General features: G+C 41.6%; 2 long non-coding RNA genes across 2 annotated transcripts; one reads left to right on the top strand and one right to left on the bottom strand.

Annotated features, from left to right (window-relative positions):
• Nucleotides 1-20,321: 20,321 nt before the first annotated feature.
• Nucleotides 20,322-55,600, bottom strand: LOC129402223 (uncharacterized). Its single transcript, XR_008628595.1, has 3 exons — nucleotides 55,466-55,600; nucleotides 21,304-21,392; nucleotides 20,322-20,767 (listed from the first exon to the last, which is right to left on the bottom strand). It is a non-coding gene; the product is annotated as an uncharacterized LOC129402223 (long non-coding RNA).
• A 3,139-nt stretch (nucleotides 55,601-58,739) lies between these two features.
• LOC129402224 (uncharacterized) lies at nucleotides 58,740-59,382 on the top strand. The gene is made up of 2 exons (XR_008628596.1): nucleotides 58,740-58,872; nucleotides 59,122-59,382. It is a non-coding gene; the product is annotated as an uncharacterized LOC129402224 (long non-coding RNA).
• The last annotated feature ends 12,707 nt before the right edge of the window (nucleotides 59,383-72,089 follow it).

The raw sequence follows: 72,089 nt of genomic DNA, 5'->3' as shown, positions 1-72,089 counted from the left end.
ACTATTATTTCTTTTCCTCAGCCTGCTGCCTCTTTCATAATAACTGTTCCATAAATATTTGTAATAATTATATAAAAGGCTTAATTGAATTGGGGGGATTAAATGAGATGATAAATGCAATTGTTCAACACAGTATATGTCACAGACTAGATCTTAGTATGCAGTAAAGACTGTGAGTGTCATCATCATTATTGCTAAATGTTATTAATGTTAGTATCAGCATTCCAAAAATAGAATTCCCTAGATGCCACTGTGTTTGAACTTTAGAGCTAAGATTTTAAAGATGAGAATTGTTTAAATAGAATCAGGTTAGAAACAGGAACCTACAAAAGGAAAAATAATACAAAGAAATACTCATATTATACATATCTATATATATATTTAGCTCAATCCCATTAAAGTCATTACTGTCAAATAATAAAATAATAAGTGTTGACAAATACGTGGAGAAATTACTAATTGAAAATTGTTAAATAGTACATCACTATGATGAAAAAAGTAAATGATAGATAGTTCCTTTAAAAAATGAAATAGAATTACCAAATTATCTAGCAATTCCATTTCTGGATATATAGTGGAAAGAATTGAAATAAGAGTCTCAAAGTATTCACACATCCTTGTTTATAGCAGTATTATTGCAGATAGCCAAAAGGTGAAAGCAATTTAAGTGTCCACTGAAGATAAACTAAATGGAATATTTATTCAACCTTAAAAGAGAAGGAAATTCTGACACATGCTACAACATGAAACCTGGACAGACCTTAAGGCCATTATGCTAAGTAAAATAAGTCAGTCTCAAAGAGACAAATACTGTATGATGCTACTTACAAGCGATAGCTCAAGAAGCTAATTCAACTTACGGAGAGAGTAGCATGTGGTTCCTAGGGTCTGTGTGGAGGGGAATGTTGTTATTATTAATTCATAAAAATTTGCAGTTTTGCAGGATGAAGAGAGTATTAGAGATGGATGGTGGTAATAGTTGTGTGACATTATCAGTGTCTTTAATACCCGTGAACTGTGCACTTACAAATAGTTAATATGACAAGGTTTATGTGTACCAATCAAGTATCTACCTTTAAACTTACAGAAATAAAGATACATAAAGAAAGTGTGCGTGCGAGACAGAAACAAACATAATTCATGGTGGATTCCCAGTACTGAGCTAAGCATTTTACATGAGTTGCTTAACATAAACCTCATAACAACTCAGAGAAGTACTCCTATTAGCAATTAGCAGCATTGTGCAAAAGTGGGAACAAATTGTTTAAGGATTAAATGATTTTTTTCAAGGTTATACAGATGGAATACGAAAGCCCCTGGATGCAAATTAAGAGCTCACAATATTCACTGCTGTGTTACTACACATGACGTTTTGGTATTATCTTATAGTATTTAATATGTTATTAAATGACATAATTGTATAACAGTGTACTGTGTAACCACATTACAAAGTTACATTGAGCAAACCAAGACCCTTTATTCAAGTTAGCTATGGTTGTTCTATAACTATGGACTAGTCAGTAGGGCATCTAGAACAATCTATCATTTTAAGTGTCCAGAGAGCATAGTTTGAAGAGGATCATGGTAATTCAGGTTAACAATATATATTTTGCTATTATGAGAGCTCATAATTAACATATGGTAGGGATAATCTGTATTCAAAGTTTTTTCTTAATTGCTTTATAATATTTACTATATCTACATTAATATTCAGTGATATCCTTATTTTCATTTAGAAAATGAAGATGTTGAGGTTTTGTAAATTGAATTTACATACTAGTAAAATACTAGTAAATACCTAGGAAAAGCTCAGTTTACTGAGTCCAAAAGGCTCTCTACTACATCATTCTATTCTCTATTGCCCAACTTTGAGGATTCACATAAGCAACTTAGTTTCCTGTTTTTATTGGCCAAAACTTCAAATATCCTTTCATATGTTAACAGTCTTGTTACATTTAATGTAATATGTGTGCTTTGAAAATAGTCTTCCAAAGAAAAATATTTTTATCAGCTATCTCACTAGTAAAATTAAGAAGTTGAACTAATGAACTCTCAGTTCTGAGCTCCTCTAAATGTGTAATTCTATTTATTTTACAACTTTGCAACCATTTATATGAGAAGGCTCATCACTAAGATTTGGAGGGCACAGTTCAGAGAGGCAATAAGTTTCCTTATAACTTCAATGTCTTCTTGCAGCTTAATAGTTTTTTTTTTGCCTTAGAACCACAGTCTCTTAAATATTACTTTTCACATAACATACTTATGACAGCATTTATTATTAATAATCATCCATGAGTTATGAAAAAAGTCATGTGAATGGAATCCAAACATCAAACAACAGTCCCTAAGAAGCAATTGAACCTAATCCAACTGTAGCATAACTTTGGGAATGAGCTAAAGAGTAATGCTGGAAGAAAAAAAGTGCTTCGGTTGAACTCGTGATTTAATCTCCAAGAAGTGCCACCAGAAATGTAAATGGGAGGGGATGAAGTTAAAAGGGTCACAGTATTAAGAAGTCTGCAGTCACCCTTACAATGTATGAATAACCCTAAACCTTTAATCAGATCACTCTGAAGGTTTGAAAGCAGATCAGTTCTTCATATAGTATTTCCTGGAACAGGTCAGGTTCGTGAGGGGTCAAATGTGTTGAACTCCTGTCAAACTTTCTAGGGTAGATAAAAGTCAATAATTTTAATCTTAATCCTGAGGCCACAGCATTCAAATTCAAAATATATTCCATATGTTCATGATATTATTTCATAGAAGTCCGTAAAACGTTTCTTTTAAGAGACTACTGTGAGGTTTCCATATCCCTTAGTCTGTGAAAATAGTCTTTTTATTTTCATTTTTTTGTTTTTGCTTTTTGGGTCACACTCCGCAATGCACAAGGGAAACTCCTGGCTATACACTCAGAAATTAACTCCTGACGATTCTCAGGGGACCATCTGGGATGCTGGGAATCGAACCCGGGCTGGGTTGGCCACGTGCCAGGCAAATGCCCTACCCACTGTGCTACCTTCCAGCCCCGAGAATCATCTTATTTTTAACCATCATACTTATAAATAAGAATACCATTAGTGAAAACAATGACTTTCATTGAAAATTTAGTCTGTGCAGGCATTTCCACAGTCCTTATCTTATTCATATTCTTACAGCCAGCAGGGAGAGAGCTCAAGTAGTAAAGCATAAGCCCAGCATGTGCAAGACCCTGACAGGGACACCCAGCTCCAGAGCACCATTGAGGAGCTAATAAGTGAGTTCACCATCATCATCATCATCATCATCATCATCATCATCATCATCATCATCATCATCATCCCGTTGTTGATCATTAAATTTCTCAAGCGGTCTCAGTAATGTCTCCATTTGCCCTAGCCCTGAAATTTTAGAAGAATCTCTTTACTCGTCCTTCCCAAGGATGACACATTGGAGGCTCTTTCAGGGTAAGGGGAATGAGACCCATCATTGTTACTGGTTTTGGCATATGAACACACCACAGGGAGTTTGCGAGGCTTTCCCATGTGGGCAGGAAACTCTCAGCTGATTGCCAGGTTCTCCCAGAGGGAGAAGTAGGCTATAAGATGTTCGCTTCTGGGAGCTTGGTTTTAAGTCTCTGGATGTTGGCCATGGGTGGGATTACACGGAGCTGGGGGCAAATGAGTTAATTCTCACAAACAGCCAAGTTGGATGGCACCATCCTTGTTTCTAAGTTACCAAGACACAACTGGACAAATGACTCTCTCAGATGTGCCCAGCTGACATTTGATCATAGCAGAGTGTAGGATATCCTTCTATTATGTCACATTTATACTGCTTCTAAACCTGGTTTATTTTTTATCTATGGCAATAATAGACATTCTGTTCAGGATGTGTAGTATGCTCTTATTTTGAAGGAGAAATAGTCCAGGTACCTGTTTTCTGTTTTCTAGCCAAAATCTTAGCTGACCTTGCTAAGTTACAATCACTTATCATGTTATTGCCCTCAATAGATAAATTTCTTTCAAATATGTAAACAATAAAATCCTGAAAATGTAAAGGAACTTTAATTTGTAAACTTTTCAATTTTTAATTCATATCCCTGTAAGGTTTCTATAATGCTCATTATGTAGATCTTTTTTCTTGAAATGGAACTTCTTGAACTACCTTCCTGAGTATTCAGAAGGGTGGTACCATTTACTCTTTTTGAGAATGCAAATTCTGAATGGCTTTCTTAGATCTCTAAAATAGTTCTTCTGGATTGAGTGATAGCACAGCGGGTAGGGCGTTTGCCTTGCACGTGGCCAACCCAGGTTTTATTCCCAGAATCCCATATGGTCCCCTGAACACCGCCAGGGGTAATTCCTGAGTGCAGTGCATCGCTGGGTGTCACACAAAAAGAAAAAAACAAAACAAATAAAATAAAATAGTTCTTGGATAATAATGTGTGTATTCTAAAATTAAAACAGATGATTCAAGAGAGTCTCTTGCCTTCATGCCTGGCTGTCTTCCTCGGGGCCCCTCGAGGGGATGGGCTCCAGCTTCCCTCCCCACCCCGAGCAGAGCTCCCGGCAGCTGAAGACCACCGGAACCTAGCTGCAGCCATGCTCGAGGCCCCTCTCCACACATTTGGACAGGCCTCACGCATGAAAGTACCGGCAGAGGAACCCAGGTGTGTGTAATCCTATAAACGGCCAACATCCAGAGACTTAAAAGCAAGCTCCCAAAAGCGCGTGGCCGCCACGCAATATCTTGTAGCCTGCTTCTCCCTCTCTGAGAAATTGGCAAGTTTCTGAGAGTTTTCTGCCCACATGGGACAGCCTTGCAAGCTTCCCATGGTATATTCATATGCTAAATCCAGTAACAAGCTAGATCTCATTCCCCTGACCCTGAAAGAGCCTCCAGTGTGACATCCTTGGGAGGGCTGAGTCAAAAGAGACTTCTAAGATCTCAGGGAAAGGATGAATGAGAGGTTACTGAGCCCGCTCGAGAAATCGAGAAATTGACAATTAACTGGATTTCATGATTCGTGATTCTAAATGATTAAGAAGGTAAAAATCATCAGAGTTAAGATGACCAAGCTTGAACTATTCTTTTAAACTAGGTTATCTGTTATTAGTTACTTATGGACAGGCCCTTTTGATTTACACTAAAATGAGACCAACAAAATCAACATTAAATAAAATTCAGTCTTGCCAATGAATTTTCAAAGTAAAGGAATTTAAGTCAAAAGGAAAAAGATAAAAGGAACAAAAACATGTGGAGGATTTTACTCTATGCCAAGCATCCTGTCTAATGTCTCCAAACGGAATCTCTTTCTCAATATCTGAATGAAGTGAATTTTATTCTCATCTTATAAAGCACCAAGGCCATATATCTTGCATATAGGTCAGAGAAAAGGGGTTCATGGGTTAATGCATTTGCCCTTCCTATTCAGGTTCACATCATGTGTGGTCCTCAAGCACCACCAGGAGTAATCCCTGAGAAGGACCAAGCCCTGAGCACCACTTGTGGCTCCCCACACTAACCCCCCCCAAAAAAATACAAAACAATACAAACCAAAAAAATACCCCTCAACTACACACACACACACACGTATGTATACACACAGACATAATTTACCAGATCATACACAAAATAAATGAAAAACCTAAATTCAAAGGTAAGCTGCTCTAACTCCAAACACATCCTCCCCTTTTTTTCCAACATTAAACTGTTGATCTTAATTTTAAAACACATGTGTAAATAGGCAGTGAGCTATATTCCATCTTCTAGTAACTATTATGGGGAATTCTTGAGAGTAATTCATATTGCAGTCAAACTTGCCAAGTAAACACATTTTTAATGACAAGGACCAGAGCACACTCAGGCGGTCTGCTTAAGCAGGTGAGGTGATCATTATATTTCTCCCCTGTTTAAACAGGGTTTCCATTCATTTCAGAAATATAAGATGGCAGGATGCATGTTAGGAAGAGATAAGACATGCCTCCAAGCCAACATCCGAGGGGATGAAGGCAGAGACCCAAGATGTGAGGGGGAAAAAGAGTGATGCAAAATATATTTTATCTCCAAGAAGCATATGCCTTAAGGTCTTTTCATTGAAAGCATTAAAGTTCAAGAAAAAATCCTCCAGTCCTTTCCTTATTTTCCTCATGAACGTGAAAGGATTTATCCTACACCTCAGATAGAAAATGTAAAAGTAACATAAAAATAAATACTCCAAATAAGCTAGTGAATATGTAATTTCCATGATGTCATTAATATTTAAATCAATAGCATCCAACAGATCATTTGAAACTGACACCATTTAAATAAAATACACTGATAGACATCAGGATTTTGCAATTCTAGTTCTTCTATAAAAAAGAAGCATCCACTGGGGAAAAAAAGAAGCATTAACTCCAAAACAAATGAAACTGTGTGGTGTGAGTCATTTGCAAAAATTATCAGTCTCACCCTTGTCTTCATTAGAAGATTTAGTTCTACCATGTTTGGTGTTTCCCTGTTCTCATGAATGCCACTAGTCTTGTATGTGGAAACTGCACACCCAAGTCATAATGCAAGGTCCGGTGAGAGGAAGGTCCCTTATCTCCTCATTTCTGATTCCAGCACTCCCTTAGACTATGCTGTTTTCCAGAAAGAGTCTGGGTCATTTCTGAATAGTCCTAACCAGAACTGGAGCTTGGGACTCACTCTGTAGCTCCTGGGAGATTTCAAGCTGATGTCTCCAGCTCCAAGAGGCAAACCAACGTCCTTCCAAATGAGTCAGGGCTCTTGTCTCGCTCATGCCTAGGAAGATTGGTTAATTCCTCTTACTCACCCATATTCTTTTGTACAGTCATGCAGCTTTGGCTGACTGAGGTAGTTCTGTTCAACTGGACTTGGATTCCTTCACTCTTTCTAACAAACAGCAGATGACTTGAGGTGTCCACATTGCTCAAGAAGCCTTCCTGTTAAGTCTAAAAGCAGTATTCAAAACCATCACGTCATCACTCCTACCATTTGTTTTAATAATTTTTTCTGAATGGCTCCACTACAGATAACTGAAAAATTCAAGACTAATGTCTATGATTTGGAATCACCCAGAGCTATGACTTTGCCACCTTTCTCTTGACTTTGAGCTGGGATTTGAACTTCATTTACTGTCCACTTATATGCTAAGCTGCTTTAAGTGAACTGAATTTTGGCTCCATAGGAGTTTAATTTGAATCAGTGCCAGATTACAGTTTCCAAATAGACCATGATTTGTCAACTCAGATCATAAAAATCAATCACACAATTACTGTACAAAAAAATTCATTCTGCCATTCTACATGACTTAATCAAATGAGTAATGTTCTGTTATCACTGAAGGCTGGAGGATGAACGGGAGATGACACTGCTACTAGAATTCACCAAGCAGAGCATAATAGGGGAGCTGGGATGATGGTGAAATCATGGAAGTAAAAGAAACTCTGCCCAAGGCAAAGACTAAGACAGAAAGTGGGAGAAAAATACCTGGCTGGCTGTTCCTTTCTTCCTGCCATAAAATTTCCCATCTTCTGTTGACTTAACCAAAAGTTAGTAATACAATGCAAGACAGGAGTAGGGAATGAGTCAGAAGGAAAAGAGGCAATTTTAGCAAACAGGGCAAATATAGATCATGGCTCTGTCAGAATGATTTCAGCAGCTCTGTTGCTGCTTAATCTATGTTTTCTTCTATCTTTTCCAAAGTTATGATATCAGATCCACCAACAGAATAGGCTCAGGTTGAATTTCCTGCCCAGTTGAAAGCAGTGCTATTAGGAAGAGTTCTCATATCAGGCCGTGGTCTGTGTAGTAACCTCTGAGTTTAGTACCTATATAGCCTGCTCAATATGTATGTGTACGTATGCATGTGTGCATATGTGTATGTATGTCATATGTATATGTACACATATGCATAGATATGCTCACATAAATACAACAAATACACATAATAGAGAGGTAAAATCACGGGTATAAAGCCAAACAGTGAACTATAAAAGGAAACATTTAGACCAGAGAAATAATATTGTGGGCACGGCATTTACCCTACAACAAAGTTGACCTCGGTTTATCCCCACCCCACATGGTCCATCCTCTGAGCCTGCTTAGAATAATCCCTGAGCACTGCTGGGTGTGGCTCAACATCCTTCCCAAAGGAAACATATAAAGCTAATTTTCTCATAGAGCACAGATTACTGCTAGAAAGAACTCTTCTTTCTTGTCATAAGCAGTCAGTGTTATAGGCTGAATTGTGTTTCCCTAAAATTCTTAGGTTAAAAGCATAATCCTAATAACCTCGGTATGTTACTATTTAGAAATACCCATCTTTAAATGGGTATCACTGTATCACTGTCATCCTGTTGTTCATCGATTTGCTCAAGCAGGCACCAGTAACGTCTCCATTTGTCCCAGCCCTGAAATTTTAGCAGCCTCTCCTTACTCATCTTTCCCAATGATTGGAGGCTCTTTCAGGGTCAGGGGAATGAGACCTGTTATTGTTACTGTATTTGGCATAGCAAACATGCCACGGGGAGTTTGCCAGGCTCTTCTGTGCGGGGTTTAAAGGGTAGTGAAGTGCAAAAGACACCAGTTCAGTTATTACTGGTGTCCTAATAAGAAGAGATCGGACTATGCCAGAGGAATACCCAGGAAGTCACAAGAAGGTAACAGCCAAGAAGACACTCAAGAGAAGCTGTTCCTCGGCCCAAAGAGACAATATAGTGGATAAAGTGCTTCACTTGCCTTGCATATGACCTGAGTTTAGTGCCAGGGACCCCTTCAGGAGTCATTTCCTGAGCACAAAGCCAAGAGTAATCTCTGAGCAGGGCTGTATTTCCCCGCCCCCCAAATAAAACAAACAAAACATATAAAAATCTTTTCCTGACTAGCTAATAGATTCACCATAAAAACATAGAGGAGTCAAGAATCCCATAACCATTTTAAATTTCAAAACCCAGAGTGCAAGGAGATCGATGCAAAATACAGAAATTCTTGCATGGGGGCGGGGGGAAATCTCTTCCTGTCTGAACAACTGATGTGAATCACAGTTCCCTGAGAGCAGTGATTGGTATTGAATGTGAGCACTGCCAAAATGATAGGATCAAATGTGTCGTTTGGAAACTGCACATCCACCCAGAGAGAATGTGAGGAATATTGTCATTGAACACTGTCATATGCTTTGTGGATAGATTGTGTCATCCTCTGACAGCACGTCCTCCTGAAAAGGCCTCTGAGGACGTCAGGGGACAGCTCTTTCTCTTCCTCAGCCCCTGGAGAGCATGAGAGCAAGTTTCAATTAATGACAATAAAAGAACAAGAGCATCTTGGAGGACTGTGAACCACCTTCAGACACTGAGCTGGATGGCTTGCAGTTTATTTTGAAGTATCAGGGCCCATCAGTGGCATGAGCCGGCATGAGGACATATGTTTTCTGGCAAGAGAGAAGTCTCTTCATTGTCTTCAATCCAGGCGGCTTCTTCTTTATTCCACACTATTCAGTTTCAGAAGCTCTAAAAATCCTTTCTTTGGAGGCATAGTTTGGAGGCTTCATTACCTAGGCAAGTTCGATTCAATCACTGGCCCAAGGCAATTAAATGCAACCTCCAGTTCTCAGCCCTCCCCTGGGGTGTGGGCAGAGGACTGAATGTTCCTGCACAAGGAGAAGAGAGTAGACTAGAACCTGACCTAATAAAGTGGGCAGCTTCCAGAGAAAAGAAAATACCCAAGTAAGACAGACTACGAAAGAGCAGGATCTGGTTGGGACACTAAAATCCCTTTTATTTGGCACAGGGCAATCTGGGCAAAGACCCATGAAAATTGTCATCGCCAAGTGCTCTGCCACTTAGGATCCTCTAGTCACAGCCCCCACACCCTGCTACCCCCTACGAAGAACTGACATTCCCTCCGAATTGAAAATGATAAAGAGGCTTCTTTCTTGCCAGGCAACACGTGTGTCCTTGCGCCTATGTGTACCATTGAGGGGCAGTGATACCTCCAAATAAACTGTGGGCCATCTCAGCTCAGCATCTGAGGCAGTCAGCGGTGATTCTGGTCATAACTGGAGCCGAACGTTCCACCACATTAATATTGCCTTTTCAAAGATGTGTCCTCTTCTGTCAGTTTCAACTCCTGCCCCCTTGAAGATGCACGTTCTTAACTCTGTGTGGATGCCGCTGCTATGGAAACATCAGACTCAGATGCTGCGACTGTGGACCAACAGTCTGAGGTTTTGGACCAGAGAAATGGCTCAAAGGACCAAAACACATGCTTGGCATGTATCTGTCAGGCCTGGGCTGCAGTCCTAACACTACATGGTCCCCTGAGCACAATAGGATGGGGCCCCAAAGCAGAGATAAGAAGAGACTAAGGTCCGGATGGAAAAAAATTTCAGGGAAAGGCTTTCATTGGTCTAAGCTGGGGTATGTGCTGACAATGATCATGTGGTCCTAAGCCATAAAGAAGATAACTGTAGCATCCATCCCCAGAGACAAAAACTATGAACACAATGAGAAGAAGGCTCGGAATTGACAGTAAAAGTATGGCATTCTCTTAATATGATGGATTATTCATCTCTGAAAAAAAGATGAAGGGGTGAATAAAAAACAAAAAACAAAAATGCGCTGTTCTACCATAGATTCCCACATCTGACCCATTAGGAAAGTCAAAGTTGTTAACCTTGGTTGCAACAGGCAGAAACCTAAATTCAAGCTACTTTTTAAAGGGAAAACTGCAACACACTGGTAGGCTCACTGACCATCAGGAAGTCAAGGGCCTGTGTCATCGCTCACTCCAGCCTCTCGCTGGGTCCCGTGATGCTCTGAACCCTGCTTTCTCCACTTCGCAGAGAACAAAAGAAAATGAAGCCACCTGCTTCCTATTTCCAGCCCCATCACAAGTGAGGAAATGACTTCCCCCCCCATGTCCAGTTTGAACAATTATAGGAAAAAATCTGGTCACATGCCTGGCACTGGGACCAATCGGGCACGGGCTAGTTAAAAGTTTCGTTGGGTTGGGATAGCTTGACTTTATAATCATTATGAAATAGAATTTTAAAAATTAAGAACATGGAAAAAACAAAAAATTAGCTGGCTAGAGAGAGAGGGAGCAATATTTGTCTCATGGGGATAGCATAGCCTAGTAAAACCAGAAAGACACCAGGGAAAAAAATAAAGTTGTGATTTCTCTCTCTCTCTCTCTCTCTCATTCTGTCTCTCTCTCTCCCCTCCTCCTCTCCCTTTCTCATCCTCCCTCCCTCCCCAAATCCCCTTTCTCTGACACACAAAAATGCACACACAAAGTTTATAACATAACTCAAACATAGCACACATGAAAAGCAAGGCATAGGGGCTTGAGCGATAGCACAGAGGGTAGGACATTTGCCTCGCACACAGCCGACCCGGGTTCGATCTACAGTACCCCTTATGGTCCCCTGAGCACTGCCAGGAGTAATTCCTGAGTGCAGAGCCAGGAGGAACCCCTGGGCATCACCGGGTGGTGAACCAAAAAGCAAAAGAAAAGGAAGGCATAAATTCAAATGTAGTTCAATCTCATCCATCTTTGTAAACATATAGGAGAGGGGGAAAGATCATAGGTTATAAGTAAGAGGACGCTTAAAAACTCCTGAATTTAGTCCCGTTATTTTATTTATTTATTTATTTATTCTTTTGGGGGTCACACCCAGTGATGTTCAGGGGTTACTTCTGGCTCTGCACTCAGGAATTAACTCCTGGTGATGCTTGGGGAAGCTTATGGGATGCCAGGGATTGAACCTGGGTCAGCCGTGTGCAAGGCAAATGCTCTACCCACTGTACTATCACTCTGGCCCCAGTCTCATTATTTTAAAGATGCAGCTACTAAAGTCTCCATTTCTTAAGAGACTCATTCAAGGCTCTTATGTGGTTGCAGGCCCCATGGTTTCTCATCCAGTGCTCGTTGCACTCTGTTTGAAGTGCTTCAATCAAATTTAAAGTTAGTACAGAAAATTCTAAGATTTTTTTAACAGTTATTGACAACATTATCTGGTGCTAAGGGGAATTATAATTTTAAAAATTTCTCCATTCATAAACATTTTTCTATGGGAAACCAATACATAACATCTAAAGTATCATAGGAGAGTAGGAACTAATTACGTCTTTCAAAATTCATTTTCAGGAGCCAGCCCAACTTTGTTTCTGCTTTTTTTTTTGGTTTGGTTTTGGTTTTGGGGTTTTTTTTGGGGGGGGGGCTAAAATCTGCAATTCCAGGATTGCTCCCAGCAGTACTCATGGGAACGGATAGTAACTGGAGATTCAACCAGGCTTTTTATAAGCAAAACATGCACTCAGCCCACTGAAGCATGCCCCAGAAGCCTAGGTTTAGAGTCTAATAGTCTATACTTGATCTTTATATACTAATTTACTTATTTAAAACTTTAGTGACATACCTCAAAACTACTGACTTGACATTTGGAACCCTTTTTATTGCTCATAGAACTGTTGGCAAATTTTGAAAAATGAGAGGAGAGAGAGAAAGAGAGAGGAGGAACCATAGTTATAGTCAAGAAAGAATAAAATACATTAAGTATACAAAATATCACAAGGAAAAGTTACCATTATCCAAATCTCGCTTTTTAAAAGATAAGAGAGAAGCTTACCTCCTTCTTTATTCACTCTTCATGTTTTTAGAATTAATTTCGAATATAAATGGCCTCTCCTTGTCTCTCAGAGTTGCTTTAAAAACGGCAATGCAATTACTAAAATATTAAGAGTTTACTTTACAACATAAGAGGCAAAAAAGTGTTCCTTTACTTAAATTTTTAGAATCAAACTCAAGCCCAATTTTTAATTCCACAAAGAATACTTTGTATTCACTCTATTGAGTTCTTCTACAATTGTGCATGTACTCTGGACAGCCTGGGATGGTGCAATATTTCCATGTAACTAGTATATAGGTATTCTTTAGACCCCTGAAATCAAGAGGGCTGATTAGGAAGCGACAGATAGGAGAAGATAAAAGGAATAAAGTGGAGTTCAATAGCATGTCAACATGACAAAGGATCTAGAAGATAAAAATGCTAGCCACACTGAGAAGGAAATGGTAGTCAAATAGAAAGAACCAAACAAGAATGAATCTTGGAAGAAAAGGGGTAAAGTCTTTCAATTTCAAGTGATCAACTCTGAAAAATGATGAAATAAGATGAAAATGGAGAATTGGCTTTTGGACTTGGTAATTTGGAAACTGGATGAGATCTTGACAAGAACTAATTTGTTGAAATTATACGACTAAAAATTTAATTGGAGGAAGTTCCGGTGAAGAAGAAAAGAGAGGACATGTAGATTACCCATCATATGAGTTGAGCTATAAAAGAAAGCACAGGAATAATGAGGTAACTGCAGGGATGTGTACATTATGAAAGGTTTATTTGAGTTGGGTTTTTTTTTTGGTCTTTTTATGGTTGGAGATATCACAGCAGTTTAGAGGCTCTGAGCTGATGGAATAATTCAGTACAGAAAGGGAAATTTGCAAAGAGAAAAAGGACAATTGCAAGATGAGTAATCTTGGATAGTCATGGAGAACAGGATCTAGTGCACCAATAATATTGTCCTTAATATCCAGGACAGTTCATCTAAAGTAGCAGGTAGGATAGCAGAAGAGAACAAAGGTGCAATTAGTTTGACGCATTTGATCGTGAATGTGCATGGAATTTTTTTTAGGTTGCTCACATTTTCCCACTAAAATGAAAAAAGCAAAATAATCAACTGAAAATGGAAAGGAGAAGTGTTATAGAAAATTAAAGTGAGAAGATGCATAAGATAGTTTAGAGTGAAATGATTTGGAGAGTGTGGTCAGAATAATTAAATAATAATTAGAATCAAATCAGATTCTAATATTTTCCTCCATCTATATTTAAATGTCTGTTTACACAAATGTTACTCTGTTTAAAGAAAGTGACACTTAACTTAATCCAAGAAGAAAGGGGGGTGGGGAGAAGCTTGGTCATTGTCATAGTGACGGGCTATCACTACAAGCTAGCTAAGGAATGAAATAATATAAGGGGTCAAGGAACAACAAAATGAGGATTTTTGAGGAATTATTGGAGTTCAGATACCTGTGAGAAGTAAGCTGGACATTCAGGGAATGGCTATTTGGAGAGGAGGACAATTAGGATGGGGATTTGGAGAACAGGGTCCTGAAGAATCACTTGAGCAAAAGATGAATTCACTGGTGGCAGCCAATATAAGGAAATGGATGCCTGAATTAAGATAAAAGCCAAACTGCAGAAGGAAGTCAGACAATTGGGAAGTTTGGGTTATTCAAAGCATCAACTCAATGCTGTATTGCAATGCCATTTTTTTCAGTGGGCAGCAAACTCCCACAGTTTTTATTTTAATTTTCTTATTAACTAATCATTGCTTTATAGTAATGGGTTTATAGTCAAGGGTTTAGCTTCATGCCTTTGTAGTGCGTAGATAGTTACGTTCCACACACGGATGAAACTATCTCATAGCTTTACTTCGTTACTTATTTCACTTAGCATATTCTCCTCAAGATAGAGTACTATTCCATTTACCACAACTTCTCCATACATCCTAATGAATTATTAGGTCAGTTTTATACTTTACCAGCACTTCTGAATAATGATGCTATGAATAAAGGTATACACAAATACCCTTTTAAATTAGTTTTTCCATATCCCATAGAGAAATGCAGATGGGGGTTATTGTTAGATCATGTTATTTCATAAGTGTTTTTGTTGTTGTTGTGGGGGTCACACCTGGCTGTGCTCAGGGATAAGCCCTGGTGATGCTCAGGGTTCCAAGAGTCCAACCCAGATTGGTTGTGCACAAAGCAATCTTGACAGCTGTACTATCTCCCTGGCCCTTCATTTGTAATTGTAAGGACTCTCATTTGATTTCCCATTGAGGCTAAACCAATGGACATTGTTAGTATCAGTAAATTGTGTCTGTATGTCAACCTGAATGTCCTCATTGGAGGTGTTTATTCACATATCTTGCCCATTGTTTTTTTTAAAAAAACGGGATCTTTGATTTTGTTATTGTATTAGAGTCGTGTGAGTTCTCCACAGATTCTTTGGATGTTAAATCCTCGCCAGATATACGCTGAACAAAAATATACTCCTAATTACAAGGCAGCCTCTTTGGTTTTGTGGCAAAATTCCAGCATTTCTAATACTGTTGGATTTTAGGGGCTCTCCAAACCTGCTCCTTTCATTGAAAGACTCCGAGTCGGCCAGTTTTCAGTGTCTGGCTCTGCCTCTCAACATGTGGCAGCTGTAGTTATTAAACTGACGTTTCCCTTTCCTGCCAAAAGGATGCAAGAACATGGAGATGGCACATTGGCTCTGAAGTGCCAGAGCTTCAAAGTGAAGCTCATTGTTTCCACTATTATTTCATATCATTTAGAACCAGTCAGACAAACCCATAGCTCAGGGAGCACAGGGTACCACATAGAATGTTCAGTGACCCCTTTAGATTGTTGCAATGTGCTTATGTCATCATTAAGGATCACCAAGGATGCATGCTCTGGATGAGGAAGGCTGGAGTCAAGTCTCCATCACCCTTTCCACCACCAGGAACGGCTCTCAACACCAAGCCATAAATAGCTTCTGAGCACTCCCAACCATGACCGAATGTGCCCGGCCCCAGATTATCGAGGAAGTGACACTTACAGAAGAGGTGTTTAAATAGGTGCTTAATTCTTCAAAGAATGAATGATCTGAGAAAGCTGTAGGTGCAAATGACAGATATAAAAGAATCAGCAGATACTAGAACTATTGGTAGAAATGGCCAAGGAGTTGAGGGTTCATGGGTGACAAATGAGCTTTTTGTTATACTAAACTTTGTCTGAAATCTGTGTATGCATCCTCAAATATCCCAATAGGAGATGTACTGTTCAATCATCGAGGTATTTCCTAAGGCAGTAAATTTTAAGCCATTCAGGAACGGGCTGTTGATGAATCTGATTAATACAGAGCTAACCACATTTCCTATGTGGATTACCAGGTTTTAAGAATGAAAATATGGGAACAATAAAATTTTACTGAACATAATTTATTCTCTCCTTAATGATTTAGAAGTCACCTTTAGCTCCTGTAGTGACTTAGGGACATGCCTAGGAACATCAATTATAATTGATCTGCAGATGTGCAAGGCTATAATTCACGTGGGTGCTCTGCACATGGGGAGCACAAACCGGGCAGCAGGAAGAGTAATGACAGCAGGGAATGGATGGCTGTAGAGCTAAGAAACTAACCAGGTGGCATGACTTGCCCCCAAGGGTAAAACCAGCAGTTGAAATAATAAAGTTCAAGGAGTTGAGGGACCCTGGGCTTCAATCAGAGCAGAGACATATCCAAGAGGTACTTGTTCAGGTGCTGGGAACATAAGACCACAAATCTTTGCACTGGATGTGCAGGCAGATCATATGTCTTCAAGTGAGTGGGGTAATTGGTTAGAAGCAGATGTAAAACATCCAACTAGTGGGATTTCCAAGACATGGTCCATCATCCAGGGACTGGGGCTTTCAAAGATAGGTCACTAATCATCGTAGGGTTCAGGGCAGGGCTCTTTCAGGAAATTGAAATGCGAACCAGGAAACTAGACAGCTAAGTGGAGGCTGGAGGGGAGGGGAGAAGGAGCGAGCCTTAATGAACAGTCCAGATATCAGGCTCTGGAAGCGTGTTGACTCAGGAGTGAACTTCCACCTCCCATGATGCTATTTCAAAAGGCACCAAGCAGACATAAAGGTATCCTCGATGTGTATTATGAAGAGAAAGAATGCAATGTGAAAAGATTATTCTACTCTTTTTTAAAAAAAGTAAAAACTAGAGACAGTAAAAATATCTATTGTGTCGAGAGAATGAACGGGGCAAACGCAGAGAATGTTCAGGGTAATGGCACTATTTTTGCATAATACTACAATGACAGATACATGTCATTATGCATCTGTCCAAACCCATAGAATGTGTACCACCTAGAGAGAGTGCTAATGTGAACTATGGACCTTGGGGGCTCACGCTGTGTTAATGTACATTCACCGACTGTAATAAATGTGCCACTCCTGTAGAGTGTATAAACAATGAGGGAGATCGGGCAGAGAGGGGCACAAACAGTAGATGGGATGTCTCTGGACTTTCCCCTTCATTTTGTATTAAACTGAAACTTCTCTTTAACAAATAGTCCTAAAGAAGGGGCTGGAGCGATAGCACAGAGGGCAGGGTGTTTGCCTTGCATGCGGCTAGACCCAGGTCTGATTCCCAGCATCCCATATGGTCCCCTGAGCACCTCCAGATGTAATTCCTGAGTGAAGAGCCAGGAGTAATCCCTGTGCATCAGTTGGTGGGACCACCCCCTCCACCCCCCACCCAAGAAAAATAGTCCGAAAGAAGACTTGATGGAGAGATCATCTACATGAAAGGGAACAAGTCAGAGAATGCAAGATTTAGTATGCCTAAATAAAGAATAAAGGAAAGTATGGTTTATTCTGTCAGAATGCGAGAGAGAAGCATTCTAGCTACAGGTGCAGATGACCTGCGTATTTTAAGGTATATCAAGGTACAGCATTTATATTCATACAGAAGTCAAGGGAAAACTCAAGCTAGCAAAGGCGATATTTTTGTTAAATACCTCAATTTACAGGGAAAATATAAGTCAGAGTAGCAGCTTTTTAGTTTTATAAAAGATTTACTTAAACTGCTCTTGTCTTGAAGATACTTTCTTAATACCTATGGATCCAAATCCCCTGCTATATCCATAATGGAAAGCTGGGTGGAACTAAAGGTGGACCAAAACAATGAGAACAAAAAGAAGTATATGTCCCTACCTAGAGGAGTGGGGAAGAGAAGGGTAAAGAGCAGGAGAAACTGTGTGTGTGTTGGGGCGTGGGGGTGGGAGAACAGAGGTATACCCAAGGCAAAACAGTGATCAAAAGAGAAACAGAGGAATTCGGTATTTTCAAAGCTATGTGGCATCAGTTAAGCTAATTGACAAATCCAAGGGTCCTTTTTTTTTATTTAACATTTAAAGAAAGTTGCATAGTCATTTTCATTTAAAATTTTTGTTTTCATTTGTTCAAAAGGGAAACGCAATTTGCTTTAAATTCACTACGCAAATCTCATTTATTTCCAAATCTAATAATGTTCCATAAAACAAAATGAGTTTTGGAGGGAATTTTGATGAGTATTTGATAAACGTGAGCTCTACAAGCAAAACTCGGCTTAAAATAACCAGTCTGATTTTTCAAAAACTGGGTTAATTGAATCCTCTTAGAACATAAAACTGCACTTATAAATTAAAATGCCCCACTTCATATGTCTGATTGGGTAAATTTGTGATCTTAACGAGCAAAATCTTCCCACATCCTGAATATCTCTTGAAACTTTAAATAAATTAAACTTACAAATACAGCGAATTTTGAATTCTTCTGAGCATTCTGATATTGATTGCAAGTTTCCTGTGGTGCATTTGGGCAAGAATAAAAACTTTACCAGAATTACTTGTTTATTTAAAACTGGAACTAAGACCCTGGGGGTGTGTCTCAGTGATAAAACGCTTGCCTTGAGGGCATGAGATCATGACTTCAAACCCTGGTTAGCACCACAAGCGAGTATGTCATCTTTAGCACACAACACCCAGATGTGTTGAGCATAGAAATGAACTGTGTGAGTTCCTAGTGAGCACCAAAACCATAGCATATCTGAGCACCTCAACCAAGTGTGTGATTGCATCCTGGTCATCATGGTAAGGACAAAGGGAAGGAAAAGATGGAAATACAGAAATAGAACCAAAAGACTAAATACTCCTATGGCTTTTATGATCTTGTCATTATAGTCAAAGCAGCAATGGCATAAGGATAGCAGGAGATTATTATAAACGAGGATTTCAGGCCCTTCCTCAAATTCTTTGGAGCGATAGCACAGCAGGTAGGGCATTTGCCTTGCACACGGCTGACCTGGGTTCGATTCCCAGCATCCCATATGGTCCCCCAGCACCGCCAGGAGTAATTCCTGAGTGTAGAGCCAGGAGTAGCCCCTGTGCATCGCTGGGTGTGACCCGAAAAGAAAAAAAGAAGAGTATTAGGGGATATTCATGAGAAATTCCATTGATTCATGGTGCTTTGTTGTAGAGGACACGCATGGCTGTACTTGGGGAACACTCCAGGTGTTATCTGGGTGTCATGTGGCACTGGGGATCAGACCCAAACCTTCATGTTTACAAATATGGGCTCTGCCATTTGAGTCACACTTCAAACTTCATTGATTTTTAAACTGATGCAGCATTGACTTAGAGAAGTCTACAAGTTCCAGGGGTATAGCTTGACATCTGAACAAACATACATATCATACTACATAATTACACACACACCAAACTGTAGAACCATCCACTATCATTAAAATGATCGTCTCGGCACCCATGTATGGAGACTGTGAACTAAGCTTTCGCCCCACGCCGGCTAACTGAGGAAATAACCTTCCTTCTTGGTCTCTCTCCCCTCCGGGAGAAGGCGTGGTGTCCGACATTTTGTGGGTCCGCTGAGAAGGTATGAACTTATGGCGCAAAAAAAAAAAAATGTGTGCTTTGAACTTGAAACAGCCGCGGGATACAGGGCCAGCCCCAGCCAGGGTCGGCGGCTCGGCTCTGGCCGGCCAAGGTTTTCAGCCCGGGTGCCCATGTCTCTGCAGAGCCGGTGGATGTGGAACGAGCGGGAACCAGAGACAGCTTTAGGAATTGGGGTTCCAGCAAGTGCTTGCACCCATGTATGGAGACTGTGAACTAACTTTGGCTACATGCTGTTCCAGGAAGGGAAATGATTCATTTTCAAACTTAAATCTTCGCGGACTTAATTACTATAATATAGAAATTGTAACCGCGCGGCCGCGCGACATTTTATCTCTTCATTCTCATCAGTGGAAAACTTATTATCAAATATTTCCCTGTTAATAGAGCTGTATTCTTAGGGGATAAATTCCAACAAAAATAGTGAGTCTGTTTTGAAACTCTAACAACAATAGTGAGTTATGTGTTGAAATCTGGAATGTAATCAAGGTAAAGAGAAAAGGAAGTGAAATTATCATTCACGTACGGGGTGGGTTGGGGGGTGAGGGGTGGGATGTATACTTTTTGTTTGTTTGTTTGTTTGTTTTGTTTTTGCTTTTGTTTTTGTTTTTATTGGTGGTGGAATATGGGCACTGGTGAAGGGATGGGTGTTTGAGCATTGTGTAACTGAGATATAAGCCTGAGAACTTTGTAACTTTCCACTTGGTGATTCAATAAAATAAATTTAAAAAAAAATGATCGTCTCTACCCATTCCTTCCATCCACATTCTCCTTCCCCTCTGGTAATCACTATTTTGTATTCAGGGTTGGAGACATTTTCTTGCACTTGGGTTGGTCACTTGTTTTATTTCTTTATCACATATGAGTGAAGACATCCAGAGACCATCTTTCAAATTTCTCACTTATTTTTCTTAGCATAACCATTTGCATTTTCATCCATATCCCACATGGTAAACGTCCGTCTTTGTTCACAGCTGAATAGAATTCCACTGGGTATTTATAGCACGTGTTCCTTATCTGCTCACGCACTCAAAATAGACTTTTTGGTTGTTTTTAAGTCCTGGCTGTTAGGAATTCTGCTTTATTGATCACTGACGTGCATATGTCTTTTTGAATTCTCCTAGTCTTGGCTTCTTGAGCTGGTATACGTGGAAAGGGTTGTACAGTCAGATACTTCATTTTCGAAAGCTTGGCGGGCAAAATTGAAGCTGGCACAAGCCACATTTCTTGAGCTGAAAACAAAGAAGAATGGTTCAAATTAAAAGCACCTGAGAACCTAACAAAAATACAAACCTGGCCAAAATGAGGGGCTGTCTGTCACCAACCTCACCAGGGTGAGGTTTCTCAAAGTGGGTTTATTTTTTATTTAGGGGGGTAGGAAGCAGGGGGTGGTTGTGGGGTTTGGAACACATCCAGCGATCCTTTGGGTTCACTCCTGGTGGAGCTCAGAGGACCAAATGGGCTGCCAGAGACTGTACCTGGGTCAGCCTCACGCAAGGCAAGCATCCTACCCCCTGCTGCTTGGGGACCTCCAAAGTGGGGTGATGTCTCCCTGGGCATGGGAGAGACTCTGCAACCATCCAGAAGCAGAAACTGTGATTGTCTGGGGGGCACTTTTTGTTCCCTTTGTTTGCTTTAAGAAGGTATTCATTAACGGTGGAATCTGAATCCTATTTTTTTCCCCCTAAGAGGGCAGTGGGCCAAATGTGGAACCCTCTGACCTAGAAACCAGCTTCAATAGGTGGTTAATAGACACACTGGCTCTTACCTGGGAGGGTCCTGGAGAGCAGAGTCTTGTCACCATCCCCCCTGTCCTCCAAACTCAGGTGCTCTGGAGAGGCAAAGCTTCTGCTGTAGCTTGAGAAGGGAGGAAAAGTTGAGAGAGTCAGAACCAACCATGCTAGACGCTCGGCAGTACCAGGGGGATGTCACGAATTCAGAGGGATGAGTTAGGATAAACAGAGCAACACACCCCGGGCTCAAATGAGACACGCTGGTTCTCAGATGGTTTTCAGGTGAGAGCAGCTCTAGAGCAAAGTACGGTGGTCACAGGTGGCCAGGATGTACGTCGGAGCACTGCAAAGCAGTGGAGGGGATGCAACCAAGGAGGAGACTGTTCTGGGGCTCAGTGATGTCTATGCAGACATCAATGCTTAGACCTAGCAGGGGTCCATCTCCTTGTGCAAGAGTGGATAGAGTGAAGGGCCAGGATGGGAAATGCACAAACACAATTCACATTCCCTTGCTCTGGCCAACGCCCAGGACACAAAGACACACCAAAGCAAGCCAACAATGCTGTTTGCTTTTTATTGCATTTGCACTTCCGATGTTATACTGCACCCCCAGGAAGCTGACAAATGCCCCGAGGAAAACAGTGTGTGATTGATGGGGAAGCCCACCTAAGTGAGCTTCCTTCACTTCCGGGTCGGCACACTTGTGTTGCCCCCGCTCTGTAGCCAGGGGCTTTGAACTTTGGTTTAATGTCTGCTTTGGAACGTCAGGGCAATGCTTGGGAAAAGTTTGGGGGCGATACAATTACTCATATACGCCTGGAATCTGTAGTCCACTCTGGACTCAGTGAAGGTTTCCTCTCTGTCTGTAATTCGTGTCATTTTCATTCTTTCTTTTTGTATTTTATTAAGGAATCATCGTTCTCAATTGCGGAGAGGCACCAGGTCCTTGACCATTTTCCCACAGCCCTTTTCCCCTTCCACCTCCTCAGTTCCCAGTCCTGATGCTCAAGTCTCAGGACTGTTTCCACTGGGGATTGTCTAATTCTGTGCTTTGTTTCTTTAGAGTCCACATATGAACACGATCATCTGGTACTTATCTCTTTTTATTTTTATTGTTTTGCTTTCTGACTTAAGTTAGCACAACACCCTCTCATTCCATTCAAGTTGAAACAAATTCCAAAACCTCATCCTTTCTCATTACTAAAAAATATTCAGGTAGGAATATATAGCACATTAAAATTAAAAAAAAAAAATCTATGGATCTGTCGTTAGCTCCTTGGGTTGTTCCCAGATCTGGGCTATTACAAATAGCGTTATGAAGAATTTAGGTGCAAACATGTCTCATTGGATTAATATATTTCTGTTCTTGGAGTAGATTCCCAGGAGTGGAATCCCAGGTCATGAGGAAAAATCCCCACCAGCACAAATTTTACCACTTTATGCTGGTATGCTGAGGTTTGATGAACTCATTCCCCCACCCCCTCACTTTACATGTCCTTTTGAATGTGCAGCTTGATGCATTTCATCCCTTTTGCCTCCTTCTCAAGTATCTTTTCTAAAGTGTATTGTAAACCACTCCCTTCCCCTTCGCCAAGAATTTTTTTCTCCTAGCCTTAATAGTTTATTTCAGACTTACTATCAGGGGAAATAAGAATGGAGAGAGACCCAAAACTGCAATCGCGGCTCTCAGGGGCTGTGTCATATCTGGTGTTGATCTCAGGCGTCCATTTCTTGATTTCATTTTCAATGTGGTATTATCACGATTAGTCTTTATTTTAGTATGGGATCTCTTAAGTATTTTACTCAGAGGTATTTCAAAGGCCACATTTGATAACTGCAAGCTCTGGTTGTCTTGATGGGGGTAAGAGGGAGGGGAGTTGTTAGGTTTTTGTTATTTTTTTTTAATGCCAGGCATTGCATATATACGTTGAAGAGATAATCTGAGGCTCTAGATGATATATTGGGGGTGGAATTTTATTTTGCTTCCAACAGTTCTTTCTGTTAGAAGCTGATTGTTTTCATACGATTAGATAATGTGTGGACTTAATTCAGAAAACAGAGTATCAGCTTAAGCTCATATTTAAGACTGATACTTTATGTTCTCTACCTTGTGCCTAACATTTATGAGGCTCCAACCCAAATGCTGGGGTCTTCCCAATGGTATTTCCCTTTTTTTTTTTCTTTTTGGGTCACACCTGGCGATGCACAGGAGTCATTCCTGGCTCATGCACTCAGGAATTACTCCTGGCGGTGCTCAAGGGACCATATGGGATGCTGGGATTTGAACCCGGGTCGGCCGCATGCAAGGCAAACGCCCTGCCCGCTGTGCTATCTATCACTCCAGCCCCACAATGGTATTTCCTATTGGTCAGCCTTGAATGTCAATCTCTTCAGCACCACGAGCTGAAGATACAGCTCTGTACAGCTGTGCAACAGCTTGTCAGAGCCTTGGCTGCCATTTATAAACATGCACAATCTTTTTTTTTTCCTAGGAAAGGCAGCAGAAAGAGGAAGTTTGCCTCTTTGTGGTTCTCGGATTCACTGGATCTTAGGATGGGTATTGGCCTTCAAATGCAAAAGACTATTCCATTTCTCATTTCTATGTTCTGATCAGGTTGAGAAGCCAGATCTTTGAAAGTGTATTGTAAACCATTTTCTTTTCATACATTATACAAATGATGTGAATGGCATCATTGTTTCCTAAGGGTGTGATGGCATGTGACTTATTCCTGAAAGAGGTAGAGTGTAATTTTTAGATAGAAATAGGTAAACATTCATCCCTTTTATCTAAGATACCTTCAATTTATACCTGTGGTTCTGGAATAATAATGTGTCTAGTTTTACTGCTGGACTGGAGCGATAGCACAGCAGGGAGGGTGTTTGCCTTGCACGCAGCTGACCAGGTTTGATTCCTCCGTCCCTCTCTGACAGCCCAGCAAGCTACAGAGAATATCCCACCCACACAGCAAAACTGGCAAGCCACCTGTGGAGTATTCTATATGCCAAAAACAGTAACAAGTCTCACAATGGAGACATTACTGGTGCCCACTAGAGCAAATCAATGAACAACAATGGGGCGACAGTGCTACAGAGCAGTTTTACTGTCAAAGATACCCCTGCTTAAGCTCATGTATTAAATTGTAAACTATATCATTGAAAAATTGGTGGTAGCAACAGTAACAAACATGTAGAAATGTATATGCATATATATGTGTGTGTGTACATACAAGGCAAGGCAAGTACCTTACTATACTATTTCTCTGGTCCTTCATCACACCTAAAACATTGACAATTCAATTAAAAAAAATTAAATTGGAAGCAGAAGCAATAGCATAGAGAGTTAGATATTTGCCTTGCAGAGCTCTGGTTCAATCCTTGGCACCATATTTAGTCCCCTGAGCACCACTAGATGTGGACCAACAATCTTTGTCCTTCCCAATAAAAAACTAAGAAATGAAATGGCACATTTAGTTTTGGTATGGTGACTGGAACAGAAAAACCAAACACTAAAGAAATGAGCAGACATACTAAGGAACTAGAGTGGGGGGTACACTGGGCAAAGTTGTTGGCTATTGATGGGCAGGCAAGACAGACAGACAGACAGACACAGAGCAAAGGAAAGCACCTGCCATAGAGGCAGACTGGGAGGTGGGACTGGGGAGGGGAGGGAACTGGGGACACTTGTGCTGGAAAATGCACACTGTTGGAGGGATGGGTGTTGGAACACGGTATGACTGAAGCCTAATCGTGAACAGCCTTGTAAGGGTGTGTAGCACTGTCATCCCGTTGTTCATCGATTTGGTTGAGCAGGCTCCAGTAACGTCTCCATTGTGAGACCTGTTGTTACTGTTTTTGGCATATCGAATATGCCATGGGTAGCTTGCCATGCTCTGTCGTGCAGGCAGGATACTCTCAGTAGCTTGCCGGGCTCTCTGAGAGGGATGAAGGAATCAAACCTGGGTCAGCCGCATGCAAGGCAAACGTCCTACCCGCTGTGCTATCGCTCCAGCCCTGTAAGGGTCTATCTCACAGTAATTCAATTTTAAAAATTAAATTTTTTTAAAGATATAATGGAAGGAGACAGTGGAGGCAATTATAGTAACATGAGAGATTTTACTGACACTTGTATGACATAAGGAAAGAGAAGAGGAAACAGATTCAGGAAAACAAGAAGTGAAATTAAGGCACCTTTAGTGAGCTGGACATAGGAATGAGAATGCATCTACAACACAGTCTTCCCTGGGATACCCTGGGGACAGACATTTTTAAGACATTGCACTAGAAACTAGGTTATGGATATATTTTCTGTTGTGAACTATCCATCCAACCATTCTCTTATGGAAAGGAAAAGATCTTACAATATCCACCACCTTATTTCAAAACACCTCTTATCATGGAAAACTGCACCCCCTTAATACACAGGCATAGTTCTCTCCCAGGAAAGACCCTGGACTCATCCACTTAGGCTGCCATAGCAAAATAGCAGACTGTAAGGCCCAGTATGGAGACTGAGGAAGTCCAAGATCAAGGTGCCAGATGATTCTGTTCCTAGAAATAGCTCTCTACCTCCCTAGCCCCTTCTAACCAGACCTTAACATCAGACTCTATCATACCATACTGGGGAACCAGGGATTCACATAGGAACTGGGAGACACACGATTCATTCCGTAGCAGACACACATGGCAGTTCTGTGTGCCCGCCCCACAGTGTTTCGGGTCTGTACTTTGTTACACCTAGAGGAGCTGATGGTTGAAAGGATGAGGGGAATGACCAAGTCATTTTTTTTTTTTTGCGAACTATAAAACATACACGATTATGGGCTAAGAAGGTGGGGGCAAATAAACAACCCAGCAAGAAAGAAAATTAAAAACTTTAGTCAATATCATATTCTCTGCAGGGAATCGCACCATCTTCTGATGCCTGCTAGGATGGGGAGAGCACTCGCCTGTCAGGAGAGAGAGCAGAGCATCTGTCTCGTGCGTCACCCTACAAACACGGGCAGCATCATTATAAGCTCCATAACAAACCTGCCTAACGACAGCTCTACTGCTGAGAGAAATCCCTCAAATCCCACTCTTCAGCCTGTCTCATGCTACTCTAGGAGAAATTCACTCTTAAAACATGTTACATCGAGATCTACGTTAAATACGATAAAATCCATCCATTTAAATACATGATTCGCTGCATTTTAACCTGCTAATAGAATTGCACACGCATCCTTGATCTAACTGCGGCAGCATACGCCAAACAAGAAAACTTTTACATGGAAATCCAGTCTTTGCCTCTCTCTCTCTCTCTCTCTCTCTCTCTCTCTCTCTCTCTCTCTCTCTCTCTCTCTCCCTTGCCGACTTGCAAGACAACACGGAATAAGCATAGCTTTCTTCCTTGTAAGAAATTTTTTTTTTCTCAGTTTAGCTTTAAACTTCCCAAGTGTGCTTATAGCACAGTGCCCTTGAGATTTACAAATAAAAATTCCCTCCTATCAGTCCGGAGAGATAGTTACAGGGGCAAGACGCCTGGCTTGCATGTGAGCAATCCCAGTTCAAATCCCAGACACTGCAAATGGTTCCCTGAGCACCTCCAGGAGTTATCCATGAGCAATACCCAGTGTGTCCCAAATTCTGTCCCCCCCCACATTAAAAATATTTTTTTCTTCCTATATCTGGTGACAGAGAAAGAAATCTACACACTGAGGCATTGCTTGGAATTCCCAATCCAGTAATTCTCAGGTGCCATCCTGCTCCCTCAAATTGAGAGGGTGAACACCCCACTACTACTGATTGCAAGACCAGTCTAGCTTTTCTGCTTGTAAAGCCCAGTGAGGTAGTTGGGCTTGGTTTCAGTTTGCCAAAATGAAAGTGCAGAAGGAGAAAATGAGGGAAATACACCAAGGGGCTCTGCCTCTATGTCATGCATAATTGTTATTCATCTTTCTGGGATGAAAATGACAGCCAAGATTTCTAGTGTCACACCCTTAAACTCATATGTGTCAGCAAGCGTAATTCTTGACAGTTCAGCATATTCGCGTGACCATAGTTCAAAATCTGGTTCTTTATACAAATTGGATTTTCTAGGCCTTATCAAGCTTCCCCTACTAGTATCCCCCAAAGAATACTTATCTAACACCAACTTTTTTATTAGACATTGGGAAAAGTTTCAGGCATAGCCTCCACCTACTAAAGTATAAGACAAGGCATTTAAATCAGTAAACCTCAAACGGACACTTGGATAAAAATATGAAGTGGGGCAGAAATGTTTTTTTCCATCAATGGTGAGAAAGTACATACATATTCTAGAAAAGAACATTGAATGCTGTGATTGCCATGCTCTGTTTAAAATCACAATCTTTAGTATGTTTAGAAATCTAAAGACAAAGAAAGGAGGGAGTTTTTCTATTTCTCAAACACAGATACCGTTTTTTTTTTTAAATAATCTTTTGAACAAAGGGCATACATTCATGCTTTAGGAGAGTCACATTGCAATATTCATGACCGCTCAGAGGGGAAGATTACTTCCAGACAACTCAGGAGGGCTTCAAGGAGGAGTTGGTATCTCAAGCGAGGAATCAAAGCAGTTGGTATGTGGGAGAGGCGGGCACAGAGCAATGCTGTGGAGACTGAGTCTACTGGAAAAGCTGATGGCCTAGAGCAGTCCATCGACAAAGCTACTCAACCCAAAGGCAAGGAAATGCTGCAGATAGAAGACACAATGCAGATGAGCAGAGTGGTAGAGAACACTTAAGAATGGCACTCAGGGCTGGGAGGGATACTGGGTCATTGGTGGTGGGGAATGGACACTGGTGGAGGGATGGGCTCCCGAACACTGCATGAGGGAAAAACAAGCATGAAATGTTTGAGTCTGTAACTGTACCCTCACTGTGACTAATTAAAAAATAAAAATAAAAATAAATGGCACTCATGTGTCCCAGCTTTCTGTAAATAAGAACAATGGCATTAACAGAGCTAAACCAAATTCACCAGTTGGTTGAGAGACCAGGTGACTGATTACCCAAGGAATGGCATTGGTGAGCCAGAGTTAGCACATGGCAACCAGAGACTCCTCAAATCCATAGGCATGTGTCAGAAACATGGTTACACTAATGTTGCAACAGACCAGTGCTCCCACAGGTCCCATCCATTGGGGTCAATCATATCTGCTCAAAGAAGCCATGCATGAAGATAACTGGGCTCACTCCACCTTCATTTTCCTTATGCCAGAAAGGAATTTCCTTTGTTGGCTGCCGACCTCAAAGTGGCTGACACTGTTTGAAAATCACTGATCCCAAAGACCACCACGGATGGCTTCTCTGTGCCTATTTTGTGGTGAGTACTGACACGATATATCTATGGTCAACATCCCCATGTAAGAGATTTAAAACGTTGAAAGTTGAATAAGGACTCACACTGAGGATTTCTGAGTCTAAACATCCTGGGTCTCTGTTTGTTTGAGGGCCACACTCAGTGGTGCTCAGAAGCCACTTCTGAAAGTGGTCAAGGTTGCAGCGCCCTGATTCAAACTGGGGTTGACTTTGCGTATCGCAAGCACATGTAATTTGTACTGTCTCTCCAGTGCCTTATTTTTTGGGTTAAAAAAATCATATATCGGGGCTGGAGAGATAGCACAGCGGGTAGGGTGTTTGCCTTGCACGCGGCCGACCCGGGTTCAAATCCCAGCATCTCATATGGTCCCCTGAGCACGGCCAGGGGTAATTCCTGAGTGCAGAGCCAGGAGTAACCCCTGTGCATCACCAGGTGTGACCCAAAAAGCCAAAAAAAAAAAATCATATATCACACTGCTGTTTGCAAGGATGGGTTGGTAGTGCCCCAAACTGAGGTAAACAGAAAGCCAAGTGACCCTGTGTTAACTCACACAGAAGACAGAAATCATACCCACCTGCTTCTTTTCCAGGGGAACACCACACTATGGAGATACCATCATACGTCTCTGCTTTCCACTGAACTCCTGTATTCCGACTAGAAACTGGTTTGGATACTGACCGGAAGCCCTGGTCAGCTGAAGTGTCGCCTCTTCTATAAAAAGAATATCATGTGAGTGAGCCGGGGGGGGGGCTAGCAGATAGCTCAGTGATGGGCAAAAGGAGAAAGGAAACAATGAAAGAAAGGGGCTCTTGATGGTAAGAACTCTGGCGGGCAGGAAACCAATTGCTCTGAGTTGCTTTCTCCTCTCAACTTCAATGACGCTTCCCTCCTGATGCCACTTGGGCACTCAGCAGTACAGTGTCAGACACACAGTAGCTGCCTGGTAGGTTTTGCATTTAATTGAGGCTAATTAAGCTTTGCCACTCAGACTATACACATTATTGAGTGCCCCTTAAAATATCATCAAAACTACCTGCCTCTACCCTCTTAACTCTAGAGGTCTCACACAGCAATGTGCTCACAGATCCTTAACAGAGGAATGCGAAACAGGAAGATGAAATGTAATATACTGTCCTGTGAAGAGGTACTCATTGCCAAATATGGATATTCGCTCTCTCTCTCCCCCGTTTTCCCACTCGTTGTCAAAACTTTAAACATAGAGAGCAATTCAGTTTTATGGAGAGAGGGCGAGTTCTCTCAATCTCCCCACCCCCTCATTTTAAGACCATCATTTAAAACACATAAGAAATTCCCATTAAGTCAACCTGAGAAAAGAAAGAGAGAACCGTGTAATACAAATAACAACTCCTTTGGGACTGGAGGTTCTGTAGGAATTTTCACTAATCCACATAGGCATGTTATTATAATATGTGCCCCAAACAACAAAGCCACAACTTTTCATGGGTAGAGGTTTATGTCCAAAATATAAACTGTCAAACAGTTCAGTTTGGGTAAGGCAAAAATATGTGGGCATGTTCAGTTTGTAAGAAAAAATGCTAAGTAAGGAATGTTTATCTGCCAAAGAGCATTCCTTTTCATTTCCTAACGCTTCCTAACACTTATTCTCCACTACTCTGAACTCCCTGCATGCCCCGGGCCTAGATTTTTCCTTCATCTTTTCTTACACCCAAGGCTCTCTCAGTGTGGTATGTATTCTCTTCCAAATAAAACTAGAGTATGTCTTTAAAAAAACAACCAACTCACTTCCTTGTTATAGATTTATAAACAAGACCAAAAAAATAAAGTTAGATTCTGATGGAAATGGGACGGGGGTTATAGTAAAGTATGTAGCATTTTAGTCACCTGAAACTTCACAATATACCTTATAGCTTTATTTATGGCAGGATGGTAATTGGAATTATTTGCTTATATTCCTGATCCCTGCCCCACTTAATCTGTTCAGAGAGGGCGTAGCCTAGCAGAAAGCTAAGAGTAAAAACACCTTGTGTTTATAGTCTGGCACTCAGGAAGTAATGGAGAAAAATCTCAATTAACAAACACTGTTGTAAGAATACATTATATAGGCAGATCCAAGCCAGCTCTCTCCCCAAAGGGACAACACAACATTCCTCTTGGAGAGACAGAGAGGAACTCGAGCAAAATAACATGTTGAAATTCTGTGAACCTTTGAGAAACAGCTTAGTTAAGATTTGGACGTTGGGATGTAACTAAAAGGACTACGGCCTTTTCAATGCTTGGCATCTGGGAAGATTCAGGAAGAATGCATCTGTGGCAATGTCTCTGGCAAGTACGGGCTCAGACAACAAAACGCCCATTCACTGCCAAGAAGATCCTTGGGTCAGGATGGTCTAAAAAAAAAGAGGTTTTCTGTGTGATCAAGAAGAAATTAGAAAATTTTTTGTTGTTCTTTTTTGGTTTGTTTTGGGCCCATGACTGAAGTGCTCAGCATTTACTCTCAGCTCTGCACTCAGGGATCACTCCTGGTGGGGCTTTGGGGGACTATATGGGGTGCCAGGGACCAAACCCAAGTCAGCTCTGAGCAAAGTGAGTGCCCTTCCCACTGAACTTTTGCTGAGGTCCATGAAGTTGGAAAACTCCTGAGAAGAAATCAGAAACCCATGGTAGAAGGATCAAACCTTAAGGAAGACATTCGACCAGCGTGGATATGGATGCAGATGTAGAAAGAGACCAATACAGCTGCGTGGGGCCATGAAAGAGTAATAACTCTCCCCCAGCTCATACCATCAGCCTTTCCCTGAAACTCAGGTGCAATCCTTGAAAAAAGGCAGGTATCCCCGAAGAAAGAAATTCAGGGATAGGGCTTGGAAGCTCAAAAGCAAAATTAGGTTTGCAAAACAAGAAAAGAAGTTATGTTTCTCACACTTCTGTGGGATAACATTCACATTCGTTCATCAGACATTTCTCACAATCCTGTCTTTTACTTCTGATGTTCATAACTTGCTGTCTTAAAAAATGGTGACAGCTATCCTAGTGTATGGAATGCACCCCCATCACATAATGGTAAAAATTAAGTTTAATCAATGGAGACAAGTAAAATTTATAAAATTTATGTTTTTCGCTCTAATAAGCATTTGTCTTGCAGTAACATATCCAGTTATTTAAATCTTACTTTTTACGTTCATAACATTTCTGAGGCACCGACTGTCTGAGGCCCCACTTTTCTCTTGGCTATGAACACCAAACCTTGGCTTTTTGTATTAACTCACAGCTTGTCCTGGCACTGTTTTTCTTGTTAAAATGTTTATTTTTGTCCTCAGATTATTGAAGAGAGTTGACAATTTGCATTTTAAAAAACTAAGGTGTATTCGAAGTGACATTAAGTCTGGGACTCAAGCTCCAAAATTTTTTAATAGTTCAGATATGTTGTGGGGGTCATGCAGAAATGAACACCATGTATTTACCTTTATATTCAACTAAAAATATTGACATGAGGTCTATAAAGCCCTCGCAATTAGAATTGTGTGCTAAAAATATGAACCAATCTGGCCCCATACAAAAGCAGAAGGAGCACGTGAAGCTCCCTTCTCTGGCGATGGTTCTATAATGTTGCACAATCAGAGAATAGCATTGATCCTTCTCCAATGACCCAATAGGACCATCAACAAGGTCGGAAACATAGGATGACTCTATTACTATACCCATCACAGACAAACACCATTAGTAAATGGGCAACAAAGAACAATGGATTTTGTCTAGCTGGTCTGAGAAACTAGTGGGAGCATGTAGGGTGAGGAGGAAGGTTGGCCCTGGGGTGTTATTTTCTGTTTAATAGAGGGGTGGGGGCCTCTTTTTTATGACTTAATTACTTGAGGCTTTTGAACTCAAATGGAGGGGTCAGGGAGACAGCATGGGCATGCAGCTGACCCTAGTTTGATCCCTAATACCCCTTGACCTTAGCAAACCTCAGAGGTGACCCAAGTATTCCCTGGCACTGCATAGCCCCAGCTGCACTGTGTCCCCAGGCTGTGACATTGAACCACCAGCCCTTGGGTAGGGTCCTGGGTCTTTTGAACACTGCTTTGGACACCCCTGACTCCTGAAAGCAACAATAGCATCAGCTAAACCAAGTAGACAGACACTGTCAAAATAATCATAAAATAGCTGGCCCAGAGCCAGTTTTCTCATTTGTTACATAAATGATGGTGGAATTGCACCGGGTCCTCCAAACTTGACTTTCTGCGATTCTTTGTCATAACCGCTTTGTATCATTTCATCCCCTGCCTGTTTTCATTACCAAACATCATAAAGATGAGCTTCGGATCCCACCATGGCTCATATAAATTGTGGAATAACCTTCCCTCACTCCTGGGGTGCTGAGTGGATGTTTAAGTCCACAGTGCATAAAAAAAGATGCTTGCAACCATAGTTTGTACAGTGTAATGGGCAATTTTGAATCCAGCTCTCTTGATTAAGGAAAATGACTTCAGAGACCTCTCAGGTTGGACAGAATTTTAACTATGTGAGGAGGCATGAGATTAGTAAAAGAGAGAAAGGAATTCAGAGTGTTAAATTGTGCATTCAGTAAGTAATAAGAGGAACGGAGCCAAAGAGTCATCCGTGAATAAACAGTGGCATTCAAAACAGTCTCAAGGATCATCTAGTCCCAACTATCTTTGTTCAGATGAGAAAACAAATACCCGAAAAGCTTTTTTTACTGAAACAAGAAACACATATTTCTCCAGAGCATGGTTCAGCAAACTCTTTCTGTAAAGGACCAGACAGTAAATATGTCTGTCACACTTATTCAGGCCTGTCTTTATAGCCTAAAAGGGGTCAGAGGATATGTACTAAATGGTTGTGTCTGTGCTCTTAGGAAAGTTGTAACAACAGACTGAAGACAAGATGCAATCCCATTCTCATATTAAACCAATTCCTGCACCGCAGGACCTTATACTAGAGTTTAGCTCAGTATTCCACCCGTGACGAATGAGGTAAAACAAGATATAATTCTTCCAATGTACCCAAGTACCTGGCAATACTTGTCTAATATGGCTTGAGGATCCAAGAGATACTACAGGGATTAAGGTACTTGGTTGTATGCAGCTGACCAAGATTTGAATCCCTGGCATAGCTTAGGGTCCCCTGAGAACTCCCAGCTGTGGTCCCCAAATCAAACATTAAATAAAATGGCTTAGGAAGACCCTTTGCAAAAAAGAAGAAGATAAAGAAAAAGAAGAAGAAGACTTTCATTGGTAGTAATTATCTTTCTAATAGATGCAGACATTTCCTGTGATAAAGACAATTCCCCAGTGAAATAAGAACTGATACCTGCATCTCCCCAGTTCTGAACACTGGGTCATATCATGAGCTTTGGAGATTGTTTTGCCTACTTTAATTAAGGATCCTGTTGCTGGCAATGAAAACCAAAGTTATTGGCTTAGTGACTTTTCTACTATTTAGGCTTTACCATTTAGAGCACCCTATTTTTTTTTCTTGTTTTGACTATTTCTGAGAAGCAAATTCTTTACATACAGGGGCCAGAGATCTGGGTGGGCTTGGGTGGAAGTGGAGGATAATTAGCACAAGATAATGGAGGTATCTGAAGAATAATCAACATTGTAAACATGTAAGAGCATAACTTTGTATGAACTTTGTATGAACTTTGAAGTGTAAAATACACTTTTATTGTAAAACTGATCCTTGCTACAATTGTATGAGGTCCCCAAGGAAACGATCATTGTTCCCATTTGAAAGCTGCAAGAGAGGTAATTTAATTGTGTAACTCCTTCAAATTCTCCCATAGCCAATAAGACTAGAAGTGGTACGAATCTTCATCTATCGCTTTCCCCAGTGACAATTTCCTCTACTGTGCTAGGGCATAAATGACGTTTGTGTCGGTATTTTCATTGTTTTGCTGCCAGCATTGACTTTCTCTCTGCTTCTGTCATCTCTCTTCTACAATCCAATGTTCCTACCTTCAAGGGTTGGCATAAGGTTTCACCAATTAAGTTATTGTTTCTTATAGATGAGGGGCGCTGGAAAATCAGAAGCATGGCAAGAATTAATGTTAAGAGAGTCAAGACCACATATCTCCATGACAACCATGTAACAGTCTGAGATAGGTTTGGGATGGTGACTTGGCACTGTGGAAATACTTTCCATCTTGGTGAAAGCTGGGCTGCTTACAGAACCTATACTATGAATGTGTAGAATCCAGAAATACCGAAGATGAGGTCTCGCCTAGATGTTTGGAAGAGGCTTTCCCAAGACATATCACTTTGGTATGCGAATTATTTTGAGATTAGGTAAACTGAGGCCCAGCAGGCACATAAGAAACTTTTATCACTCCTTTACCAATCCAGAGAGTGAATACTGGGGATCTTGCCCAAGATTAAGATTCTTTACTGGAAATAACCATTCTGTTAAAGAAGGCTTCCTGTTGAAGAAATTTTATGACAGGATATACGCCTTAAGTACAGAACATGTGGTCCTAATCATGTCACTTCTCTCTCTTGGAAGCCTAGGTCCCTATCCCAGTCCTTAGCCCAGGATACAAGCCCTCCCTGTCACCTTGGCCTTAGAACACACATCCATGCAGACCATCTCTTGCAAGTATAATTAAATCCATTCTTTCCCCCTACTCACATGTCTGATGTTAATTTGCTTATTTGACCAATCCAAGAGCCCACTGTGATAGGAATGCATTACCTATAATACTGTAGCAAATAAATGAGGCTATCAATATGACTTCTGTGAATACAAATGACACACTTTGAACTCTAAACTTCGGGAAAAGAACAAGTGTGTACATAGAAATACTAGTTCTACACTGGGTTTTTTTTCCCTTGAAAACTGGAATGAGGGATAAGTTCCTCCAAGCTGACTTCATAAAAACATCTTGGCGTGCTCACGGTTGCAACTTCCAACTCTGCTATCCAATGCATTGCTCCCAATTCTCCTAGGTGGAGATAATTCAAGCTTCCTTTCTTATATTTCACTCCTCTTCTCTGGGCATTAGAAGACCGAGCTTTTCACTTTCAAGAAAATAATTTAATTTTACAATTTCTAGGCTCTAAATGCTGAGTTACCTGGCAAAGTGCATTATATTTCTCTGTTGGCTGAAAAAAATGTATAACCCAAATTTACTTTTCCATTAAATTTGATTAGACCTGAGGGATTTTAAGGTCCTTTTGACATATTCCTGTCAGTTGGGCAGTTCCTGCATTTCCTCTATCCAAACTCTGAGCTTGGCCCCCTTATCAAAGTGTGTTCTTTTAGTGAAGATTGATGACTAGAAATCAAGCTATGGATGCTAATTGTTATCGAGCCCGCATGGCAGAGCCTGGCAAGCTACCCGTGGCATATTGGATATGACAAAAAACAGTAACAATAAGTCTACAATGAGAGTTACTGGTGCCCGCTCGAACAAATCGATGAGCAACGGGGGGATGACAGTGACAGTGATACATATCTTGTTTCCTCCAGTGGACTAAGCTAGGGAATATTCACATTAACAGAAATAGATCCATTTGTATTTCTTGCATATTATAGCAAAAATCATTTGTTCATACCAATACTTTCCCATATAGCATTTTGTAAAAAAATAGAACTTGTTTTACCATTTATTCCAATTTTTAAGACTAAATTTTATCCCATCACAGTTCTAGTCCTACATACAACTATTAAATTTAGAAATTCCTTTTTAAAGAGATATATCTTTTTAAAAAAAAAATCACTGTCCATCTCACCTAAATAAGCATGACCTTTTAAAATAATAAGTTGACCCCTAAGTCCCATGTAGAAAAAAGGACTAGGTGACAGAAACTTGTGTTTTTCCTTTTATTTGGCTTCTGGATTTTTTAGTACCTTCAAAAGAAACTCTAAGATACAATGGTGACATACCAACAGGATATCAACAAGGTCATTGTAAAATCATAAATAAAGTCCGATCATCACAGGAGATCTTAGGTTTATGTTATTATAGTCTAACAATGAAGTCCTTAATTAAAACACTACAAATTCAGGGTTATGAAAAGGACATTCTCAAAGACCAGAAACAAGGAAGAAAATGGAAAATAGAGCTTGTTCCATTCCCATTGTTTCTAACAGAGCATTTAAGGAATGCTTTGAGCTTTGGCTGCAGTTGCAAAGGGGGAAAAAAGAGCTTAAAACGATTTCCTGAAATTTATTTTTAAAAAGTTCTACCTGGTTTGCTCTACATTTGTGGTGATTAGCGTTCCTGCAGAGAAGCCAGCAACCACCACAAGAGTCGAATAAGAGAGAGCAAAGTTTATTGGTCCCTCTCGTTATGTAGCACTGAACTACAGAGGAAATTTTCCTGCACATTTGCTGCCTTCAATTTCCCCAGATTGTTAAACAATTCTGTGCCTCTGCAACATAAAAGACAGGCCAGAAACCTGAGGCCACACTTTTCAGCTCTCGATCGAACATGACATTACACACTGACAGTGTTTGACAATTTGGCTTGTTCTTTGGAAGCTATCAGACTATACAATGACCAGGCTGTAGGGAGAAAAAAATTTTACTCTTTGGGAAGCAAAATTCCGGGGGGGAGGGTATTCTCTTATTCACTGAAGTTTTAATTACTATTAGTAATAATATTAAGAAGGAGAGTTTCTAAAGGCTTCAGGAGTGATAGAATTTGCTTAGGAAAAATTATATACTGTATTCTTTGTTCTGCTGCATTGCAGAGCAAACATCTCTGAGGAAAAATCATGTCCCATTTGATTTGGATTGTTTGGACTAACAGACCTGCCATTTCTTGCCAGTTTGGTAGTGCTAAAGAAAATTTAAAATGACAATAGTCAATATAATCATTTCTCAAGTGGATCCATTCATCCCTCATCAAAAAGAAAAGACAAAATGAGAAAAGGGCATTTTTCTGTGTTTGAATTACATTTAATGCCATGGGAGATATAATGATGCTGAAGCCTTAAAATCTATAATGTTGCCTGCAGTGTTTTGACAATACTAACTTGAGCCTGTGGAACAAATTACAGTAAAGCCTGACTGTTTGGGAGTCCATCAACCAGAAGTTCCTCTTTACTAGCAATTCCAAGCTGTGCCAATATGATAAAAAAAAAAATTGGATTCATGATTATGACTAATTGCAATTTCCACTGCATTCTCAAACAAAGGCTATATTTTGTCAGGCAATTTTATTGTGTATTTCTTATGCTCTGGAGCCTTGAGAATGGATAATATATATAGTTTTTTTTAAAAAAAACAAGCATAATCGTCCATCATTGTGTTATTTTAAGTCATGTTTAGTACAGTACATAACACATTGCTTTCGAACACAATATATAATAAACAATAATGCACAACATTGTATTACATAATGCAATTAGAATTGTAAAGGCATACTTTATGTTTGTCATGCATTTTAAGGATTTTACAACATACATGGATTAATGACTCATACCATTCAATGTATATACTTAATACTTTAATTAAATTTTCTGTACTTTCTGGTCTTTGTTTTGAATAATGAATAAATCTGACTCCTAAACTCTCAAGCTTTTTACAATTTTGTAATTTCAATAATCTGCTGAGCCAACTTTTCTTAGATATCCCAATATTTCTTCAGATGTAATCATAGCATTTTTCACATATAATGTAAATATGAATAAATCATGTGTTTATATATACATAAATAGAAACATCAAATTATATAGAAATATTGTTTTTATATAAACTTCTTTATATATAAATACATATGTTAGGCTATTTTATCTATTCATGCATCTGTATGTATATTCCTATTTATGTAAAAACCTACTCTTCAAATGTCATTGTTTTATATATAATAAAAACTTCGTGAGCTGCCAGAGATACCATGGTTAATGAAGTTACAGGTCAAGATTCAAACGGGAACCCACCAGTACCTCATTCTGTCTCTCTTCATTTTAGGGGCACACCCACCATTCTTACAATTTCTAGACCAGAAATATTCAGAATAATTTTTTTCATCATCCATATGTTCAATTTGTGACAAAATTACCAAATTTGTTCTCTAGGCATTATGTACTTCCCACCTATTTCTTATTCTCACTTTTCCCCTCGTTGCATGATGACAGTAGACTACCAAAATCTTCTAAGTCCCTCGTTATCAGCACTAGATGCATGTCAAAAAAGAAATCTCTTTGCCTCTCCTCAGTACTATGTATTAGGGCAATATCCCTTACAACGAGTGATATATTTCACATATTGACCTAATATATTCAGTTGTTCCACTGATTCACAGATTCCATTAAGATTTATTTCTAACCCCAATTACGATGGCACTTGTACAGCCATTCAAAGGGAAATGTAATGCCACATTTTTGTTTCCCAGTGCACAAATTCCCAGCTGAAAGGGGAGGAGGAAACTCTGCCTTCTTGTTTCAACTTATACTATAAACAAGGTACTTTTCTCATTTTTCACTGTTAATGTACATGGTCTGCATTTTGGTACTTTGTGCTGTATAGCCCTCACCCCCAACCCCACCCCAGGTGTTAGAGTGTTCCTGAAGGAAAGAAAGCTATAATGGAGAATATGCATGGTAGATGACCTTTGTTCAATCATGAGTTACAGTGTTATTAGCCATGAGTTCAATGGTAATGAGTCAATATAGCATTATCTAATATGCCTTTAAGCAGAAATTCATAGTAAACAAGGTTATGTGTTGAAAAGGTGATGGAACTCTTGTGTCCAATGAATGGCTCATAGGAACCTTACCTTGCATTTTCTCTAAGTTCCATGGTTACCAATTCATTGACTTCACCACATCTACAGGCTATATTTCATGTGAGTAATGAGACCCGACTACAAGTTAAACAAATGGTTTATAAAGACCCTTAATAATGGGAAGGCAGTTTGATATTTTTCATTCTATTCTATGGATTTCATTAAAAACAATTAAGTTGCTTGTGACCCCATATTTTTCGTTAGTGACTGACTAAAGGCAAAACAACTTTTGTCATTTTAAAGTCTATGGCAGTAATTCAATACCGATCCCCAAACTTAATGCTGTACTCTAATATATTTATATTGAAGGGAGGTGATTCAACTACATACACACTCATTATAAACAGTCGTATGTTCTTTGGTTCAAATCCAATCAATAATGCAGAAGGCAACCAAATATCTATAACTTATATTTAAAAATAAAACCTCTGATCATGCAAGGTAACAATGGCCTTTTAATATTTATGGCATTTCTTGGATTTGTTTCAATTCTTGGCTTATCTTTCTGGATAAGATGGTACTTTTTGTTTGCTGAAAATGCTCTTCTAAACTCATAGACTGGTTAAGAATTAGGTCCTGTTACCGTGAGTTCATTCTTGCACGCTGCATAACAATGTGACTGAGTGCTCATTTAAACACTGCCAGTTTTGTATGTCCTCCTCTATAAGACGGGGATGATAATACTGGGTTTTAGCAAGAAGCAAATGGGATAATGCATGTAATATGCTTCAGACAATGACAGGAAAAATAACTGCTCAATACCTTTTAGCTGGCATTATCATGATTATTGTCATTGCTATTATCATACAGAATGGGAATTCTGAAACACAAAATTTTGAGGAAAAATACAAAATGGGCATTTAATAATCCCTGTCTCTGTAACTTCTTTAGGAAGTCACTTGAATTTAAACCACCTAGAATCTGCTATGAAGCCATTCTATTTTAGAATATTTTTTTAAAAGATAGTCCTCTTTTGATAAATAAATGGGACTATTTCAAACTAAGAAGCGTCTGCACCTCAAAAGAAACAGTGACCAAAATACAAAGACAATTTACAGAATGGGAAAGGATATTTACGCAGTACCCATCCGATAAAGGATTGATGTCAAGGATATACAATGCACTGGTTGAACTCCACAAGAAGAAAACTGCCAACCCGATCAAAAAATGGGGTGATGAAATGAACAGAAACTTTCCCAAAGAAGAAATCTGAATGGTTGAGAGGCACATGAGAAAATGTTCAACATCACTAATCATCAGGGAGATGCAGATCAAAACAACAATGAGATATCTTCTCACACTACAGAGACTGGCCCACATCCCAAAAAACAAAAGCAAATGGTGTTGGCGTGGATGTGGGGAGAAAAGGACTCTCCTTCACTGCAGGTGGGAATGCCAACTGGTTCAGCCCATTTGGAAAACAATATGGACAATTCTCAAAAAATTAGAAATTGAGCTTCCATTTGACCCAGTAATACCACTCTTGGGAATGTATCCCGGAGAGGCAAAAAGGTATAGTAGAAACGACATCTGCATTTCTATGTTCATTGCAGCACTGTTTACAATAGCCACAATCTGAAAAAAAAAGAGTTCCCCAAAACAGATGACTGGTTAAAGAAACTCTGGTACATCTACACAATGGAATACTAGGCAGCTGTCAGAAAACGTGAAGTCATGAAATTTGCATATAAGTGGATCAACATGGAAAGTATCATGTTGAGTGAAATGAGTCAGAAAGAAAGAGACAGACATAGAAAAATTGCACTCATAGGTGGAATATAAAGTAGCAGAGAGATACAAGCTTGCAGTGATGCAATTTCTGGCAGAAATTTCTCTGGACTTAGTTACTAAAATACAGAAATCCAAAGCAGTGTGGCCGCTCGACCTCATATCTCTTCATTCTCAGCAATGGAAAACAAATTTTCAAATGCTTCCTTTTCAGCAGGTCCGACTTTGGGGGGAGAAACTCCAAACAATAATAGTGAGTTTTTTTGTTGAAATATTGAATGTAATCAAATTAAAGTGAAAGTAAAGTGAAATTTATCAGTTACACAGGCTGGGTGAGGGGTTGAGGGATGGGGTTGGGAGCAAGGTATACTGTGATTCTTGGTGGTGGAATATGTGCACTGGTGAAGGGATGGATATTCAAGCATTGTATAACTGAGACTTAAACCTGAAAGCTTTGCAACTTTCCACATGGTGATTCAATAAAAGAATACATTAAGGAAAAAAAAGATAGTCCTCTTTTACCTTACAAGAAAGAATGAGGGATGAAAAGTTCCTGGAGAGAAAAAAAAACTACTCTACAGTGTCACCATCATTGCATAATCATAATTATGAAGATTATTTTGGAAGTAAAGAAGTTGTCAAACAAACCTATTAAATAGTTGGCTCAAACCAAATATTTTGCTGTTTGAAGGGTGTCATAGTTCAAAAAAAAGAGGTTTTATAAAATGGAACAGAAAGCTACATCTTATTTTCCCTTTCAGATTTTAGCAAAATTTTGTTGCTCTACTGCTAGGTGACACCTCGCTGAGTACAGGGGACGTTAAACACGCTGGGAATTGAAACCCAGGACAAGACTCACCCAACTGACTCTTTCTCTAGCCCAAATTTTGGTCTTGCTACTTTTCCTTACTTTCTTTTAACTTCTAGGTCCTTGAACAGTTATACAATTATATAATAACTGTCACTGTCACTGTCATCCCATTGCTCATCAATTTGCTCAAGCAGGCACCAGTAACATCTCCATTGTGAGACTTGTTACTGTTTTTGTCATATCTAATACACCACGGGTTGCTCGCCAGGCTCTGCCATGCAGGTGAGATACTCTCAGTAGCTTGCCAGGCTCTCAGAGAGGGGCAAAGGAATCGAACCCAGGTAGGCATGTGCAAGGCGAATGCCCTACCTGCTGCGCTATCGCTCCAGCCCAGTTATACAATAATCTGATATCTAATTATTAAGTCAGAGGTAATGGTTCAAAATAACAAAGAGTTTGTGAATGGCTTTCTGTGTCTAAGATATAATGTAGCACTGTAGCACTGTCATCCTGTTGTTCATTGATTTGCTCAAGCAGGCACCAGTAATGTCTCCATTGTGAGACTTGTTGTTACTGTTTGGCATATCAAATATGCCATGGGCTGCTTGCCAGGCTCTGCCGCGTGGGCGGGATACTCTTGGTACCTTGCCTGGCTCTCCGAGAGGGACAGAGAAATCGAACCTGGGTCCACCTTGTGCAAGGCAAACACCCTGCCTGCTGTGCTATGGCTCCAGCACCTAAGATATAATATCTACATGTCTTAAGATTTCATGTAAAATGTTTTTCCTGAACTCCTCAATTTATTAAATATTTTCCAAAAATGAATGTAGGTTTTTAATACTAAGTTTATGAATACTGACTTGCCTCGTACCTTATTCATTAAAATAGCTTGGGATTCTGGCTAAAGCAGTGATGCACGTGAAATTAAATGTGCTCAGTATAGTAATTTTAAATTTAACAATTTTAACAACAGTGTCTCTATGCTCTCTGGCTATTGAAAAGCCATTTTCGGGCTCATGTACTCACGTACTCCAGAGCTGGCTGAATCATGCAGCCTGAGCCACAAGTGGCTGCTTAAATGTAAATTAATTAAAATTAAGGTAAATCAAAAATCAATTCCTAGGATCTCCCAGCTGCATTTCAAGTGTTCAATATCCACATGTGGCTGGTGGCTATTGTCTAGATAGTACAGAGCAGAGTGATTATTTAGAAAACACTTATATTTAGTCCTCCCTAGATCAGCCTCCAGTTCATTCTTTCAGGCAGTTACTCTTTTCTGTAAAATAGAGTTCCCATTTTCTAAAAAAATTTATTGAATTAATATGATTTATGTTCTATACCTTTAATGAAATTTATTTAGTCCTTGAGGCCCCTGGTTATCTTTGTTGGAATTTTCTTTTCTTTTTAAAAATTAATCAGTTTACTCAACTTTCCTATTTCTACTCTGGTCAATTTTGATTAAAAAGGGGTTTTTGTTTCAACTAATTGTTCCATTTACTCCTGGCTGTAAAATTTTGCTACCTTTTATATCTATGGGATATGTAGTAATGTGTCTCATTCCTGATTTTGGTCATTTGTCTTTTTAATTGTTAATCCAGCTCTATGTTAACCAATCTGGGTTTTTTTTTCCTCATAAAGAACCAGCTTATGTTTTAACCTATCTTCTTTATTTTTTCTCTTTATATTTCACTGGTTTCAATTTATATTAATTTTTCTGCTACTGTCTGACTTTCTCAAAAAAAAAGATCTTAAATCGCATTTTTTTTTGAACATACTGCTTTCCCGAGTAAGTTTTTTCCCCTCATACTAAGGAGATTTCCAACACACTAGATGCCTACTGGGTATAATAAAATTCAATTAGGATGATAACTGCCCAGAGTTAGCAAGGCGCCCCACAGATAAATGATTAAGTCCCATAAGACCACCAGCCACATCCCAAGTCCCAAGTTAGAACCCACGCTTCTATCTCGACCAGATACCTACTGGGGGTTCTTGTAACTTCCTCTTCAGATTCAAAAATTTGCTGGCATGAACGAACTCAAGAAAGGGTTTTATTGTTACCGGTTTATTATAAAAGCTATAATGCAGGAATAACCAAAAGAGGGCTAGAAAGGAGATATACGGTTTCCCTACTCTCTGGGCATTGGGGTTACCAACCAATATCCCACATTCTGTTCTAGAGAGCTGTCAGACTTCCTTTCACAGGCCGGACAGACAAGTCACTGGCTCTTGGTGATTAGGTAGAGTGTCTAGTACCTCTCTCTTCCCAGGAGATCAGAGGCCAGTCACGTGGTTGGACTTTGGCAATCATTTCCATCCTGAAGCCAAGCAAGCACCCCAGGCAGTAGTGCCTCATTAGCATACAAAGAAACACTTATCACTCAAGAGATTCCAAAAGTCTTAGAAGCTCTTGTGTCAGGAAATGAGGACAAAGATTAAATATTAAAACAAAAAAAAATGTTATCGCCCCCCCTATCAGTCAGGAAATAAACAAAGGAGCTCCATGCCAGGAGCCAGAAGCTGATGCAAATATACATACTTCCTATTATGTAATACTGATATAAACTTTTTAAACCATTAGTGGGTTAAAAACTGCTTTAAATTATTTACATTTGCATTATCATTTAGTTAAAAGCATTTTCTAATTCTCCTTGTTTCCCTTTAACTGTCTTTAATTTGTGAATATATATTGTTTGTTTTCTTATTTTTATAGATTACTATTTTGTTTTCATTATGGTATGCTCTGCTTTTGTGTTTTAAGAACGTGTTTTAAAAATAATTTTAAGGATGCATACTTGGTACTAATATGAAAAATGTACTTGACTCTAAATCAAAACCTTTAGATTAGAGTCCCAGGTCTAGCACCATCAATTAATTTCCTATATCTGTACCTGTTTCCAAATACTAAATATTTTTCTTTGCAGAACATTTTTTTTCCCATATGCCTTAAACACCCAAGGACAGATGACTAGACAAAGAAACGGTCATCTATAGATATACAAGGTAATGCTACTTGTTGTAAGAAAAACCTGAATCATGTAATTTGCTACGTGGATGAAACAGGAAGTAGAGAGGATCATGTTGAATGAAGAGGAGAGATACAGATACAGAATAACCCCTTTAATCCATAAAATATAAAGCAGCATAGTAAAGGGAAAAGCAAAAGATTGAAAGGTTAGGTCTACAGAACTAGCTTACCCTGGCAGAGGGGGGAAAGATTCTAAGATAATGGTACAGGGAAGCAGACACTCTGGTGGAGATTATGGAATTTTAATGTTGTATGCATGAACCCTGGGCTGGAGCAATAGCACAGCGGGTAGGGCATTTGCCTTGCACATGGCCAACCTGGGTTCAATTTCTCCGCCCCTCTCTGAGGGCCCGGCAAGCTACCGAGAGTGTCTCACCTGCATGGCAGAGCCTGGCAAGCTACCGGTGGTGTATTAGATATGACAAAAACAGTAACAACAAGTCTTACAATGGAGACATTACTGGGGCCCGCCTGAGCAAATCCATGAGCAACGGGATGACAGTGGCAGTGATACAGTCACTGTATGAACCCTGCATGAACAGTACTGTAATCATGGTATCTGAAATTCAGAAATAAGAATTCCTGAGCATAGGTACTGAATACTAGAATGAATCCCCTGTCTAATTACTCAAGGTTTTTATACACAGTTATTTTTCTGGTGTTCTCTAAGGACACCCTCAGTGTCCCCCCCCCGCCAACCCTCTGGTTCTTACCTGGCTTCAAAGATGTAAACAAACATCTCTTTTCACATAACAACTCGGCCAGTCACAGCACTGAGCAGTACTCCAATAAAAATGTCAGATGAGTCATATACTAATTTTTCTAGAAGTCATTTTTGAATAATGATGGTAAAAAAAATCTATTGTAAATCAGTTATATCCAAAATAGCATCTTCAGAGGCAATTCAACTGAAATACATAAATTATGTTTCTTCTGGGCTGGAGTGATAGCACAGCGGTTGGGCTTTCGTCTTTCACGCAGCCAACCCGTGTTTGATTCCTCTGCCCCTCTCGGAGAGCCCGGCAAGCTACCGAGAGTATGGAGCCCACACGGCAGAGCCTGGCAAGCTACCCGTGGCGTATTGGATATGCCAAAAACAGTAACAATAAGTCTCTCAATGAGAGACGTTACTGGTGCCCGCTCAAACAAATCAATGAGCAATGAGATGACAGTGACAGTGACAGTGATGTTTCTTCTATCATGCTATCTTAAAAATTTAGACTGTATTTTGTCCCTGTGACTCATCTCAATTCATACTGTCTCAGGTACTCAGTAGAAATATGAGTTTAGTGACTTCTAGACACCATACCATCCAATACTCTTTTTAAAAACATTTTTATGAAATATATGAAACTTCCCATCCAATGTGATACAACCACCAAAACAGCTGCAAAGTTGCCACGTCTACTACTATTTTCCTATCAGTTAAAAATAGGCAGAAATCTGGTTGAATTTCAGGTACCCAAATATCACCACATGTTGCATTTAACTTGTTACATCTTTACTCGACCTGGAAACACATCACAAAGTCCACAAGTTCATGCTATGATGGGATTTGTCCACAGACCCCAAAATAGAAGCCCACTTTGGAAGCATTGGTAGACCGAGAGAATAGAAGTAGAGGTATGTGATCAGAGTCCTTTCCTCTCACTGCACAAATTAGGTGCTTAGAGGGATAAACAACTTTCCTGAGGATGCACAGAGCCTGAGCAGCAGGTACAGGCTGGAAACCCACACTTCTACTTTTGTAACTTTCCGTTACACTCTGTTGAATGTCATCACCTGCGAAATATGATTACAAGGCATCTCATATCAGGAATTCCGCCCCCCCCCAACACACACACTATTCCTCCGTGAACATTTGGTAATACATATCTCAGGCATGAACAGGCAGATGCGACTTCTAAAATGAATGGCAGGCTATGGAGTAGAGGGAGGACAAAGGTACAACAGGGTCACAGAACTAGAACAACTTTGGAATCAATTCACCCTGGTTCTGAAAACTCTGCTAAAATCTAGCTCTGACCTTAAGCTCATCCCCTAACCTCATCATAACCCAGCCTTCTTCCCTGCAGAATGACTGGCAGTGGGAGGATTCGATTATTTCTGAGGTCTCTTACAGTGTTAAGATACTTATTCTAATTCCTGCTAGACAAACGGTTACATAATATTTCCAAGTCTACTTAGATGAAAAGGAATAATGCTGCCACCTGATCCCTTTCTGAAAACTTCTAATTATTCATCAAATAATGCTGAATGATTTTCAAAGAACAAAATTCAATCTCTAGCAGTCCTTACCAGGGTACCACTTCTCAGGACCAAATCTCCCATCACAAAGAACATCCTGGGGATCAGTAGCCTGGTTCAAATTAGACTTACGAAAGAGATATTTTACTTAAACATGAAAAATCAGTGAAGTAAAACAATGGTCGATGGATAGAGGTTTTTTTTAAAAATATATATTGAGAGACTGGCATCTACTTCAATCTAGAATTGAGAGCTAGCTGTGTACATCTGAAATTGAGGTTTTAAAATACCCTTGTCACACTCTTGCTTTGAATTCATTCAAAAAAATTGTTATAGAGTACCTTCTTTGAGTTTTGTTGAGCAAAACTGCTATCAGCCTTCTCCTCAGGAATTTTAAAGTGTACTGAGCAGAGTTAAAGAAATAAAATGATTACTGCTCCAAGGACTGAGTCTTTAACACAGTCAGATCTCCCTTTCAGTATTAAAGACATTTCAAAAGTTGATATATTTTTAAAAAGCCCCTAATCTGTGTTTTCAACCTTCTTCTATATATGTGATTATGCAGAAGTGAGTACAGTCTGTGTGTGCGTGTGTGTATGTGTGTGTGTGTATGTGTGTGTGTGTATGTGTGTTGGGGGGTGGGAGGGACAGAGGAGAGTTGCTAGAAAGCTAAAGAGTCTGAATGCCTGCAAGTGCAGGAGGGTCCTGAAAGCTAAACACTTCTCAAAACTCTAAAGGCCCCATTGTCATAAGAACCGGATATAAATAGATCTGGGGTGCAGGATCACATATATGTTCTCCAAGGGCTCAGTCACCAATGTTCAGAATGTGGGGTTGGAGCAACAGTACACAGGCAAGGGGACTGACCTTGCATGCAGATAATGGGTTTGATTTCTAGAACCCCATATGGTCCCCTGACTCCACCAGGAGTGATCCCTGAGGACCACTGGATGTGACCCCCTCCCCCCAAAAAATTGCCATAAAAATAAACCGAAACCCATTTCCAGAAGGAAGTACAGCCATTTCCCCATTGATTCCCAGCAAAAAGGAGAAAGGGGACATCATTGTTCAGACTCGCTCATGGCCTTCCCTTGAGCTGGCCCTAAGCAATTTATATATTTATATTTTCCTTTGAGACTCTTCTATATGTCCAACACCCCCCTCCCCCATAAAACAAAGAAGCACTCTGGGGCTTTCTTAATTCCTTAATTAAGAGTCCTCAGATTCTAGTAAAAATAAGTGATTGTGAAACGCTGCTCTTGCTGCTGCTGTGTTTACTGTCGAAATGGTGTGAAACACAAAATTTTGTATATTGCCAATTAGTATCAAGGGCCTTAATAAAACTAAAAAAAAAAGTATCAACTATGTCATGCTTTTCCTTCTGAAAATGCTTTACATTGAGGGACCCAGTGATTGTCCTTGGAGAATATGAACATTCCCCAACTCTATAACTAAAAATACTAAAGCAAAGGAGAGCTTTTGGTGTGGGAACCTGGATGACTGACTGGAGAAACTGTGCTCATCCTATAACAAAGTAAAGAGAAACGGACACACCCTCGTCAATTAGCCAAGGAAGAAACTAAACCCATGGTCACCCACTCTGCACCTCTACATGTCTTAGGCAGGCTTGAGCAAAAGTAACTTCTCCAGTGAACTGCAAACTGGTTCTGAAGTAGAGGGAGATGCTTCAGCAGGTTTGCAGAACGTGAGCAGCTTTGCATTGTGGGTACTTTGTTAAGCATCTCTCATGAAGGTTGATGGTATCTAATGATGATAATGAGAGAGACAGACAGAATCTAATGTCAGTTCCAATCACATATGGAAAGAGGTAAAGCACCCCCCCCCAAAAAAAAAATACCCAAACCAGAAACTGGTGATAACTGACTTTCATAAGGCACTCAACAAATACTAATATTTTTTTCTGCACTAACTTCTTTCAAAATACTTATACCCAGTAATGAGCAGTTAACACAAACAGACTCACTCCCATGCTGTTTGCATTTGTCCTCTGTGGGATATGGTCATTCGCGGCCACCAGCAATAGCAAGGCAAAAGCGCCATGGGTACCAGATAGGTTCACCCACCACCTCTCCTGCAGAAAACCTGTAAATAATACACTGAAGCATAGTCCTGTGACTTAGGAAGAGACTCTTTTAAAGCATCAGTGTGATATTTTTCTGGGTAGCTTGAGAAAGGATTTTTTGGTTACAGTAAAATATAAATACAAGCAAAAAATATCAAACTCAATTAATATCTCCTGCACATATCCTTAAATAAATTCCTTGATGGCTTGTTAGGACTAAGAACACATCCCATTTTTGCAGTAAGATACAAACTTTGTGAACTCCCCACAAAAGAAGATCAGTCACTCTTTTCTACAAAATATTTGCTTGATTATATTGCCTAATTTTGCTCTTTAAAAGAATGGGTTTTTAATTCCATTGCCTAATAACGTACCATGAGTTGGTTCTGCCTTCAGAAGAAAACATCACATTGTATATATTTTCTTACTTGTTTTTTCCAAAAATCCAGCCACAGCCATGCTCAAGGCCACTCTCCACATGCTCAGACAAACCTCATGCATGAAGGAACTGACAGAGGAACCCAGGTATGTGGGACCCATGGTTGAGATCTCCAAGCCTGCTCAGATAGAGACTGGGCCTACTCCACCCAGATCCCTCGTTTTCCAGTAGCTTGGCAGTCACACCCACAAACTCCTCCCCCCCGCCCCCCCCCCCCCGTGCCATGTAATCTCATCAATGGCCAAGATCCAGAGACCATAAAACAAAGCTCCCGGAAGAGAGTGATGCAGAATCTCGAATAACAGAGCCTGGCAAGCTACCCATAAAGTATTTGAAAAGCCAAAAACAGTCACAATAATGGGCCTCATTCCCCTGAATGTAACAGGGACAAATGGAGACATTACTGGCACCCACTAGAGCAAATCGGTGAGCAACGGGACGACAGTGATACAATGATATTTGCTTTTTCCAAAACTATATGCAGAGGGCCGTCATATCTAGAGCATGTTCTATGTAGACTTACAAACTTCACCTCTAATATGCATGGAATACCATTTGTGGAGCACAAATCCTGGTGACATATTTATTTATTTTTTGGTTTTTGGGTCACACCTGGCAATGCACAGGAGTCATTCCTGGCTCTGTACTTGGGAATTACCCCTGGCAATGCTCAGGGGACCATACGGGATGCTGGGAATTGAACGTAGGTAAACTGCGTGCAAGGCAAATGCCCTACCCGCTGTGCTATCACTCCAGCCTCTGGTGACTCTTTTAATATGAAGGATCAGACAATGTAAGCCAGACAAGGCTCTGGCAGTAGTCTGTGTCCCCAAGAGCCACTGAAGCTTTGGCATGTACTTATCATTCTGCTAAATTGGTGCGAATGCCATATTCCAAATGCAATTCTCCTGCCCAGTGCTCCTTAAAGTCTACTGGGGATGACTGAGAGCCAGAAGACTGGTTTTGAAAAGCACTTTGCTTGGGGAACTAAAGAGGCCCCAGTATCCGGGATCAGCTAGGGCCAAGGATCTGCCTGGCCACATCTGGGGTCCAGAAGAGGCTTCCTCTAGAAGAGGATTACTGACGAAAGAGTGGTTTGGATGAAACTGAGATGTGAGTAGGTAACGGAGGCTCTTCAAATTTAACTCAAAACCAGTTTAGAATTGAGGAGAGTTTGAGAACGTGCGTTGCATGTAAGACACTGAGGATAAATTTCCTGGAGTACAGAAGCCTTGAGCAGCGTGACTGCTTTAAGGAAGAAGCACAGTCTTGAGTAGTGCATCAGTCTTTGCCCTTCCCCTAAGCAAAACGCAGGGTCCCACAAGGAGGAAATATGCTAATGAGGCAAGGAGGGCAACGAGGTTAAACAACGCTCCAAAAGTGACTTAGTTAGGCAACTTCTGCCTGAAGTTGGGCATGTGTCTGCTCTTGGCTGCTGGATTTCTTAGCAGATACCTCAAAATAAATATTCTTAAGGTTAAGAAAGGTTAATGATGTTCCTACCAGGATAACGGCCACAACCTCAAGGCCCAATGCCAGATTGCATGCTGCTATTTGTGCCTCCAACAAGACAGCAAGTAGAGCCTCGGCAGCAGTGGCTCCCACCGGACAAAGAGCACTAAGGGTTTGAAGCTCACCATCTCATGCACCTTCACGTCCTCTCTTGGAGGAAGGGGACACCACTCTCCTTCCTGTGAATCAGGAAGCTCAAGCAGATGAGCGCAAGTGTTCCGCTCACAGAACTGAGAAGCACTGGAGAGAGATTTCAATACACACTTGCCTTTTAAGCACCCAACCTCCAAATACTACGCCTCTCCACGCATTTTGGCGACCGCCTCCAACATAGGTCAAGACCAAAGAGGAACTTCCGTATAACAGAGGAGAAAGGATAGCGCTTCCAGAGGAACAAGAGGAAAGACAAAGAGAGACCATGTGGATTAGGGGCACAGAGCCATAGACACTCGAACCTGAATATGTACTTGAAGAAGGGTCATTACCATCAAATGGTGAAGGAAGTAGGAGAGGTGTGGGGGGGGGGGGGCGAAATCCTGACATAGGTTCTTAAAATGACACTGTTTAAACAGACTTCTAGTTCGCAGGCAACGCCAGATTGAAGGGGCAGATGCTTTCAGATTTACCATTCCGCATTATTTAAAACACTGGGTGCCCACTACTACTTCCTTGCTTTTAGAAAAGCCAACAGTCAAGGGATCACGTCGAACAGCAAAATATTCTTCCCCTTATCATTGAACAACATGAAAGCATTTTACTTGAAGATGGTCACAGCCCTTGCTTTACCTATGAATGTCAACCTACTGTCCCAATTTTTTTCCCCAATTTTTAAATTTTAATACTACTCAGCAAAGTTCTCACTCTGGACATATCTGAGAATGTTTTTTTTATAGCTGCTTGCCCCAATCTGTAATGAAAATGAATTACTTTTATTTGAAATGGTTTGGATTTTCTTTATTTGAAGAAAGTGATGGGAGAGCTGTATCGTTGCCCTTATTCTTCACGAACTTTCTTGTGTTTATCTTTCAACACGCTTCAATTTTATCAATGCTACATTTTCTATCTTCAAGCCACTATAAACCCTGCAACAAAGATATGCATTTAAACAAATTAATTAAAGTTAAATAAGCTGTCCCACCTATGTCATCATCAAAAGAATAAAATTTGATTGATGAGCAATGAGTTCTCATTTTAAATAATATCCATTTGTCCTTTATCTGAAACTCTTTTTAAAAAACTTAGAGCTTCCTCAATAACATAAATCCTGTGCAATCATACCCTCGTCCTCAAAGTATTAATCATAATCATAATAGGGTCAGCAAACTGCATAAGCCACAGGCCGAATCTGGCCCATGACTGTTATAAAGTTTTATTGAAACACATCTACACTCACTTGTAGCAATGTTGTGTACTGATCTTTTCTTACTATACTGGTTACATAGTTGCAACAGAGATCATATGGCCTATAAAGTCTGAAATATTTAGTACTTTGTCCTTAATAAGATTGTCCTATACTATCAGTAAGAATTTCATTATTCTTGATAATCTTTCTTCTACGTACCCACTAATTTATTCACTAAGGAAGTAATATCTGTAATGCCTTTGCAATGGCTTTAGGCAAAGAGGTTATGGACGGACTCCTAGAGAAACAAACCAATAGAAAACCATGTCAAGACTCCTCTAACAAAGCAGAAGTAAGGAGGAGAGGAAAACTAGGAGACTAACCTGAGGGAATCTAAATCTAGTTTGTTAGAGATGTGATCAGAAAAGTTAAAGAGCAAGAATACTGTTTATTTGGTCCTTGGCTTGCAAAACTGAGAGGTGCCACATAAGAACCAGACATAAAGGAAGGAAGGATGGAAGGAAGGAAGGAAGGAAGGAAGGAAGGAAGGAAGGAAGGAAGGAAGGAAGGAAGGAAGGAAGGAAGGAAGGAAGGAAGGAAGGAAGGAAGGAAGGAAGGATGGATTAAAAAAATAAAATCTCCAAACACTTTATCATGACTCAAGTAGTTCGTGTGGGCACTTGAAGGTATTTGAAAACTAGTTAAATGTTGGAGTTTTAAATTTTTGAATTACAGTATGCTTTCATGATTTCACCAAAGGCACCGTCTGGCTTATTTTATTAGCTCTTCATGATCAAGAGAGTGTTGAGTTGGTTTAGAATAGGTATAGCTGGTTTGTGCGATCCAGAGAACTCATCTTCTCTCAGCATATGTTATCACCAGCTCTCTGTCCCCAGGCTGGAATTATATAGCATTGAGTACAGGCTAGAACCCAAGAGGCCAGAACACAGTAAGGGCACGTATTTAACCTGAGATCTGATTAGGTTGGTTCCCTACAAAAACCACTTGCTAGTTGCCCTTTCTTCTTAATCCAACAATATCTCCAAATCTCACTAGCCCATAGTGAACTGATAACCAGAGAAGCCAGCCTCTTATACTGGCTGGATGAAGCAGAAAATATTCGTCCACGCAAAAAGATTGTGATTACCTCTGGTTTCATAAATGTGGGTGAAACTAACACTAGGAACCAGCATTGTGTCAAAGTAAGTATCCAGAAGTTTGCCTTGACTCTCACTAAAACATCATAAATGACATTTAAATATACATTTGTTTCTCACAATGACCCACAGATGACTAACTTCTCTAGGAATGCACCAAAGCTGTAGCAAATGAAAACTTAGCAACCTGAACTGCCAAATAATTCTTACACCAATCAATTTTTAGTGATTAATTTGTTATCACTTAATTAGTTTACATGATCAAATTATTATTAATCCAACAACAAACATTCAGTTGAACTGGGTACCTGGACACAGGCTGTACTTATCATATAAATTAGGCATCTGTTCTTTAATGAATATTAATGAAATTATGCTAACATTTCCCATTAAGTGATTTTGAAGTGACATTTTTATTTCTGAAACATTGAACTTAAATAGCCAAATGATTGGCCACAGACCTAAGCAAATTAAGTACCACAGAAGACTTGAGCTGTTCATTTACTAAAATAACTGATGATATTGCTTAATTTTAGAAGGAACAGTAACCAAACTAATCATTTATTTAACAAATGGAAGGTGACATTTTATTCAGTTAAGGAAGACTGTTGGTGTAGTTAGAAACCTTTAAAATGGATGTAATTTAGGGGGTTCTCAATGTTAGGAAGGGTGTAAAATGATAACTACAGCATCATAAAATATACTCTAGTTTCATGAGCTATCTTAGATGCTAAAAATATAAACACTGCTGGGTTCAAAAATGAAGAAAAATAAAACTGATGCAGTTTCTGACTCTAGGGGCAGGAAAGCATTTTTTGTTTTGTGTTGACTGTGGTCTCTTGTGGAAGTGAAATCACTGCTTGATTTCATAGTTCTGGATAATTCTTAGTAATAAAGCTAACTGAAAAGAAAAATCCACATCTACATTTTTCTCTTGACATTTTTCACATGGCTCAAGAATCCAATGTTGCAAGCTTCTAAGAATCTGCATTATTCTTCAACCCTCTGTGGCCAAGGTTCTTGTTTACTTATAATCACAGAATATTTCTGACAAAATTAATTTCAAATAAAGAAGGCAGGATAATGACTGTTTTCCTGAGAAAAAGGTAACAGAAGGAAATTGCAGTTTAAGCATAGAATAGATCATTAGAAGCAAGAAAAAATCAAAGTATTCTTGAGCATACATTGATTGTATTTTTCTCTTGGTGGATTTCCAGTGACCTCAAAAGATCTATTTAAAATATGCCCCCAGAAAAAGATTTTAAAAAAAATTACCAACACACAGTCACTTGCAAAATCCAAGAGAAGGAAAAGAAATGGGTCATCTTATACAATTGATTATGGGCTCTCTCACATGACATGAGGTACGCATGTCAGCAACAAAGAAAAACCACTTCCAAATAAATTCTGCAAATCTTCCTTCTGGAGAACAAATCATGTCTTTCTGTATATTACAAAGCAAAGGGGGTGGGATAGGAGCAGTTAAGTTTTATCCATGAGCATAAACATCAGCCTGGCTTATGAAAAACGAGCCAAACCCAAAATAGCCCAGAAGAAAATATTTTGTAATAAAAAAAAAATCTTATATATATATTTCCCCCTCTAAATCTGGAATCCGGACTCTCTTATTTTAAACAAGCCAGAGATTGCTAGCTTCAATCTGTTTGGATAGAAAAGAATTTATATAAATGTTTTGTTCAAATCCAAAAGGAAAGAGACTTTAAATATACAGTGCATGAAACATGCATGCCCAACTTCAAAACAGCCTTAGTGCACAGAAGAGGAAAAATAATCTAACCTTCTGGTAGTCATTCTTAGCAGTCTGGAAGCTGAAATATCTTGCAATTTGCCACATTGTTTCAATGACCCCAATAGTAAGAGCTTAACCAAAATTTCGTAACAGCCCAGCTATCCTCCCCACTGCTTCTTCATTGTAAGATGGGGGGAGGGGGAGTTGGATCTCTGTGTGTGTGTGTGTGTGTGTGTGTGTGTGTGTGTGTGTGTGTGCGCGCGCACGTGTGCGTGCGCGTGCTCGCGCAAGAACAAGAAGGTCAAAGAATAAACGGCAACCAAATCTGTATTTTGCACCCTTGCTCTGCACTTGAAAAAGAAAAACGAGGCAGATAAATCTGTATAATACTAACCCAAATCTCTTTAATTCCAGTCAGCTTTTATCATTCAGCCCCTGAGTCTGTGTGTGGAAAAATTCATGCTAATTCCCCCTAGCAACAGCATCAGCCTATCAGGCAGCTGCCAGCCGGGGAGAATAACTCTAAGTAGGTCAGGCCTGTATTTCTAAAAATGCTTTGGTCTAGTAACCCCACTGTCCCGTCTGTCGGCCCTGCCCCATAATAACCTCAATTGCTTGGTGACACAATGACATACTACCCTGTTAGAGTGCAATCACATCACGCTACATTATTCGGCTTGGAGCTTGGCTGCTGGGTGGGGGGTGGGGGTGGGCGCTGCTGGAAGGGGGGGAGGGGGGACAGCATTAATCAGGCAGCCATTCATGTCCACCAGCACTTCTCTCCCCAAATGGGGACTGCATTAATGACCAGCTGTTTGGACGAACACAAACAAAATAATGTCTTCCGCCCTGCTGGGTGCACAGAATCCCACTCGTCTTGGGATGCGCGCGGGCCCCGCTCCGGGATGCAATCAAAGAGGGAGATTCAACCGGGGGGTTGGAGAGTGTGTGTGTGGGGGGGTACCCCATGCCATGGGCCGCCCTGGCATCCTCCAAGAAGAGTATATTTGAAAATGCTCCCACCCTGAAAGGCCAAGGGTCTCAGACACCGGGCTTGCCTGCCTCCCCTTTCCGCCCCCAAAGTCCTCCTTAGACGAGGGAGATGCGCTACACACGCGGGCAGAGCTGCCCCGGGCGTTGTGACGCACTCCTCCTTGGGCAGGGAAAACAAAGCAGGTCGGCGGGGACTTGCGCGCGCGCGAGGACCAACACAAACAGAGAGAGGAGGATGCTGGGGCCGGAGCCCTGGAAAAGAAGCAGAGTAAACAGCCCAGGCCGCCGCGCCGCCCAGCAGCTCCTCCCTCCTGGCTCCTTGGGGCCGGGAGGCTGCCCAGGCTCCCGAATCTCCCAGCACAAGAGACCAGGGAGGAAAGTGAAGGGGGGACGGGGGACCTCTCAGTGTCACCACGGGTGTACTGTCCACTGCACGTGAGGGCAGCAACAAACTGCCTGACTGGCGTGGTCAGGTTTGCAGGGGGGCGGGGAGGCGGGGGGGGGAGCACTCCTGCAAACCCAGAGTGAGTTTTGCAGTTTTACATCGGACGTTTACAATTAAACGGACTCCTCTGGATGTCACTTTGGACCCTCCTCCCTAGGAACGGGCAAAATAAGCCAAGAAAACGGCTGCCTGGCAGTAAAGGGGAAGACCAGAGTCCAGGGGTGAAGAAGGGCGGCTGTTTTGTCAGGACGGGGCTGACACTGATACATTCCCGCAGGATTAATGTGCGTCTTGCAGGGGGTCACACATCTCATTCCACGAGCCTATCCCCCTCCACGCCCCCCCTTCCCTCCCCCCCACAAATTCCGAATTCAGCCTTAAATTATGCAGAATTCAGCAAGTCTTCTATTTGTAATCCATCAGAGTTTGATTTACAAACAGAGAAAATTCCTTCATCCAGTTGCCCCGGGTTGAACTGGGTTTGATAACTCAGTTATGACTCTCTTCTTCACTCCGTGGCACACATCACATAGTTATTCCTGGAGAGATACCGTCACTGACGCAACCCTGAACCGCTAATTACAAGCTGCTGACATTCTGCTTGTCTCTGCAGCTTTGAAGTTGGAAGGCTGTCTTCCTCCTCCTTGGACTTGCTTGGGTTCCATTGCCCCCTCTCCTGCTCTCCCGGGAGCCACTTTTTTTTGCCTTCTTCCCACTTGCAGTCTTTCTGGATGGGCTCGAGGACTTTCTGGAGAAGGCGAGGAGCTGTTTTCCAGTTCAGTTCCCCTTCCCGTCCCCGCCCGCACCAGCAGTGCACGCAGATTACAGTTGCAAGTACAGTAACAAGATCTCCACCCCGCCCCGCCCGCAGGAATGCAGCGACAGCTGGCTAGACCTAATCCAACACAGAGCTGCCTTTGTAGCAGCAGTCACAAACACTGGGCCAGCCAGAGCAGCGTCCCAGAAGACCTCCTCCATGACAAGTGGGGAAGCTCCCTGTCCCCCGGCTGGAGCAGGCTCGACCCAACTGGGGTGGGAGCCCCGCTGGCTCGTGGATCTGAATCCAAAGCAGAGCCCCTGAGCCCATAGTGGGCTGCTCTCAAATCAGGTGGAGTTAGAGGCAGCTCAGGGGCCCCGCTCTGGCACATGGCCCCAGGCTCCTGGAAAAAAAAAAACAGCACTGCCGGCTCCCAGCTCCCCTGCACCCCACTACCAGCGGGAAGATCCCCTCTGTTGCATCCTCTCTTCAGAGCGGGTGCCAGAATTCCGAGTCCCCATACCAGCCGACACTTGCCCCCACCGAACTCTTAGCATCTGAGGCCCCGTGGTAGCCAGCTGGACTCCAAGTCATCTGGGCTACATTTATTTTGATTAAATTGATCATATTTCTATTTACAGAGAGCGGAGACTTTTCCATCATCCCGAATACAGCTGTGTTTACAGGGCTCTGGAGCCGAAGGTGGGTGGGTGGGTGGGTGGGGGGAATAAAACACCACCCTCTGTCTCCAGGAAAGCCCAGAGCACTCAGAACTTCAAGGAGTTAAAGTGGACGCCGGGCTTGCTTGCACACGACCAAGAAAATTCGGCATGCAGCTGGCGCTGGCTCGTCAGGAAATGGGTGTTGAGCTGAAGCTGCAAATACAAGCTGCAATCAAGCCCGGTCCAGCCGAGTGACAGACTTCCTGTGTAAACGGGTCAGAAAAACCTCGGCTTTCATGTCTCGACACGCATGCACATGCACTGAGAGCCAAGCTCGGGGGGCGGCTCTGCTCTCGGGGGACCCTGGCACCGTCACCTGGCCCATCCGTTTCTTCCATGACAGCACCGGGGAACGTCCAGACTACAATTTACAGTTCCTCCATCCAGGAGCTGGGGGACAAATCACGCCCCGCGCGCCCTCGCGTGAGAACGCAGGGCAGCCCACGGCACCGGCTGCTCCTCTTCCTCTCCAGACACTCCCGTCTCCCACACAGACAGCCGCTCTGCCTGCCGGCTCCATCTTCTGCTTCCCTCACAGGTAACATGCCCACCACCTCTCGGCCTGCGGTGGGCCCCTAGGCGCATCCCCCGGGTGCATCCCTCGGGTGCATCCCCGGGCGTCCAGGCACGGGTGGCATATCTGTCCATGCCCTGCCGAGGCCCGTGGTCACCGGACGGCACGTCTGCCTGACTGCCCCAGCTCCAACACCCCCCCCCCCCAGAGCATCTCTTTGCTGGGCTCCATCCCACCCCGCATCTTCTTCAGCTTCCGGCTACCCCTCCACAGGCCCCGCGCGCTCTGCATGGCAACCGGCCGGACGTCCAGGAGCTGGTCCTTCTTCGGCCGTGTGCGCACCCGCCGTTCCAGGATCGGGGGTGCCCGTGACGCAGCCGAAGTGGGGGAAGACATCAGGAGTTAACCCGGGGGGAAGCTTGGCGTGCCCTCACAGCGACGCGAACCCCGGAGCTGGGAGGAAAGACGGTGGTCTGGCTTCGGGAATCAAAAAGAAAAAGAAAAAGGAAAAAAAAAAGGTAAAAAAAAACCCCCCACAAAACAGTGCAGCTTGGCGCCGGTGGGGGTGGGAGAAAAAGAAAATCAGACACAAACCACTAAAAAAACAAAACAAAAAAATAAGCAAGAGTTGAAATCAAATTTTTTTCAAAAAAAAAAAAAAGAAGAAGAGGGGTATCACCGAGATCAGAGTACTTGATGCGACTTTTACTTCTGACGTTTCTTGGTTTATGGGCCTCCCCGCCCCCTCCAGAGTCTCTCCTGTCCCTGAACGCTACTGCCCATGAGTGCCGAGTCACAAAAGCTCTTGCTCCAAAGTGCTGCAGACCCGCATCACATGAGAAATCACATGACAAGTTGGAGTCGGCTGCCGCCGAGGTGGTCAACTATTTCGGCGGGCGGGGAGGAGGAGCAGGAGGGAGAGAGAGAGAGAGAGAAAGAGAGAGAGAAAGCAAGAGCTCGGGGAGGTTGTCCCCTCTCCTGCGGCCGGCCGGGGGAGAAATGGCTTTCAAAAAACAAAGAGCAGGATGCCTGGCTTCAGACCTGCTGCCGATGACTATCTTCGCCCCTTTGACAAATGCACCCTCGCCAGAGCCCGTGGCGCCCGCGAGACGCTCAGAGGATGCTGTACCGCAGACACTAGCTGGATGGCAGCAAGACGATTTCTAGTTCCTATCAGTCAAAGCCGATTCCACTTAAGTGGATTCCTGAAAAGCACACACCATGTCTTCCTAGCATGATCAGGCTTGGAAAACCAATTCTATTATCTCCCCCTGCAATCTGTATCTGAACCTGCATTCTGAATAATTTATTTTTAGACTAATAAGATGCCTGCCAAGACCGCTCCCTTTCTTCCACGAGAGGCGCAGATAATATTCACCCAAGTAGGGGAATGCTTGTCCCTTTGTTGGGAGATGAGAGGAGACGGGCTTTTCAATATTAAAAAAAAAAAAGAAGAAAGAAGAAGAAAAAGAAGAAGAAGAAGAAAGAAATGCAATCTCTGACTTAAAGGCATACGAACGCCATCACAATAAAGTTCTCGTGCAAGTAATCATTAAAAACAAGCACAGCGTTTCTGCTTCATTGAGCTGACATGCCTCTTATTTGCAGCCTGGCATCTCACGCTGCCAAGTGGTGGTGATATTTTTCTAATGCTGCTCGCGGCTGCGGGCTGGAGTCCTTAAGCCACACGGATATTGCTCCTTCTCAGCAGGGCGAGAGCAAACAATTGCTTTCTGAGGCCCCTTTTTTGCAGAGGTGCTGCCCCGTGGGTACCTTTAACTCCTTTCCTGGAGGCAGGTGGGAGAGGGATGCCCATAGGATCTTGAAGGGTCCCTCATTTGTAAATGGAAGAAGCTGCCCAGTTTGGGCCAGCCTGCCCACACTGTGAGGGCAACACCTTTTGTAGAACTTGATTCTATCGGCTGACACTCCTATCTGATTCCTCCTTTCCTTCTCTCATTTAAGACTCGTGTACGTGGGGCTGGAGCGATAGCACAGTGGGTGGGGTCTTTTCCTTGCATATGGCTGACCCGGGTTCAATTCCCAGCATCTCATATCGTCCACTGAGCACGACCAGGAGTAACTCCTGAGTGCAGAGCTAGGAGTAATCCCTGAGCATCGCTGGGTGTCACACACACACACACACACACACACACACACACACACACACACAGAGTCATACACGAGACTCCCATTTTGGGGAAAAATGTCAGTGACTGGCTAGATGCCACTTCCCATTTGGAAACTCCAAAGTTAGGCAGAGGGGACGCCCAGTAACTACCTTTCCATTCTCACAGTCGAAGCCTACCAGCCTCTATCAACTCCCAAGTACTAAACACATTTTCTCAGTACTCCACCTTTGAATCAAACATTTACTTCCGTTCCCTCATCTCAGGAGTCCGTGCACAGACATTTATGCTTTCCCGCCCAACACCCCTCATTCTGGTCTCCCTCTCTCTCCTTCTCCCTACAGGTTTGGCAGCTTGTCATCAAATGAATCACATCCAATCACCATATTCAGATGTCCAGAAGCCCAGGACAACTCTCTGTCTCAAACCAGAGAAGGTTCCCTGTTCTTCCTATTCTTGTACGACCAGTCAACAAACCTTTTAACCTGGTTGCATAGTATCTTCATATACAGCTAGATTATTCTGAAACTCCAAGTATACCATCCATCAAGTCAAAACAACAGCTTTTCATTTATGTTTGGTAATAACAAGGTATCAATACTGTTGGAATCAGGGTTGGAGATGTACTAGTCCAAGGATCAAAGTGCATGCGTGGCATGAGTTAACACTAGTATGATCCTTGGCATTGCCAGGCATAGACCTAGAGGCACCCCAACACCACCAGGGTTACTCCTGTCATCCCCAGTATTACAGACACCAGCAGCACCATATGCTCTAGCCCATGCATTGAACCACCAGTCTGGTTGGTCAAGAATTGCTGGGATGGACACCTGGGCCTCCTGAGCAATACTTGGGAACCCCTCCCTAAAGATACTGTAAGGGAAACCAAGCCACACGAGGTTCTGTAATTGCCCTCCAAAAATACACACACTATGGAACTTGACTGTGCTTTTTTCTTGACACTCGCTCTTCGTCATTTTGAGTTGGGAGACATCTATTCACATCTTATTTCTCTTAAAAATAATGAAACTATCTTAATTTGCCTGCCTTGAGGGCATCGGATAAATAGTGTCACAGAAAAACCAAGAAGGGAAGATTGCTTCTACTATATGTCGGGAGAGGTCCCAGGATTTGGATGGGTGTGTGTGTGTGTGTGTGTGTGTGTGTGTGTGTGTGTGATTTGGGACATTTTCCTCATCATAATTGTCATCTCATCATCAACATCATCAAGATAATAAGGGATGCCAGCTAACACACATTCTGTAGTGGGGTCTAAAGTACTTTACCAAAAAAAAAGTTTGTTCTGAGTACAAGTAAGAGGGTAGCATTACTATGTAAGTTCTTTGTGATAATACAAGAAAAACATAAAAGGAGGTTCAGGAACTTATCATACAACTTGGAACAAACTGCCAAACTATAGGATAATGAATTGGTAGCCATGCTAACAGGAACAGAGGGAAGGAAGATTGGATAGAAGGAGAAGCAGCAAGAGGCTCCTACAATTTCCTGACCATGCAGGGATGGCATCTAGACTCTGGCAGTCGTGGATGAAAAATCGAGATGGATTTGTCATCTGCCACTTTATGAACCAAAGGCTTTCTGAAGAGAGAAATGGCATTACTGACTTATTCTTGGAGAGAGGAAAGAATTATGATAGCAAAGCTGACTGATTTTTTTTTAAGTCTGGGTAGAGGGGGGAAAAAAGCAGTTTCTTGAATTTCTTGAACTTAGGAGTTGTATCATAAATCTCTGTTCTCCACAGCATACTTGAAACAACTTTTTTAAAAAAATGAAGACAGTAAATAAAAGCAATGAGGGAAGAAGGGAAACATTTAATGAAGGCCACATATAAGGAAAGGTTCTATGTTCGACTGAATATTTCCAAAGGCCATATGCATGCAGACATTCCATTCATTTTCCCTTCCACCACTGACTCAGTTGGTACCATGGTACCCGCCCTCTCATACCTCCTTCCCCCAAATATGACTGCAGACATATCATTTGAACTGTGAATGTTCAATTCTGTCCCTATATCTCAATCCTTGCTTTTTACCTATAGACCTGTCTCATTCAGCTCTAACACCCTTCTGAATGCTGTACTCACAGGGAGAATAAAATGAGTGTACTAACAATGCTTTACATTATATGCACATGTTTTTATATATGTATATGTGTCTATCTACATGCAAATATACATATATATAAGAATCCCCCATTTATCAGACTTCTCATGCAATCTTAGTTAACCAGAAATACTAAATTAACAAATATACCTCATTTCTTAGGCAGCTAATGAAAGTAATATGACATACTGCCTCTGGCTCTGGAAGTTAAAAAAGAAGGGTGTTATTGCCTCATATTATAGCTGGAGAAAAAGTGTTAATAATCTTTCTCATCAGCAGTAAAGAACTGAGCTTTTAATACCCAGATATATTTTTGTAAAAGGCTAGTATATCATCTCTAAGTGGAGTTCAAGTGCGATGTTCAGTAACTAGGGCATTTTGAGAACCTGTTTACACTGGAGACCAAAAAAGAAAAAAAAATAAGATGAGATGAAGAATAGAAGAGGAAAATGCAGCCCACCTTCTTAAAGAAAAAAAAAAGTCCATTTCTACTGGGATATTCTCATTTATGTCACTTCAGATAAATTCTAATCATCTTTAAAGCAGAAAACTTAAATCTTGCAAATGAATGATTTTGGAGCAAATGGGTAAACCTGTGAGTAAGGTCACTGTTTAATTCAGTGACACACATATGTTCTGCGGACCTGCTAATCTAACATGAATCTAATAAATTAAGCATTACGAACAGGGGAGGGGGGAGGGTAAGGGAGAGACAGAATGAGAAAGGCCCTGTCTAGGCCCTCACCAAACTCACAAAAGCCTGATCAGAAGACACTTAGCGTCCTTTGACAAGGGGACCCCATCGTGTTTGATGACAAAAAAAAAAAAATAAGGAACAGCAGAGGTTCGGGGGAGGGAGGGAAAATAATCCTCGTGGAGAGGAAGTCTCAACCCATGCCGGCCACTGTGAGGTTGTACCTTAGCAGGATGAGATGAATATTCAATGACTCTTAAGTCCCTCAAGTGAATAAGGAAGCTCTGCTTTATCTCTGCAATCCAGGGGAATATTAATGACACGATCATACTGGAGAGAGAAGGGCCCATCTGCTTATTTAGTAGGTCGGACGAGGAGCTCGAGTTGCAGGCCCTGTTTTCATCCTGGCTCCAAATGGATGCTGAATTAAGATTAGCTCTTCACAAAGCAGACTGACAAGGTGACTAATGGCTGGCTGCTGGCAGAGCACGCACTTCCCCTCTTTCTGTTCCCCAGTATTATTACCCTGGCCCGTTTTGACAAGGGCCAAGTGGTAATGTTAAGGTGGAAGGACTGTGTTTGTTCACCTGTGAGTGGTTTGACCTTAGACTCGGCCGAGCACTGTCAGGAAGTCAGTTTTTCCATGCTCTGTACAGTAAACAAAGACAGTGTGGCTGGGCTCCAAATGTTACAGAAGGTCAGGGACCAAACTGCCTCCGAGACAAAGCCCGCTTCCAGAAATTGAAACACAGAATGGATGGGAGCGCCATCAACGTTGCAGCTGAGGTTCCAGCCCATGCGCCTGCCCTGTGTTCACACATCGTGACACAAACCCAGGAAGGTTGCATGGCTGAAACAGAATCGTTCAAGCCCCCCAGTGTGGCGAAACCACATTTAAGGTCCTCTGAATTGGTCGTGGAGCTCTTTGAAACCTCTTTGTGGCAAACCAGCCAGGCGACCATCCATCCAGGCTCACGAAAATACCTCCAGGAGCTGAAATCGCAGGGCCCCAGGCAGGAGACATGGCAATTCCCTCTCTTCACTGCAGTGGCCTGATTATTTATAAGCCCCGCATCCGAGGGTATGATTGATGGTTTGTGGAAGTCATGCTGTAGCTTCCATTCACTGACCCTGCCACATCGAGAAGTTTGGGAGCTCAAGGCTCATGTGCTCTCCACAAGATGCTCCTGCACATATTAGCAGAAATCCATCACTGCCGGCCCGGATTTCTCTTCTCTAAGTGGGATGGAGGGATAGCACAGCGGGTAGGATGTTTGACTTGCACGAGGCCGACCCACGTTCGATTCCTCCGCCCCTCTCAGAGAGCCCGGCAAGCTACCGAGAGTATCCCGCCTGCATGGCAGAGCCTGGCAAGCTACCCGTGGCGTATTCAATATGTCAAAAATAGTAACAACAAGTCTCATGATGGAGATGTTACTGGTGCCCGCTTGAGCAAATCGATGAGCAATGGGATGACGGTGATACAGTGCTACAGTGAAGTGAGATACCTAGAGTTTCCTTAGCCTCTTCTTTGGGACGTGTACTCCATTCCACACTGCATTCCCCAATCTGTAAAAATATGCAGGTTTTTGCTAGCCCTCTGGAGAAAGACACATATGCACATGCACACACACTGAATTTAAGTCTTCATGGTGTGGTTGCCAAATTCTATAACCTCCCTTGTCCCCAGACACCAGATCACAATGCCACAACACCTGCTGTTGCTTTCCCAGGGAGTACAAGACACATGTGATATAATGGGCTGGCCTGAGCTTTCTTCCTATCCATTTCATCTACATCATCTTGCTACAAAGGTAGCATGACCTACAGGGTCATGATTTTGTGCAACTGCTTGACCACTTATTTTGTGGTGATGCTTCCAGTGGCCAACTCTGATTAGACTAGGGTGGCAGCACATGGATAATAGTCTCACCACAGTTTGTGGTAGTTAAATCCCATCTAGAAGGAAGCCACTGCTGGTATGTGCCAGTGTCAATGTGTCAACACATTGAAAAGTAGATAGTAAGGTGCAAACAACCTTTGAAGAAAACATGCATGTATTTGCAGATACACGTCTCTAATCTGCAAAAAGTAGAATACCCAGAAGGGTATGAGTTCTTGGACCGCGGCATGGAGTATAACTTTTTTCTCCCTCTCCCAGTAGTAGAGCGTAAAAAAGAAATGCTTCTGATAACAGACATGTCTAAGTAAGAATAGTGGCGTAGAAGTTCAAAGCTCTGCATTCTGGAACCCACCTAGGTACAAATTGCAGCTCACGCCACAAATCTGCAGATGAGCTGTGTCTCTTGCCAAATCTTAACCCCCCTAGTTTCAAAGAGAGAGTGTTTGGAATAGGCATCCCAAGAGCAACACATCATTCTTGGTTTATTTTTTGTGGAATTTTGCTTCATTTTTAAGATCCAGTCCTTAATACAATAGCACCAGGAAAATAGTAACCCTCAGCTCAAGTTTCCCAGAGACACTCCCTGAAATGAGATAAGTTTTTCATGAAGTTGGATCCAAACAAATGAATGGCACATTCCCGGAGCTGAAAGTTCTTATGTCCGGAGTTGTATTTCAAAGAATATGCCAATTAGGTAAATGAGGCAGGCTCCACTGGGGGTCCCGGAATCTTTACCCTCTGATCAAATAATGATTTTGAATAGGTGAACCAATTACTGAGATTCTTGGGGTAAGGAATGAAATAAATGTCATAATGTGATATCATCGCTTTCCCATAATCCAAACGTCTTCTTAAAATGTCTTTAATTAACGACACAGAGAGAACCTTTAGGTTGAAAAGATCTAGTTACGTTCGCATTTTGAAACCAGAGCCATGACAACAAAGTTGCCTGATGTCAATCAGCAGTTCTCACAAAGGGAATCCGAGCCGCATTCTTGGTCAGGAGGGAGGGGACCATGGCAGATGGGCAGAATAGAACACCAGCTCCTATGCAGCGCAGGCATTCGCGTAAAATTAATTCCACCACAAGACTCGACGATGCCTGCAGCCGTCCTCACGTTAGCCTGACAGCATGGCAGCGGATCTTGTTTGCTAAGCAGGTGATCAGATGATGCAGTGTTTCTTTGAGATCAAGAGAACTGCAAATTAAAGTTGGGGGCCGTGAGGGAGCACAGCTCGCCTTCACACAGCCACTCCCAGTTTGAATGACGACATTCCATAATGTCCCCAGATCCCCCTCCCTCCCCTGAATTAGAAGTAATCCATGAGCATGAAGCCAGGAGGAAGCCCTGAGCACCACTGGGTGGGGGGGGGGGGGGAAACGGGGAAATCAAAGTTGAAAATATGGCCTTGATTTTCTCGAAATCCAAGTCCAGATTGTGGCCTGTCTTTTTCTGTGTCTGTTATTCTGTTATTTTGTCTTTCTGACCACAGGTCATTCTCTGTCAAACACATTCTCTGGGAATATGCTATGTTCTGCTTACATGTTTGAAGTGTTCTGTGATATTTTGGGGGGCTGAGGGTGCATTAAATACCTGGTGTGGCATTGGAGACCACGTGGGGTGCTGGGGATCAAACCCAGGCTGGGCATTTGCAAGGGCCTTATCACTGTCCTGTCTCTCTGACCCCTGTGCTGCTGTTCTGAACATTTAGGATCTTTTCCTTCCTTCCTTCCTTCCTTCCTTCCTTCCTTCCTTCCTTCCTTCCTTCCTTCCTTCCTTCCTTCCTTCCTTCCTTCCTTCCTTCCTTCCTTCCTTCCTTCCTTCCTTTCTCCCCCTCATTTTTTTCTTTCTTTCCTTTCTTTTCTTTCTTTCCTTTCTTCCTTTTCTTTTCTTTCTTCCTTTCCTTCTCCTTCCTTCCTTCCTCCCTCCCTCCCCAACTCCCCAACCCCCTCACCTCCCCCCTCTCCCTCTCCCTCCTTCTCTCCCTCCTTCTCTCTCTCTCTCTCTCTCTCCTTCTCTCTCTCTCTCTCTCCCTCATGCATGTATTTGCAGATACACGTCTCTAATCTGCAAAAAGAGGTGCTCAGGGCTTACTCCTGATTCTGCACTCAGGGCTCAGTCCTGGTGGGGTTCAGAAGGCCACTAGGGGTGCCAAAAATAAATCCCAGGGCACCAAGGTATTGCCCTACCCACTGTACTATTTGCTCTAGCCCAGGATTTTCTATTTTCAAGATGAAAAGGATTGACAGTCTATATTCCCTGGGACCCACCCTATTGTCTCCTAATTTCTCTCTTTTTTTTTAATTAATTTTTTTTTTTTGTAGAAGCCTCACTGTGAATCTCTGGGTGCAACATCTCTGGGCCTCAAATCGCTGCCTGAGAATGGGGCAGTGCTCACAAGCACAGTCCTCAGGTTTCTAGAGAAGAGTAATGCAGCAGCCTGGGAAGCCTGAACCAGAGCTAAGTGGGGCACAATGTCCAGACAGACCGTGTTAGGGAAATGAACGAGGTGCCTTTGGCATTTGGAAAACATATCCAGGTAGCAAATTGTTCCACGATTAAGTGCCTAATGGCATTTGATATGAAACAAAGTTGTAAACATTAGCTTACTGTCACCAATATAATAGGGACTCTGAAATGCAATTAGTCCACACGGCCACATCTCCACTCAAGTAGGGAAGCCGACTTTTCGAGGAAACTTTAAGGTAATTAGAATGGCCATGTTGGGGATGCCAAAGGCATACAGACAAGAGCATGGGCTGCGGAAGCAGGGACACTCTCTGGGACCGCAGCAAGGCAGGTCCACACCGGGGATGTCTGCTGGGATTCAGGGGCCCATTGCCCACCCCACACTGGCAGACATTTCTACAAGATCCCCCAGATGCCTAGATCAGTGCTCTAGAGCTATGCCTTCTCCAGGAATGTAAAGACAGGGAAGGGAAGCATTAAATGCCCAAAGCAGAAAGCTACGTCTGTTTCTTGCTTCACTGGTCTCAGTGGCTGGTTGATGAAGGATTTATTCCACCGAATCAAAGCCACAGTTAGGCGTCCTTTGAATTGAAAAAGTTTTGGACCCTGAGAGAGATTCTCTATCGCTTTAAAAAAGTAAACTGTGGTTGACTGATGGACTCTATTCTTTCATAAAAATAATTTGGCTTACATTAGACACAGGACCTTGACAGATCTCCACCCTTTCCCAGACATACACATACACTTATGTGCAGATGGGTATAATGAATATACATTTTACTGAGATTATCACACTATAAAATTTATACGTGTTTTATATAAGTACTGAAATCATACAAATATATAGAAGACACATTGCCAATAAAGATTCTATACCTACATTTAATAGAGCTGACACTAACTTTCCATTCTCTATACTTGAAGGACAAATATGTGTTATTGCTGAAGATATATAAAATACATAAATGCACTTATAGAATATAGATGATGTGTCTGTTCAAATATTTTTACAGAAAATAAAGACATTTTAAATAATCCTGGGTCAGGAGCATACGGTTTGCATGCACGTAGGCTGGGTTTGCTGCCCGGCACAGGACACGCCCCCGGGCCCGACCTGGAGTGACTGGAGACACCCAAGCAGGGAGCCAGAAGTAGACAGTGACTATGCTGGGTGTGGGCCCCAGCAAACAAGCAGAAATGCTGTTATAGCAACATAGATGTAGCATCTTCTCGCATGACTACTTTGAAAGGTCAAACTTTCATTTCTGAGAGTTACACTAAAAAGACAAAAGTGATCCTATTACTCAGAAGTTATTGAGGTCGTAACGAACCATCGCATCCCAGCAAAACAACCTGAGGTAGTAAATATTGTGAAGCCTTGGGAAAATAAAAATTCTAATAAAGTCATGAGTTTAATTATCCCTTACTGCACATTAGACTATGCTTTGTAGTCACCACATAATCCACAAAAGGGAACCTATGAGTCAGGCACTATTCTTAGGTCCATTTTACATAGGTGGAAAGGACAGACCAGAGATGTTAGGTGACTTGCCAGGGACATCCCAGCTGCAAAGTCAGGCAGTCAATTCTTGCGCCCAATCTATGGCTTTGCCTATTTCTTTCTTCTTGCACCCCCCTCTCCTGCTTCACCCCCAAACACACCCCACATTCAGCTAAGCCAGATCCAGCTTTGGGGGCGTCACATTCTTATAAAAGCAAGACTGCAAGAGGTAAGGAGGAAAATATACTATGTCCAGTTATGTGTTTATGCTGCTGAGAACTGTTCAGATGACACCCTATAGGGCTTTAAATAAAATCGAAGTAGAGGATGGAAGCCAACGGGTTTGCTCCCACGTGACTCCTGGTCCAGGTGGTGAAGAGGAAGACATGTGGCTATAAATCTACACCCACACACGCACGAGGGGAAGGCCAGAAGCAGTAAGGTCAGCAGGAAGGGGTAAGGTGAAGAGAAAGGGAGGCAGAAAACCCCAAATTATCATGCAGTGACAGTGTATAAATTAACCATCCACAGCATGGTATTGGGTTTTCTGGAGGACCTTTAGGAATATTTCATCTAACTTTTATAACAATCCTGAAAATCCACCGTTACTATTTCTCTTCTACAAATAAGAACAACTGAGCCCCATGGAACTTAAGTAATTTCCTACAGATGAAAAAACTAACAAATGATTGAGGTATGATTCGTGGGTACTCTGTATTGGACTTTCAAGCTGGTGTTCTCTGATGATAGTCCAGCAGGTCAAGTTCAAAACATATTTGTAGGGGAAAAATCAAAGACCAGTGATTAAGACTGAGTAAACAGGGTCCATCCCCAAGCATCTGGGTGGTCAGGAATGAAGAGGGCTGGGATGAGAGCGCATGACAGCAGACCAGAGGCTGCTCGCGTGCTGGTTTAGGGGAGTCAGCCTAAAGTCTGCTGAAAGTAAATGTCAGCTCCAATTGGAATCAAAGTTGCCTGGATCTTTGCAGAATCTACCACATCACATTCAAGGCTGCGGAGGCTTGGGGGATTAATCAGAGGGAGTGTAAACACATAATCACAGAGCAAGAGCCATGGCTGATAATGGTCTGGATAAAAAAGGTAACATGGACATCTAAGAGAAATGAGCAGGATGTCAATGGAACAAGCTAGGGGAACAGTCATGGTGTACTAGGGGCTGGGGCTAAATATGATATACCACAAACAAAAGGATAGTGAATTCTAAATCAGGGATGTTGATGAGCTGCAAGAACCTGTTTCATGTAACGCTACAAATAACCAGATCACAGTGGACAACCACTTAAATAATGTCTTCAAGATACAGCATATGATTGAGAATAACTCAATTCGCCGGAAGCATAAGGTAGCCAGAACTAGATCGCCTGTCAGGGAAAACAGAATGATCATTACAGAAAAGAATTCATCTCCTCGGAATGACAAAAATCAAACTGAGATGGTAAAGTCTAACTTACAGACACACAATCAGCACTCATGTTCTCGAAAATACAGCTTCTGATTTGATGCCAGTTTATTTTAATGGTGTTGTCCTGATGCTTCTAAACAGGATATACTTGCTATTTTATTACAGAATCTTGAGAAAAGTTGTCATCACAAATGGAAAAATTATCAGTCCCCCAAAAAAGAAAATTATATAGTGGCTCCTATTACGGTGCTTGGGATGCCTTGCAATTCTTTGGATCAAACCAGTCAGATGCATGCAAGGCAGTGCCATAAGCCCTCTGCTCTCTCTCTAACCCTGACAGTAATTCTTGATCAAATACAAATCTAAATGATAATCATTTTATAAGATATTAGTGAACCTCAGTTGAAATACCATCACAGATAAAAATTTAAGTTCTTTAAATTTTATAAGTTTTGAGCACAGAAAAATTGAATAGACAATACAGAGTCCCCAGCATCCTCTATTATTGACATGCTACATTTGCCGCAATGAATAACTGATGCAGTATTTTACACTGAAATCCACATTCCAGTTTTCCTTAGTTTTAAACTAATGACACTTCTTTTTTTTTTCTTCCGGGATCCTGTCCAGAACCCCACCCCCCCAATTACATTTGTCAGGCATCCTTAGGTCTCTCTTGGTTGTGTTTTTTCCGACTTTCCTTGCTTGTCACGATGCTGAAAATGTGAAGAGTTCAGCTGAGGTATCACAAGGAATGCCCTAATTCAAGGCAGTTGGTCTGATGTTTTCCTTATGGCGTGACTGGGACTCTGGGTTTAGGGGAAAAGCCAAAGAAGTGCCGTGCCATCATCAGCATCACACCAGCCCTGTAAGGGTACGGAGCAACCATACCCCTTAGACTTGCTGATGTGAGCCTTCACCACCGCCTGTGGATGTGTTGGGCTTATTTCTCCTCCATCACGTTACTACTCATCACCCATGTCCCGGGGCCAATTCC

The sequence above is a fragment of the Sorex araneus genome, chromosome 2, assembly GCF_027595985.1.
Source record: "Sorex araneus isolate mSorAra2 chromosome 2, mSorAra2.pri, whole genome shotgun sequence".
Classification (NCBI taxonomy): domain Eukaryota; kingdom Metazoa; phylum Chordata; class Mammalia; order Eulipotyphla; family Soricidae; genus Sorex; species Sorex araneus.
This window is presented reverse-complemented; position numbering and strand designations above follow the sequence as displayed.